At 41.4% G+C, this 71,582-nt stretch overlaps 4 protein-coding genes and 1 long non-coding RNA gene across 9 annotated transcripts; 4 read left to right on the top strand and 1 right to left on the bottom strand.

The window, feature by feature from the left end:
• The first annotated feature begins 12,567 nt into the window (after window positions 1–12,567).
• On the top strand, window positions 12,568–13,766 carry LOC133894813 (brassinosteroid-responsive RING protein 1-like). The gene has a single exon (XM_062334982.1). It carries the CDS (start codon window positions 12,775–12,777, stop codon window positions 13,270–13,272), a length of 498 nt encoding a protein of 165 aa, XP_062190966.1. The 5' UTR covers window positions 12,568–12,774; the 3' UTR covers window positions 13,273–13,766.
• Window positions 13,767–24,396: 10,630 nt separating this feature from the next.
• LOC133895250 (protein PAF1 homolog) lies at window positions 24,397–30,587 on the top strand. The gene is made up of 12 exons (XM_062335407.1): window positions 24,397–25,408; window positions 26,150–26,218; window positions 27,301–27,408; window positions 27,546–27,726; window positions 27,825–27,904; window positions 28,011–28,130; window positions 28,471–28,576; window positions 28,834–28,920; window positions 29,005–29,073; window positions 29,168–29,242; window positions 29,336–29,488; window positions 30,077–30,587. Exons 1-12 carry the CDS (start codon window positions 24,672–24,674, stop codon window positions 30,185–30,187), a joined length of 1,896 nt encoding a protein of 631 aa, XP_062191391.1. The 5' UTR covers window positions 24,397–24,671; the 3' UTR covers window positions 30,188–30,587.
• A 2,112-nt stretch (window positions 30,588–32,699) lies between these two features.
• LOC133895252 (mitogen-activated protein kinase 2-like) lies at window positions 32,700–36,353 on the bottom strand. 2 transcript variants are annotated; one of them, XM_062335408.1, is made up of 6 exons: window positions 35,751–36,353; window positions 35,231–35,360; window positions 34,589–34,726; window positions 34,113–34,445; window positions 33,580–33,763; window positions 32,700–33,279 (listed from the first exon to the last, which is right to left on the bottom strand). In XM_062335408.1, exons 1-6 carry the CDS (start codon window positions 35,960–35,962, stop codon window positions 33,107–33,109), a joined length of 1,170 nt encoding a protein of 389 aa, XP_062191392.1. In that variant the 5' UTR covers window positions 35,963–36,353; the 3' UTR covers window positions 32,700–33,106. The 2 variants fall into 2 exon arrangements, with proteins under 2 accessions (XP_062191392.1, XP_062191393.1); XM_062335409.1 differs by lacking the exon at window positions 33,580–33,763 and having other exon boundaries at window positions 33,089–33,279.
• Window positions 36,354–55,371: 19,018 nt separating this feature from the next.
• Window positions 55,372–58,611, top strand: LOC133894806 (uncharacterized). Of its 4 annotated transcripts, XR_009905529.1 has the most exons (10): window positions 55,394–55,474; window positions 55,561–55,624; window positions 55,935–56,064; window positions 56,162–56,299; window positions 56,414–56,730; window positions 56,809–56,903; window positions 57,060–57,122; window positions 57,206–57,295; window positions 57,371–57,589; window positions 58,228–58,611. It is a non-coding gene; the product is annotated as an uncharacterized LOC133894806 (long non-coding RNA). The 4 variants fall into 4 exon arrangements; XR_009905528.1 differs by having other exon boundaries at window positions 57,371–58,611; XR_009905530.1 differs by lacking the exon at window positions 55,935–56,064 and having other exon boundaries at window positions 57,371–58,611.
• Window positions 58,612–60,052: 1,441 nt separating this feature from the next.
• LOC133896021 (WAT1-related protein At5g47470-like) lies at window positions 60,053–62,149 on the top strand. Its single transcript, XM_062336536.1, has 7 exons — window positions 60,053–60,249; window positions 60,414–60,479; window positions 60,982–61,098; window positions 61,171–61,384; window positions 61,482–61,643; window positions 61,742–61,893; window positions 62,017–62,149. Exons 1-7 carry the CDS (start codon window positions 60,053–60,055, stop codon window positions 62,147–62,149), a joined length of 1,041 nt encoding a protein of 346 aa, XP_062192520.1.
• The last annotated feature ends 9,433 nt before the right edge of the window (window positions 62,150–71,582 follow it).

Raw genomic sequence — 71,582 nt, 5'->3', positions numbered from 1 at the left:
TCTCCTTAATATGAAAGAACTTTGTATTAGCGACTGACACAGTTTGATCCCTGTCATTATTGCATGTTGCTTAGCACAAGCCTTCTCTAGGACAACTAGGCCAGTCACCTTCTGTTTGAACCATCTGCGAAGATCTCTTCTATCCCGTGAGAGCATCCGTGTCTCTTGAGCAACATCAAGCCTAAGGATTGCCTCTCGCGCAACTTGTAGGTGAATTCTTAGGTTATACGTAGTATAATGGCTTGATGATTTTTCTCGTTTGGTGAATCGAATGTATCCATGCCATTGATCTAAAAAAGACTGTACACATGCCATCTTCTCGATATATAATTAGTAACAGGAAATTTGTTACTATTCACGAGCTTTTTATTCGAATTATTATGACATCTTTCATTCAACTCACATGCAGCCATAGCAAGCTAGCGGTGCAAACTCTTTTTTGGGCAGCATTTTACAAAATCAAACCATTTTTCGGAGGAATTTTTACTTGGCAGCAGCACTTGTCACCAGGCCTGCACTCCACACGAGGGTCGACATACCCGTACGCCTCACAAACTTGGGTGCACGTCTGATTATTGCATTTTAGTCCATTCAAGAGTACACAATTCTCTGCACAATGGCAAGTAAAAAAGTAGCTATCACTTTTGACATGCAAAATGATGAGAGAAAAAAGAATGGATGGAGTATAGCGGCAACAGGCTGAAGCATATATGGCACACAATTAATTCTTGCTGCCAGATGTTTTGCTCCACTACTAATTAATATATTTATTGTTTGATTGGCTGTCCAGAGTAATTCTTATTTTTATTGACTGCTAATTATTTAATTATGGTTTTTGATGTATGGATATTGTACCAAATTAATTTCGAGTACATATCTTTGTGCATGAATATTTAGATGTCATTTATTTGCTGCTTCTTAGATGTCCAGAGTAATTTCGAGTACATATCCTCAACCTTATGTTTAGATATCATTTATTTGCTGATTCTTAGTATGAATATTTTTTATTGACTGCTAATTAAATAATTATGGTTTGTGCAATATGGATACTGAGCCGGGACAAAGTGGATGAAGCCATCGATGGGTTAGCTTCAAATAGGTAGCATATGTAAACTTTTTCCTCTGTTCTTTTTTATTTGACTTCCTAGACTTTATACCGTTAAATTTTCTAAAGTTTGACCATGCTATGTGAAAATTATATTCTTAGATTTGTCTCTATGTTAACATAAAGCTATAAAAGTAGTGGTCAAAGAGTACATAAGTAGATCATCGTGGCCCAAATAGCCAGCATGGGATGTGCATGAAAGTTGTCCTCCCTAGCGTTTTGTCTTTGAAGCCGCAATATTCCATATAATGGGTAAATTTGTAACAGCTTGATTCCAGATCGAGCTTCACACTAAAACTAAAAGAATTCCCATAAAGTTAATAAATGTTTAGGGATAGGGATAGTTCACTGTTCTAAGGGTGGTGTTTCACTAATTTAGTGGTAAGCATGCACGTGGAATCCACGTACCAAACCACAGAAAAGGATAGCTATAGTTATATACCAGAAATCTTTCCAAAGTTTAACTTAATTTTCGAAAAAACACAGACGAGGAAGGGAGGCCAAGCCTTCGGTTCTCCTCTAGATCGTGTGTGGCTGTGTTGCTTCAAGGGCCGGCCCAACTGCCCAGCCTGGAAGCCCCGCCATGTGAGCCCACGTCCATGACATATGGGCCGACCCTTGCTGTGCTGATTCAGACCAAGAGAGAGATTGCAGGCATGTACTGGGAGTCCAGCAAGCAAGAATCAGTACGAGGATACTGCTGACCCTGCTCTGCTGATCGATCGGATCGGAGGTGCACATGCAGATCGATTTCCATGTCTGAAGAAATTTTCGAAACTGACAGCATGAATACATTCTGCTAAAAAACATCATGGATACATCATACATGATCGAGTGGCATCCATCATACAAGGGAATTTATTTATTATATTTCCATTGGGTTCTATTCCCATGCCCCTTTCAAGTGTTTGTTTTCAGATGCACAAGCAAGTCGTGGATGATCACTCGCAAAGAAAGAAAGAAAAAGACAAGAGTAATGCAATGCCTGTATCTTAGACCTTATCTTTAGCTGTCATTGATTTGCTGCTTTGTAATGAGTCTCCCTTTTAGATGAATATGAGCTGATTTATTGGTTTCTAATTGATTAATTATTCTTATTATTTGGTTGCTACAGATAGGAGGAGACACTATCTAATTCTTTATTTGAGCTGTTGTCAAGTGAACTATTCTAGGGTCCGATAGACATTATTATAAGGTTAGATAAATGTGAGACTTCACTTGTAAGAAGATATTGGTAAAGAAAAACAGAAATTAATAACAAGGATTCATTCAAATGATTGTGATATTATTCGATCAATCGATCCACATGTAGCAATACTTCAAGCTTCGTCGTCAAACCGATTTTCCAGCGGGGTTGAAGCAGCAGCACGTGTCGTAAGTTTTGCTCGGGGGTTGCATCCAGCAGTTTATAACAGGTTTGACATACCCCTGCGATTTACATGAGTTGCGGCACGACTGAATAGTGCAATCTTTCATGTATATGCAATTTGCTACAAAATGAAAACCAAAAAAAAGGGTCAAAGACGATCGCGCCGATATCCAAAACAAAACAACAGCAAAAGAATGGTTGGATATATGTAGATATGCTACCATGATCATCTGCTCTGCAGGGTGACAAGGCCATGGCCATGACCACGAAGGTCACCATGAACAAAGAACGCCCTAGCATTCTTAGCTTTGGGAAGCGTCGTCAGACGGAATCCTAGGGTTGCTGCTCTTACCTATGCTTCAGACCTGGGGCTGCAGCTGCAATAAAATCCTTCCGTGGCCATGCTCTTATATAGAGCTAGGAGGCTGAAGCAAATATGGCAGAGAATCAATTCACACTTTCTTTCTTTTTGGTCTCAAGTGCATCTACATTGTTTGACTGTCGAAACTTTTTCTTCTAGTTCTTGTATCTTACACTTTATCTTTAGAAATCATTCATTTGCTGCCTCGTAATAGGAGCTCATTTATCTTTTGAGAAAACCACAGGACGGTTTGTATTTCTTTTTCGTTTTCATTTTTGTGCTGCTTCGTCCTATTTTAATTTCTGGGCGTTTTGGTTTCGGCCCTGTTTGTGGGTTGTTTTTATTTTCATTTTCTTTTGGGCTGCTACCTTCTGTTTGTGAGCTTCGTCTTTTAGTTTGGACCCAGTTTTTGTTTCCTTTTTATTTTTAATTTCATATATAGTTTAATCCCACTAATTTAGCTTTATAATGTTTTTCTTTTATGCGCATCAATAATCCAAAATACTTAAGTTAACAATTTGCCAACCTAATTCAATATTTTTAAAATGCATGTTCAACAATTGTGAGACCTATTTTAATAATTTATGATAACATGTTCAATATTTATTTGTTATTTTGTTGAAATGGTGTATTTGAATTGTGTAAAATAGCTTGTGGTACTGGCTTGGAAGTGGTGGGGGAAAAGAGGGTGCGACTTTTCACTGAAGAAGAATGACTCGAGCGTATGAAGAGGCACGAGCAGAATGGAGATCAAGCGGATCCGATGACGCAGTAAGTGGCGCACCAGGGGTCAGGGCGTCCCGATGCAGCTCGAGACGCTAGCGCATGATCCAGCCGGTCAGCTCCCACCGACAAATGCTGGAGTTGTGGCAAATTGCAAATACGGCCACCGACAAATACACCTGCACACATAATAATCCCACAGGGCAAACAAATCAGTCTGATGCACAAAGCACGAGCACACAACGGTGGCTCTGACGCGGCTTCGATGCAGGCGGCTCTGACATGGATGGCGGCCACTCCGGCGCGAGCGCCTTTGATTCAGATCCGGCTTGGGTGGCTCCGACACGTGCGGACCGAGATCCTCTGCAGCGGCGAAGCAAATCACTCTAGCATATAGTACAATGTTTTTGTGGGAGGGCAAACAGTAAGCTATATTAAACTGTAGCAAGATATTGTAGCCACATTATTTTTTATTGTATTTCTGTGCCACTTCTACTATTTATGGAAAGTTATAGCATCTTATCTCACCCGTTGGATTTTGATCCGACGGTTGAAAATAGATGCACTTTATTGTTCTTCTCTGTATTTACTTCAGCACTGTAGAGGATCTCAATTCGATTTCTTCTCTGCATTTGCTTCAGCACTGCAGAGATCTCAATCTGGCACGTGCGCGCTTGATGGGATGGGGTCGAGGTGACTCCGATGTGGGTACGCTCGATGGGATCGTGAGAGCAGGCGGCGAAGGGAACGAGCCGACATGCGTAAGAGCTCTACTAAAGAAGTAAGTTGGGGAATAGTCGATCCGACGAACCATATTTTTTTGCTGACGTGGTGCGACGACAGGGCGAGAAACCCACAACATTTAGTATAGAAAGATTTCTTGCTGACGTGGTGCGACGACAGGGCGAGAAACCCACGGCGTTTAGTATAGAAAGATTCTTTTGCTGTCTAGTAATAGGAGCTTATTTTTCGGTTGCCAATAATTAATTGTGGTTTGGTATGCTGGGCCGACTTTTAAATAGGAGTTCCTGCTGTTTGAACCCAAGAGTGATTGATTGGAGGCCCATACTGTGATCGAGACCAGAGAGTAGCATACTGCTGCTTCTTCTTCTTTTTAGACTAGAAATCATTTATTTGCTGCCTTGTAATAGGAGCTCATTTTTTGGTTGCCAATTAATTGTGGTTGGTATGCTGGGCCGACTATAAAATAGGGGTTCCTGTTGTTTGAGCCCAAGAGTGAGAGATTGAAGGCCCATACTGGGATTGAGACCAGAAAGCAGCATAGTGCTTCTGCTGCTTCTTTTTTCTTTTTTGATATTAGAGCAGCATACTGCCAGGTGCTAACGCCAATAGTCCAGCAAAGCCAAAGGCCGGTTCATGCATTGTTGTTTGAAAAATATTATTATTTTACCTTTCTCAATTATTATCCGAGCCTATTTTTCCTTCTCAACTACAAAACTAGCTACACAGACTCCTTTAACGATTAAAATCATTTGTTTTTGGAAGGTGATTTTATCCGATATGGATCACACGTGGTAGTGACCCCACATATCACATGTCATATGACAGCTAGCTCTGTTCACGGGACCCACTTATCATTCTCTTCAGCAAAGTTGTAAGGTCTGCTTTTCGGGTGCAAAGAGCAAGAGCAGTCACGATGGCTCTAGCAAACTCGGATGGGTCCGTTTTTGGACCCGTCGTCCTCTTGCTCTCCGCAGCCAAAAAGCGGGTCATGCAACTTCGGTGATGAGGATGACAAGTGGATCCTAGGAACGGTAGAACTAGCTGTCATATGACATGTGGGGCTACTACCACGTGTGATTCACATCGGACAAAATCACCGTTCAAGCCTATTTAGGGAGGAAAACAAATAATTTTAATTGTTACAGGAGCTTGTGTAACTTGTTTTGCAGTTAATGTGAAAAAATAGACTCGAACATTAGTTGAGTGAGACCTTCATGTTTTTGTTTTGTTTTTTTACTTTTCACATTTGTTTTATCCGCATGTTTCTAGTATGATATAGGATTTTCTGGCAGACCCGTTATCAACTCAGGCGCGAGAAATATTCTTTTTGTTTTTCCATGGTGTAAAACTAGGTGTAGGTGTCCGATGTTTATTGCTAAAAAACTAACTAAAATACCAAACAAATCTAGTTATTTTTTGCTGTTACTTTTCTGCGGAAAAAACTGACTACAATCCACAAAATTGCAGACACCTTTTGTTTTTCAGTTTGGGATAAAAAAATCGACTGCAATACTTAATCAAAGCAGTCATTTTCCTCTGTTTTCAAATAACGCCCATAATGACATGCTAGATTCTAGTTAGTCGAAAATCTAAAAGATTAGTAACTATCAGCTAGACCGTCATACAAAAAAGGACCATCAAAGAAAAAAAAAGCAATGAACATTTCGTGACGCCTGAGAGATTTCCGAAACTATTATTAGCTAGAAGTATGCGAGCTCTCTTCGGACGGACAGAACGGAACGGAAGCGCCTCTCTTCGCGCGCCACGCCACGGTGTCATGCCATTCATCACTGGCTCGCTCGCTCGTGTATAGGGATGGCAATGTGCTCTGTTCACGTAACTCGTGAGAAATTTCTCTACCAGAAGATAGGTATAGAAAAATTTAATCCTCACGAATTTATGTTAGGATAAGGACAAGAAGATGCTTCATGTTATTGCTTCTCGTTATATCTCAAATATCACACGTATATATATTTAGTATATGAATGTATAAGCATTATATTACGTAGGGACAATAATAAATTACTCTTATATTTTTTATCTAATTTACAATATTTAATTCATATATATTAATTATCCTCGTATACATTAATAATTTATTTATTTATAGTATAAATATATTGTTAATATATATAAATAATTAATTATGATTCAATTTTATATCTCATTGAGAACTCAATCTCTATAAAATTTCTCATGGGGTGAGAATAAGAGAAAACATACCCCGATAGCTAAGGTCTTCTTTGAATTGAAGGATTTTTTTCTTCTAAATCCTGCATTTTTCCTGTGTATGAAATTAAATTATTTCCTATAATAAAATTCATATATAATTACTGTAAAATTCTTATGTTCTAAAAAAACTTAAATAAGGACAAAAATAGAGAGGCATTCCCCACGAGAATTAGCCCCGTTGCCAGCCATCCCTACTCGTGTAAGATCGATGCCGTGCAGGTGCAGCGATGGACGGACATGGTGGGTGGGTGCATGAATCCACTCCCTCCTCCGCTCGCCGCCGGCCGCTCCCGTCGTCGGCTAGCTCGCTCGACCGCTAGCTTCCATCGGGCGCCGGCCTCACGCTGTTTCACGTGACGCCCACGTACGCATGCACCACCGGCACCGGCATCGGCACCTGCACCCACGTGCTGCTTGGCTGGGCGCACGAGCCCTTTACCTCCCTCCTCACTAACGCCCGCCAGCTGCACTCTGCAATGGCAGTAAATTGATTAGCTGCTGCTACCTACGACTACGAGCTTACCGATTTGGAGATTTGGAGGACGGTATCAGTCTCACACCTCCCAGCTGAATATCTAACGGCTAGCAGCTTAGCCATACACGCGGTCATCTTCTTGCTTGATCCATTGGGTCATCTTCTTGCTTGATCCATTGGGTCGTCTTGTTGCTTAATTGATCCATAGGGTCATCTTCTACGAAACAACATGCTGTTACGGCAATGCTAGTATTTATCTGTCGCATGATCATGCTGGAATCCATGGCCAATTGGCCATAGGACAGCAGCCAGCAGCTGGTACGACTGACTGACTGACCGAGCAAGGATGCATGCTGGAAGCATGTGGATTCGTCAGCACGCGAGGCGAGGCTGGTCCATCCATCCATGTCTCTCTCTCTCTCTCTCTCTCTCTCTCTCTCAAGCGGTTTTGCTATTTGTAGATTGCTTCAAATAATTATAAAAAGCTCAAACGATCCCGCTGTTGGATTCGCATGGCGCAGATTGGTGTGCTGTGCTGTGCTGTTCTTTTCTTGCAAATGATCTACCAAGGGGGGCACACCATCTTCGAACACAAAATTTCAAATTAGACTAAGCTTTACAAAATTACAGATTGATCAACCAGTCTGTCACAATAATATGGATTTAAGAGACTTCTAACGCCACAAGTGGAGACTGGCTGTTAGAAACAAAGCTGAGAGTGGAGGGGTGAGGACCTCTAGATATGAAGTTTTCCGGTAAATTCTTGTTATACCTTTAGTCCCTACTGAATTTCTGAAGGGACTACTCAGTTTCAAAAAAGTCTTTCCAAACGGACCCTTATTACTCTTTTCAATCATTAACTCTGGTTATGCGATAGTTTAATCAACCAAATTTGTGAAATTTACCCCTGGTCAAAACAAAACTGATCCCTGCACCGAGAGAGATCTCGATCGAGAGTTGACCGCTGAGAAGTCGTAAAGTTTACAATTGTCTAATAGTCTCCAAACCACTACCTACACTGAACTTGCACCGTCCTTTTCCTAGTACACGACTGGCACTTTAAAAATTTGACAATAATAGAAATTATAATGCTCGTCGCAAACACTTTGCTTGTGCATTCACACGTACTCAATCGATCGATTCCCCGGGACGGCTAAGGAAGACATCAATCGATCTTAGAACCAATTTAACGACATGGGTTGCAGATTTGCAGATCAGGGCTAATCCATGGTACGATGCCCTCTCTCCTCTGGTTGATTTAGGTTTTGGTTGCAGGCTTTAACTCCTAACTCCACAAAATCATATAGCTAAACTAAAGTGATTTAAATATATATATTTAATTTAAAATAAAAATAAAATAGCTCACCCACCTCTAATATAATATACCCTCGGCTCTAATTAAACAAAATCATATAGCTAAAAATATTTACTAACTTTAAAAAAATTTAGAGATGAAGCCCTCGCAAAACTAGTCCGGGTCGATGATCAACAAAACCGCTGGAGGGCAGGACATCATTGCAATCGCGCCCGGCAGAAGCAAAGCCAATCCGACAAAAATTGCAACGAGCCAATTCAATTAGGACCAGCATTAAATCTAATCGCCCAGCATTAGTTAATTAGTTTGATTTAGCTTAATCGCATGGACATTGATTAGCATGCAAGGATAGAGCGTTTGCCCTTGCCTACCGAATGTGTTAGTCGACCTAATTATTCCCCTTTTTTCCCGGGATCATGCATATGCTTTACGTCGCAATGTAACCGATAGACTCTCAAGTTTGGCTGAAAAAAGATGCCAACAACGCAATGTGTCAAAAAAATCCGCTGAAGGAACGACAAACAAACACTTAGCCAAACTTGTTAGTAAACAATGGAAAATCGACGAACAATTGTAGGCTACATAGTTGCGAATCAAACGCTCCACCATTTGGAATGTAGGAATATACAGGGGTGTAACAGGGAAAAAAACTGGCAAAAAACCGGTGATAAACTATCTGGTTTACCGCGAACCTTAGTAGAAAAAATTTATCATATTTACTTATATTTTATATAATATATCTGATAAATTATATTTATCTAGTAAAAAATTATAGACGTAACATGTCCATCCTCTGAAAATCCATGGAAGCAAAAATGTCCAATGCACTACCTAACGAAAACTAAAGAATGGTAGTTTTCCTTTTCTTTTCCAATGCGAATCAAAGTGGGGAAGACTAAAGAAGAGGGTGCATCATCATTTGTGTGTTTCCTTTTCTCTTTTCTTGCAGCTATCGTTTGTGCGTTTTTGATTGGAGTGAACACGTAAGGTTGGGGCTGAGAACGATGGTTGTAGGGGGAGGACGATCTGGGTAGCCTTTGGGTGGGGCCGGCCATGACGGTTTGCCGGGGGGAGGTGGACCCCACACCGCATTGGCAGTATTTCAACCTGTCGAATCTTAAGCATCTCCATTCTTGTCTCCAAACCCTCTTTGATGGATTGATTGTACTACTGGAGTTTGTTAACTGACGCTGATGGCTTAGTCGGTCAGTGTGCCATGTGCTTTGTGCTCTGTTTTTTTACATGTGTCTACCTACTACGCGATCTATTTTAGAGATTTTTTTAGTGTAAAATAAGAGTCAAATTTTTATCGGCTTCCTCTATATTTAGAGTTTTGCCACTAGGCTACCGGTCTGTCCGTAACTTTGTGTTTTGCTTTTGCAATGACTTGTCTGAATTCCATGCAAAAGAGCAATTAGTTTACCTTTTCATCGATTGTTACGGATTGGTTGTAATCTCCACCTATCAAAGCTCGAAACAACCCTCTGACTGTCGCCGTTGTTCCTTCGGTGATCTTGTTTATTATCGGTATATCTGAGATCAAAGACGATACCCTCTGCCTTACAAGCTCAGAGATCTTACTCCGAATTATGTTCTTAAGCTGTACTCTCTAGGGTGCTCCCCTTTCCAATAGCAAGGATCCTAGATTCTTACGAATCTGCACAGAGCTCGGTAACAAGGCAAATGATATGGTTGAGTCTACCGGATTCGATTCTCAATGTCACACATCTCCTATTTAGCCTCCAATATAGGCTCCAAATAAAGGCCAGTGTTAAAAAAAATTCCTAGATTCTTGTAACTCACGGCACTATATCTTCCCTGATCTTTGTACTCACTGTTCTTCACGACCGTTTTTCTCGCTTTCTCTTCTTGTTTCCATCGATCCCATGGAAGACATCTACCTACCTTTCTATCTATCTATCTTGCCTTGATGGGCGATAACAATAGCGATTGGTTTAAGCGGAAGAGAATTTTGGCCATGACGTTTTGGTGGTTGTTCATCGTATCTTGACACGAGATATTAGGTGTTGCCAATTTGGCACACTAGAGGGCGAGGTCGCCACTACTACTGGTCCTTGTACTACTATAAGCAGAATTAAGTATTGTAATGCACAATAAAGTTTGTTTATTGTGCCGTATGATTTGCAATCCTCCCTCTATTTTACTACATTTGTCTATGGTCTCAGAGAATCAGTTTAAAGTGTTTGTCTATTAAAGAAATCTAAAAGTATAGTTATTGCAATGTTTTCACTCTTATCCCTAATTAAATATTTTCAAAAAGAGAACTTGATTGTGTCATGTCATTTAATAAGGTATGGATGACCATTTTCCATTGAATGTTTTTTCTCGGAACTAATATTTTATATGGACAAATATTATGAAATAGATAGAGTAATAAATCGGGCTGCCTTCTTGATCTTTATGTTAAAATGCTTTCTTCTGTTGAGTTTTGGTGCGATAACTAGTGTTGGGATTTTCTTTAGACTAAAATTAGCGTTGAGATTGATAAGTGGAGCTTCTGTTCACCAGCAGGCACTGAACCGCCGGCTGCTGGAACCCAAGACGATGGAGCACCGAAGTGTGAGTAGAACTTGTGGGCTTTCACCGTTGTTCCCACCAATCCTGCAGGTTTTATATGAATCCCTGTAAAATACTTGTGAAATTCATGGGTCCTCAAATAGGATTGTAAGCTGTAGCTGAGAGAAATGTTGTCTCTGTCTCTCTTTCTCTCTCTCTGTCTCGTGTACGTGCATACGCTTTTCTTGAGGTGAGCATGAGGGGGGCGGCCCTACCGCACACATGGCTTGCCCACCATCTCCATTCCAGACCAAACCAGACACCACGCCATGAGTGCCGAAAGAGGAGGTGAAATAATCCACGGCCAAAGGACGATGGCGACAGGTATTTTAATTTCACTTTATAATTTTTTTATTCACAGCTGAAAAAACTATAATTCATAAAGTTTCATCAGAATTTCGATTATTTTTCGTCTTTCACTATGTAGGACTCATATATCTGAATTTTTAAATAGAATTAGACATTTTGTTCTCTTCTTCAGAGCATATTTGTTAGAGCTCTCAGAGTAGTTTTTTGGTTGAAATCAGGAGAAAATTTGTCAAACAACAGTTTTCAATTTTTAGCTTCATGAGTGGAATCTGTGAAAGTGATTCTTTGAAATAAACTAAAAACTAAGAAACTGAAGAAAAAAAAACAGCTTCATCTAATTCATTTTTCGTACAGAATCACTTTCTCTATATAGTTTATTTAAAAAAATTATTAGAGAATCACAAAATCACTTTAAAAAATTACTCTCTATAAAAAAATTTAAATCAGAAAAAATAGTACCAAACAGTCACTTAATCCGTGGGTCACCTCGCCGTGCAGGGGCAGCGAGTGATTCGCCAACCGGGGCGGGGCACTACACATGCGCCAAACTGTGCCAACCGAACCAGCTAGCGCTCAGCGACAGCAGCAGCAGTCAAGCGAGTCGCGCGACAGCACATGTGTGCGTGTACGTGCAGCCAATATATAAGAGCTCCTAAACGCTACGTGCACCAAAAAGATTCCGAAAATACTCTGTGACAGTTTTGCGTGTTCTGATAGGTGTCACGCTCGCCTACGCACACCAAAGTTCTAGTTCACATGTGAATGCGTGTGTTACGTTGTCTTCTTTCTTAGCCTTTGTTCTGGGCCGGAAATGCACATATGTATGGTATGGCTGCAAATAAGGATATATTTAGTTGGATCGAGGTTTTTCTAAAAGTTAATTTTAAAAGTTGTTATTGAAAAACTGTTTTTAAATTATTTTTTTATGTGAATGAAATTTACATAGTATATGTAATACTTATCGTGACATTACTTAAGAAGCTACAAAAGTTCCTTCAGATCAGCTTCTTCTGATTTCTATTAATAATAATAACTTTTAAAGGTCAGAAATTATTTTCGTAAATGGATTGTTTGTTTCAGATTTCTACATTTGAGTAGTAAAAGCCTGTAGTGAACCAAACAGGACTTAAATTGAGTTGCAGTTAGCTCACCTCTGGTGGCTTAGGCTTAGAAACCAACAAAACTCTGTTATCACGCTTGCTATAACGTAGTGCTGACCATGATTGAAATCCCCTGTAGCGGCGTGTAGCACTCGCTGTCACGCCTAGACAAGGCCTCAAAATTTTCCAACCGTGCACGTCGCTCGCTCGACGTCCATATAGCACGCTTGTTTGTACGCGTAGCATTGCTCTGATTGGGTAGAGCCTCCAGCTCCAAATATAGATACCCTTCTCAAAAGTCCTTTCTCTCTTGTATATATAGACCCCACACCTCCCCTCCAACACCCTCTTCTTCCTCCTACGCTTCATTGTCCCCACACCACACTTCTCTCTTTCTCTCTCTAGTTCTTCTCTTCTCTCCTCTCTACATAGAGAGAAAGCAAGAGCAGGGAGGCCGGCCGGCCATGGGGTTCCCGTCGGTGTGCTACTGCGTGATCCTGCCACAGCCGCTCGTCCTGGTGCTGCAGCTGCTCGACTTCCTCAGGCACGCCGTCCTGCTCTGCCTCTCCTCGCTCGGCCTAGCGGCGCCGCCGGCCGCCGACGACCACCCGGCCTACGCGGCCCCGCCGCCGGACCTCTGGGCGCTGCCGCCGTCCCTGCAGGCGGCCGCGGTGGCGGCGCCGCCGGCCGCCATCAAGGCCCGCCTCCCCGCCGTCCGGTACTCCGACCTCCTCAGGACCCGGCGCGCGGCCACGCCGGCGGTGTGCGCGGTGTGCCTGGGCGCGCTCGAGGCGCGGCACCGCGTCCGCGAGCTCGGCAACTGCGCGCACGCGTTCCACAAGGCGTGCATCGACAAGTGGGTCGACAAGGGCCAGGACACCTGCCCCCTCTGCCGCGCGCTCCTCCTCCCCGCCGACGCCGACGCCGCGACGCTCGCCTCCTCCTCGTCCTTCTCCTTCTGACCTCGCGCAGGCACGCCCGCTCCAATCAAGAACCGAAGCCGCCACACCCAACCGGCAGCCACCGCCGCCGATTGAGGGCCAGGTCAGTAACTCGCGCGGTATAATATAGTCACCTAGGCTGTCGTCCATCCATCCATGGATCCAAGCTTTCTTGGAAGAAATGAAATGGAGGAGAGAGAAAGAAGAGAGAGAAGACAGCTTGAAGTGGTGGATTATTACTAAGTAGGTGAGGCGCTAATTATGAGGAGGACAGGGATGGCTACCTGCATTGGATCTGGTGAATGAGTGAACCGAGCCCAATGCATCCATTCCAGATGCTGCTGCTTGCTTGCTCTCTTCCACTCCAATTCATCACACCCTTTTTTTCTTGTAATTTTTCCTTTTTTGAGGGTTCCCTTATTATTGTTAACTTAATTTGTGAGGGGAATCAAGCGCGAGACATGTACATAGCTGCCTCCACTTGACAATATTGGTAGAATAATAATTTTCTCTCACTTCCTTTTTAACTTATTAATTCTAATTCGATATACTACAATTAATGTGACATGAACACACATATTATATACATGTATGTATATACACACGGTGAGTCTATTCTGCGATTAGACGTACTATAGATTATCACTGCGTATACCCTTAGTTATAACTCAAAAAACTGTCAGTTACAATCTGCTAGGTAGACCAGTTACGACCGCGCGTCCAAAAATATATAATTGCAACATGAGAAACTAACAATGAGAAACTAACAAGTTACAATCAGTTACAATCAATATATATAAGAATCGGAGTTCTGTTTTAGATTATACTACGACCACAATCGTGTTCCTTAAGTTGTACACCATTAGACAAGAAATTCGTTATGGGTTACGTTCATCCTTAAACATAATTGCAACTTAATTTTTTTTATTTACGTCTGGTTGTAACTCCTTATCTCATGGATTGCAACTCTACTATTTTTTAGATTTTAACTAGGAGTATGCGCAGATATAAACTACAATGAGCATACATGCAGATTAATTAACAGTATATACATGTGTGCAAGCACGTGTGTGTGATCAAGGTTCACAAAACCGTTTGAGGCTTGAAAATCGGGACACAACGGTAACCAAAAATTCGGGGTTATCGTGAAAACCAGTTGAAATTTGGTGAGAATTTAGACAAATTTATTTGGTCAAATTTGCAAATCAGGGACCAACCGAATCGAACCAGAGAGAACCAGTCGAATTACACCGATAATTGAGTGCATTTACTGATTTATTGATCGGTTTTTTTTGCATTTCGTGTTTGATTGCAAACTGCTTGAATTTCATCAAAAAACCGCTTAGTTTTCTAGAATTTCAAGAAATTTCAACAGAAAACTAAAAAATAGCTCAACCTCATAAAATCAATAACTAATTCATCTGAGCTTAAAATCAAGTGAAACAATTTTTTTTCCTTGTAACATTATCTACATTATAAAAGTATTTATACTCATAAAAAGTCAAATATCAATAACTAATTCATCTGAGCTTAAAATCAAGTGAAACAATTTTTTTTCCTTGTAACATTATCTACATTATAAAAGTATTTATACTCATAAAAAGTCAAATATTTTATGTGAGGAAATGTATTTGCTAAACCTAGTTAAATGCATAATTAATTCTTTACTAATCCAAAAAATCATGAAACTAATTTTGTTAGTCTTGTTACATGATCCTATGTCTTATAAAATATATTAACTCATAAAATAGTTATTGTAACATCTAGGATTGTGTAAATATGTTGTAACTAGATTAATTCATAATTCACTCATCACACCTCCAAAATTAGTGAAACCACTTTTATTAGTTTACTTATATTATGCTTTATGTAGAAAAACATAATGGTAGACATGAAAAAAGTTCATTATAGTACTGTTTCTTAACATATTCACTTTATTCTTGTGAACTTTGTAAAAATCATGGAGAAATGAATAAAACTCTAAATAAAGTTAAACTAATTTTAAAGATCATCTTAAGATACGCTATATACAAGAAAAATATAAGTTTGCATGTTAAGCTTTTCCTTAACATGAGTTAATAAATGAGTTGCATGCTTCATTTTTTTTCTTTTTCTCCAAACTTCCTCCCTATAAAATATGATGCAAACAACATTATTTTTTTTTCCAAACTTCCTCCCTATAAATTACACCGATAATTTTTTTTGTGATTTTTAATATATATATATATATATATATTGATTTTTTGAATTTAAATTCGAAAACCGGTCAACTTCTAAATGCGGTGCGGACCGGTAAGGTCGGTTACCGATGAATTTTTGAACCCTGTGTGTGATGTAACATGATGCAATTTAGCTGATTATATATGCGTGGTTTGGATCTCCAATTGGGGTTCTTGAATATGTTTGTTGATTGGTCACTTGGCCTCATGTACTGTGTAGGGGGACAATTAGGATGAGCGTTGCTTAACGCAACGTGCAAGTGCTTAGTTAATCACCACTAGCTTTTCCCTGGGTACGTAGGCATGAATCATATATGCTGCTTCATTTAGCACTACTATATCAAAGCTAGTTTCTGGTATTGCCAATGGTGTTTGCTACCCCTCCGAGGCTTCTCATGCACTGAAACCAAGGAACATGAAATCTAGCAAAATTTTCGAATCTGAATGTGGGATTCAATTGCCACTTAGCTCACGTTTAAATCGCTTTGGCGAAAAAGCACTGCAGGGTACCCGGTTGCAGAAAAGGAAAAAGGCTACAGACGCCATCATATACATTTAGTGGAACTGCTGAAAGAAGAGAAATAGAAGAATCTTTTATTCATAGGAGAGGAGCCACCTATAGGTAGCACATATGGCAAAAGATGGGATTGACCTGTATGCAATGGCTTTTAGAGGACTTCTTGTTGGAAGACAGAAAGACGCATAATCAGTTCTCAATTAGTTGTTCTTTTCTTTTTTATCAATACAAAGCTTTGTAACACTGTTCAATACCCTGCCTAGCGTAGGGAGGAGCTAAACAGGGATGGAACCTCCCAAACTCTATCTTATCTGAATGAAGAACAGTGCTCCTGCCAGCTTCCTTTCAAAAAAAAAAAAAAACAGTTACCTGGTCTGGTTTTGAGCTATTCTTTGGTAGTGTGCAATGCTTCTTCTGTATGGTAGTTCAAACAAATGCTTTTCCTTTTTATTCCTAGCAGTGAAAAGAAGAAGAAAAAAATATATAAATGTTTTTTTATCTCTTTCGAATGAGATTAATTGTGTTCAAGAGATTGTAGTGAGGCAATCCGTACCTAAGATTGCACAGTAGCATCAATTTCTTGGGGACCGCAGACGATTAACATCATCTGCAGTCTGGCAGTGCCGCTGTGGCGCTGTCTCATCAGAATCTATCGAACTAGGGTTTTTCTTCAGGTTTTTAAGTGGATCGAAAACCAGTTTTGAGTTCTCTCTCGATCCACAGTCCCGAGTAGTACTAGCACTACTGACGTACTGGTCGATCGATGAGGACGACCGCGTCCTCATTTGCCGGACGAAATGATGAATTGGATCCTGTTCTTGCTAGCTGTTCTTGTACATTTTGCAGTCATCTAGTCGTACCTGAAAAACCAAGTAAATAAATGTCTCGGTTGATATATGTGATAAGTTCTAATAATGTTTGAATTGAGTTGATTTAATTAGCATGTGTTTGTTTTTGTTTATGACTAATTTGAGTTGAAAGAAAATAAAATTGAAACGATTTTTTCCGAGTCCAGATGAATTGTTCTCATTAGATTATTCGGTACCTGGAAAGTTGGCTTCACCGGATGATCCGATGTGGTGCTGATGTTGACGCCGAAGGTTTTTAGGTTGACAGTAAAATTTGAAATAGATACCAGATAGTTCGGTGTTAACTACTTATATGCATCGAACTATTTCCCGCAGAGAAGGATACAAACTGGGTTCTGGTGAATGATACTCACTGGACAGCCCGATGATGAGTTGTGTGAGCACCGGAGAGTACACAAGAGCTTTTCTTGCAGATGATGAAATTGTGAAGTCTAGTGCAGTGGTACTCACCGGAAGGTCTGGTGTGTGCAGGGTTGAACACTGGACTAATCATCGAATCATTTCTTGCAGAGGGATTAGAACAATGTGTTCTGTCAGAGATAAAGGCACCGGATGTTCTGGTGACTAGACAGTGAACACTGGAGCAATGCACCGAACTTTTTCTTGTAGAGGCGAGATTCTTCAATTCATAAAAGAGTTGGACTCACTGGATGGTCTGATGTTCATAATTTCTACAAGATGTGCTTTTATTTGAGTATTTTTATTTTGAGCTAACTTGGATATGGTTTAGAGTGGGAGAAACATACTTTCTTGTTTCATGCTGTGCAGGTGATGGATACGATTTGGTGGTCGACGACGAGGTGATTGGGGCCAAGCAGGAGGCTTGGTGCCGGATGATCAAGGAGGTCGGACGGAGTCAAGAGTGATCTTAGTAGTACACGTGAAGATCAAGTAAAGCATGGTTGGAGAAAGATGAAGATGACGTGTTGATAAAGTCAAGCAAAAAGGATGTCGGTGCAAGTGATAAGGCGGTCCGAGGGATCGGGAGTGGGAGAGACTTGCCGATGGTCAAGATCGTAAGATGGAGTATACGTGTCGATATCAGAGCGTTTGCTTAATGCAAAATAAGTGGCGGTTAGTCACGTTTTGAGAAGCGTGCTAGGGGTTTTTTTTTTAGTCATAAAATCGCGGGAAACTAAAGGGTCACGTGGTATAATCGCGAAGCTTGTGTCGAGGTGAAGCTAAACCGTAAAGAAACCATGGCCACTCGATGGAAGGAGCGAAATCTGAACCAAAATATCCTGATAGTAGATAAGAGTGCACTACACGTGAAGGGTATTTTGGAAACAAGGAAAATTAGGAAGCTCCCAAGAGCTTTAAATAAAGTGATAGAGCTGTGGGAGAGTTTTTAGAGCCAGCCATTTGAGAGTTTTATGATAGGTTTTGGAGGAGATGAGATGATAGACTTAGTCTTTGTAATATGTTAGAGTTTTTGTGAGAAAAACAATTTTATAATCTACCAAAAAATATGGTTAAACTCTATGCTTAATGAAACAAGCTTTTTAATTAATGCATGTGTCTTGCTAGTTTTTTAAGACCTCTCAAAATAATATATTATCTCATAATTATTTTAGATTACTAAAAGAGTTAGTTTCTTTTATAAAAAATAAACTCATTCTTTTTCATCTTTGAATTATTTACCACATCATATTTTTAGTTAGATTGATACCTAATTAATATGAAAGAAACTAATATTAGGAGGGGCCTACGTAGCGACTTCTTAGGCCCACTTCGGAACTCGGAAAATTTATCCGGTTCCTGTAAAATTCCACATAAGAAGATAAGCGTCTACATAGCGGCCTCTTGTAAAATTCTTGTGAATTTTACCCGGTTCTTGTGATAAGCGTCTACGTAGCGACTTCTTGAAAGCGTCTGTGTTGGTGTGTTTGCTGCGAAGTTCCTGTAAATTTTCTTGTGTTCCAAACAGGAGTATAATCTTTCTGGGATGAATCGTGTAGTCAGAGAGCACAGGTTGCAAACGGAGTGATCGGCTTCACTCTCTATGGAATGACGTTCGAGTTGCCACAGTCGAGGCGAGTAAAACGACCTTCGGCCTCGCGAAAGAAAAAGGTAGGGAAAACAAGGGTTTCAGAGGAGCAGTAAAGACTGAAGAAGTGCAGAGTTTGTTTAGCCCCTTTTAGCATGCGTGCATCTTTGATCTTTCACGGTCTTGTTGGGAAAACGAAGTGGCCAGGCCGATATATTTGGACTTTTGGCCTTCTCTTTACCGGCACTAGTTCAGTACTTGTTCATCAGTGCAATGTTCATGCATTGGAAATTGGAAATGGGACCTCGCTGTGTTTGAGCTTTGGGAACGGTAGGCGTAGCAACTAGCAACAGAAGATAAGTATTTGACGAAGCAAGCCGATGTTTATGGGGCCTTCCTGGGATAAAGGGTTGATTGGAGCTATCAGTCTTGGTCCTCTGGGACCAGATATTAACGTAACTAATTCTACAAGCCAGCCTATTACGAGCCTACCTACGAAACATTGCTGAAAGCCTTTCTCTTCGCTTAGTAACCACGCACGTGCGACACGTATGTACAATTTTTTACATCTACAGTTTCTGATATATATGATTTTAAAGCATCAAGAATAAAAATTTATTATGGACAAAAAATAATCCTAACTACAATACTTCAAATTGAGACCATAGCCACCATAATTGCATAAGAAAACTGATATAGAGGAATGACCAATAATACTATAATTGATGAGCTCTTTTACGGTGGTCCATACTACCTAGAGGTAAGAGGTAGTATAAATCTAATCCGACGATCTATATAATTGGATATTTTGGTAATTATGGCAATTTTGTTAAAATTAACTACCATGCTTTTGCTAATAGAAAAATTGACGCCGCAAACATCGGATCGCTAACCCTAGCCGATGGGTAGCAAATGAACTCTCATGCCGAAGACAGATTAAAATGTTAAAATAACAATGAAATATTACTCTATTTAGAGACACATAACTGCAGTTAATTAGTTTTATGCAACGTATTTTTCTTCCCAAAATAACCCTAATACTACTATACTACTCACATATACTACCTATATATTACTCTATTTAGAGACACATAACTGCAGTTAATTAGTTTTATGCAACGTATTTTTCTTCCCAAAATAACCCTAATACTACTATACTACTCACATATACTACCTATACTACTAGTAGAAAATGAGTAGTATTCTGACTAATCTGGATCGTTGGACTCTAAAAATAGATGGCTCATATTAATTTTGGACCACTGTAAAATTTCTCTAATTGATCTGCAAGAAGCTAGTTACCCTCAGTGCAGAACTGATTACACGCAAGATGGATGAACCCGATAATTGAAAACTAAAGCACATGAGTATCACCCTCGCCTCGACAGTGGTCAAGCAATTGCCGCTGCTAGTTTTGCCTAGGCAATCACCGTCTACAATCAAAAATTGCATGATAAATTGTCGAAAAGCACGGCTCCAAATTTAGCTCAGGTTGAAGGAGAGGTGCAGAAGATTTTGTTAACTGAGAAATAGAGAAAAGTAAAGGGTAGCACAGTAAGAGTAAACCTTGCACTTCAAACATGCCGTCATAAATATGCAAATAAAGAAAAGTTGAATTGGTGATGGATACTATAAGTTCATTTATTTCTTGGATTTCAAGGTTAGAAAAATAGCACATCTTTTCATATAAGGTTAGTGCATGATTGGCTATTTTCAGTCGAGTATTACCATATCATAATGCCCCTCTCATAATTTGTTCATTTTTTATCTTTAGGACCTGAAAATGCATTTGATTAAAAAGGGCAAGATCAAACACCACAAGTCAGAATTTATTATATTTGAAATGCAAAAGTGCAAAACAAATAAATGGTAAGCTAACTTCCTACGGCTACCAGAGGATGTTTTCTTCCCACGGCTACCAATTCCTATCTTTTTCTTACCAGAGGATGTTGCTACACAATCTATGCTTAAGGATAGCTTCAATATTGACTTCTTTGTAGAGTCGACAAGTACTTTAATTCCTATCTTTCTCACAGCATATACCAATTTGAACTCCATGGATGTGCTTCAAGTAGCTTCTTATCTATTTGTGGAATTTTTTCAAAGAATAATATATATTATGATCAAAAGAGATGGCCATAGTAAGTGCTAGCAAGAATAATACCCTAGTAAGCGCTAGTAAGCCAAGTAAAAAGAATAAAATCCTAGTAAGCGTGTATATGGAATCCACATAGCCATAATCAAAAGAGAGATCAAACAATTTTAATTGTATATTGTGAAGCTCTACCCTTACATCCTGGGAAACAATGAAATATATCTTAGAAACTGACAAGCAAACTTAACAACAGAAGCAAAAACAAGTCAATGTGCACATAAAATTCATATGACACAAAATAGAACTTTATAAAACAATGATATATAGAGTCAACAGCAAAAAAGAGTACAATGGTACTAATAAGAAATACAATGGTACAATAGATAAAATCATTTCTCTATATCAGTGTCAAAATATATCCAAATGGGGTCTTATTTTATAGATAAAATCATAAGGAATACAATGGTACGAATAGATTTGTAATTGGGTGTATAGTTTAGCAAATATTGTCATTAGAAACTTGATAATATTAAAAGCAATGCATTAAATGCATCATTCAAAAGGCGACATGTGGCCATGGCTGGCCATGCGGCCAAGCCAAAATCGTGGTGCACAAATCGGCCGCTCGGAAAATGCCTTGCTTCAATGTTGATGTAGATGGGTCAGCCAAATTTCTTTTGGGCACAACCAAATTTTGTTCGCAAACCAAATGCAAGCCAAATGAATGGGGCACGACCAAATTTTGGCTGGCACGTTAAGGCCAAGAACCAAACACGCCCGCAGAGCAGAATATGCATGAAGATACGATGTAGTAGAGACTTTTTAAGTAGTAATAGAGAAAATAAAATAGAAATGACGTGCACACTTTCTATGTCTCGTCCTTCACTCTTCTCTCCCTCAACCTTTATATCTATTCCACCTATGTCTCTAATCCAACCACTCGATTCCACCTATGTCTCTAACAAGCTCGTCATTCGCCAAATTCATCCAAGAGGGGATAACACTCCCTCCTCAACCTTCTTCCTTATAAATATGGCCATACAACCTCAACCAGAGATGGCAAGATCTCAAGGCTTATTTGATGGCAATGCTGCCTTCCTTGATCTCTATGGCGGAAAGAATATGTCAGCAGATTTACACTTTCGCCTGGTATTTTATTGCTTGAGGTCAGATATAAAGTTTGAGTGCATATTATTTTTCAATATTCCATGAGAATAGATATCTCAATATCAGTGTGATTCCCATAAAGTAGAGGCAACATTTTATGCAAACTCTTTCAGTTGATGGGAGCCATGCTAAATCTCAAGAGAGAAGGGTTGCGTGTTGGAGAGGGATTTGTTTGACAAGAGTGTTAACACAGGGGCCCACCTACACGAGGTGGTCATGGTAGATAGGGAACACCATCACCACCACCTATACTTTTTAAAATAGAAAATAAAATAAAAATGACATGCACATTTTCCACATCTCTTTCTTCACTCTTCTCTCCCTCAACCTATATATCTATTCCACCTATGTCCCTAACCCAACCTCTCGATTCCACTCATGTCCCTAACAAGATCGTCCTTCGCCAAATCCGTCCAAGATGCGATAACACTCCCTCCTTGCCCTTCTTCCTTCTAGGCATGGCGATACAACCTCAACCTGCGATGGCAAGATCTCAAGGTCTATTGGATGGTCATGTCGCCTTCCTTGATCTCCATGGCGGCAAGAATAGGTAAGCAGCATTACACTTTTGTCTGGTATTTAATTGCTTGAGGTCGGATATAAGGTTTGAGTGAATATTATTTTTTAATATTCCATAGAGAATAGATCTCGCAATATCAGTGCGATTCTCATAAAGTAGAGGCAATAGTTCACGCAAACTCCCTAAGTTGATGGGAGGCGGGCTACATCTCAAGAGGAAAGGGTTGTATGTTAGAGAGTGGATTTGTTTGATGAGAGTGCTAACGCATGGACCCACCTACACGAGGTGGTCGTGGGAGGAAGGAACACCATCACCCCCACCTGTGCTTTTTAATATTGAAATAAAACAAAACAACCTGCACACTTTTCACATCCCTTCCTTCACTCTTCTCTTCCTCAATCTATATATCTATTCAACATATGTCCCTAACCCAACCTCTTGATTTCACCCATATCCCAAACAAGCTCGCCCTTCGCCAAATCCATCCAGGCGACGATAACAATCCCTCCTCGCTCTTCTTCCTTCTTGATATTGCGATACAACCTCAACCTATGATGGTGAGGTCGCAAGGCCTATTGGATGGCGATGCTGCTTTCCTTGATCAACATGGTGGCAAGAACAGGTAAGGAGTGTTATACTTTCCCCTGATATTTAATTGCTTGAGGTCGGATATAAAGTTTTGAGGGGTAATCCCTTATTTGCCACTAAATTTTTTGTCTGTTTTCTTATTTTTCACTAATATCTCAATGACATGTGGGCCTTAGACCCACATGTCATTAGGATAGTGAATGGTAAATAAGGAAAAAGCAAAATTTTCAGTGGCAAATAAGAACTTTACCCATCCAACAATATGCCATTAGCATGTTGGGCATTGCCACTAGTGCTAATGCTAGCTCAATGGTTAAACTTCTTGTTTACCACATGAATGGTCAAAGAAAGGAATGTAGATCACCACCGGTTTCTAATTTGCCACAAGCCAAGTTTGGTCCATGAGCGCATTGAAAATATTGGAAAAAAATAGTCTCAAGGCTAAATAGGATGTCTTAGTGTAACCTTAGATATAGCGAGATATATGCTCCATAGAGTCTCAAAAAATAATATATACTCAAACTTTGGGTAAATTCTTTATTTGTCACTGAAAATGTCCAACACACTAGTGATATATAGTGTATAATGTGATGCACACTAACGGTGTATAGTGTTCACGAGATAATATCCAACACACAAGTTAAGGGCCACACTCCTTTTTTCGTTCAGTTTCTTCTTAAAAGCAAAAATAAAGGGAAAACACATATGAAAAGTGTAGCAGAGTTAAATACACAAGGAACATATTACTTCAAAGAAAAAAATATCTATTTTCCTGATAACCTAATGGAGAACATGTCAATAGTACGTTGGTAAGTACTCCAGTTGTGAGACTGTCAGTCCAGACTCGACTCTCACAAAAAGAGTTCTCTCACTGTATAGTTGTTTGCGCGGATACCCCTAAACGATAGCGCTTCCGGTTTTACCGATGAATCTGTATTTGAAGGCTTTTGAGATCTATTTATTAAAACAATGCCTCTGGACGAGGTATCTAGTTTTTTTTTTAACCCACTGCACATTCCACATGACAAGCTAATGTCACCGTCCCTTTCCAAATATTCCCTCCATCCAATGAACCTTTACTACAGCCCAAAGTGCAAAAAGGCAATACCAAATCCAAATCGATTTGCAAATCTGAACAAATTTAACCAAATTAATTCAAACTTGGAAAAAAGCCCGGCAGAATCCGAAGCACTCGTGGCGGAAACAAACTTCCATCGCTTCCCCCCTGCTTCCTCCCTCGCATCTGCTCTTCGCCAAATCGTCGGCCACCTCGCGAGCTCCTGCACGCCGCCGCGTAGATCTGGTGGGTGGGTCGCGGTCGCGGCCGCTTCCAACGCGCGGTTCTAGAAGCTTCTGCGGCGGTGGAGGGGGAGGAAGAGCGCGGGGAGGGAGAGGTGGCCGCGGTCGCGGGGTACGTGCGCTGGCGTTAGGGTTCGGGGAAACCCTAGCCGCCGCGCGATGGCTTCGTACAGGCCGTACGCCCCGCCGCCGCAGCATCCCCCGCCGCCACCACCGCAGGGCGGTTTCCCGCCGCAGATGAACCCGTTCGCGCCACCGCCGCCGCAGCAGGCGCTGTACGGCCGCATGCCGGCGCCGCCTTACCACGCGGCGCCCCCGCCGCCGCCCGGCCCTCCGCCCCCGCACCAGCCGCAGTTCAACTTCGGCCCCGGGCCCCCGCAGCAGCAGCCCCCGCCTCCACCTCCGCCGCAGATGTACTACCAGCCCCCGCCGCCGCCGTACGGCGGGAACAGCAACCCACCGCCCCCTCCCCCTTCGGCCCCGCCCCCGCCGCCGTCCCCTCCCGCTTCAGCGCCGCCCCCGCCTCCACCACCGCCGGTCCAGCAGCTGCCTGCCCAGGCCCCGCCTCCCCCGAAGGAGCAGCAGCACAAGGCGGCACTGCCGAAGGTGGAGACAGATGAGGAGCGGCGCGCGCGGAAGAAGCGCGAGTTTGAAAAGCAGCGGGTGGAGGAACGGAAGCAGCAGCAGCTGATGCGCCAGACGCAGGCCACCATTCTGCAGAAAACGCAGCAGGTGCGTGCCGCGCAGCAGCCGCAGCCGCAGCCGCAGAGCCGCCACCACCAGCCACCGGGTGGCTCCCGCGCAGCGGCAACTGGTTCTCGCCTAGCCTCAGTGCCGAATGTTGAGAGGTTCGAGAATCGGCTCAAAAAGCCAACAACGTTCCTCTGCAAGCACAAGTAAGTAGAGCAAAGTGTTGGTCTTTGCAAGTGCTAATTGGAGACAGTTTCAGTTTCCTAGTTCTTAAAAGTGTGCCTGTGCAAAATTTTAATTCTCAGCAAGTTGGGTGACATTTTGATTGGTTATGTATGCCTTAGTCGTAAAACTTGGCAATCTTTGTTTGACGAGAGGAGGCAGACTGCCTATTAGAAGTTTGTGCAGTATCATTGGTGAATTGTAGTGGCATTGATATGCGAGGATCTGCCTTTCCTGAATTCCTTTCATAGCTTCTGAGGGTTTTGTGCTGTAATTGGGTAATCCGGGTAGCTATAGCTTATTAATGATGCTTGTTAATGGCATCTTTTGAAAATATATGCTATTATCTCTTCTCGATGTGCCTTGAGAGATTAGCACTTCTGCTTAGTTCTAGTCAGTCATGAAGCATATAGTGCTTAAAAGGTTCATGAGTTGCTCTTGCCTGTACTTACCTAATCTTTGCTATGACTTCAAAAGGGGAGACCTTACTTGAAATGGACACATCAAGTCTTAACAGAATGGTCCTGAAAGCATCACTCTTCTGTTACTAATTGACAATTTCCCTTTGAAAGTGCATCTAAAATATGTTTCGAGTTCTGTACAAGTTTTATGGAGCCTTAAACAACAACTAATTTTGCATCAAATATTCAAATCTTGGTATTTGATAATTGTACTCTTGAATGATCCTGTTTTCTGTTTCTTTTTTTTTTTTGGTGTTAATGCAGGTTTAGGAATGAACTGCCAGACCCAAGTGCTCAACTGAAATGGTTGCCACTGAGTAAGGATAAGGACCGGTATGCATTACTATTTGTCTACTCTCCTTTTTTTTGTGTCGGATTGCTTTGTTCTGCTGCTATTTTTACTATCAATTGGCATCTTTGGTGCAGTACAGCCATATTTCATTGTTGCTCATCTACCTATAAGAAAGGTCATATTTGCTTGAAGATCATCTCAACTGACTTAATACTTTATTGTTTTTTATTTGAAGATCAACTTTAGAGTTTTATTGAATGACAGAGATCAGTTACACATATATCATAAGCAAAAAGCATAAAGCAGATCAAGTCAGCATTGTTTTTTTTCCTATTGGCAATGCAATGCCTTCCTTTTGCTGTTGTATAGTCAATTTTTTCGTTCATTTTATTACATTTGAATCATAGGTCCATGAGAACCCACATATAACCACTATGTAATAGGTAAAGAACACATTCATCCCTGTTGCGTTATTATGCCTAATCTAATTTTGTGCAGGGATGATGACTAGATTGATGTAAAGAATTAGTTATTACCAGACAGTTACTGGATTAATATGGGCAACCGTTACAGGAATGAAGTGAACACATCAAAGTATTTTGTGAATCTAACTATCTGAGGATCACATCAAAGTATTTTGTGAATCTATCTATCTGAGGATCCTTTAGTGCTATTGTTAGGGACTGAACTGATTCTCTCCTGACCAGAAAGAGAAATTAATTGTTACATTATTCTGGTACTTATGTATCGGGATGATATCATGAGCTATATAGCTTCACAGGAAATGAATCTCATTAGTTGCTTGATATTTGGTTACTTACGTGAAGTCATAAATATGACCATTATTTTAGTTCTCATATCGTGTGTAAGAACATGAGAACTTCCCCGTTATATGTTACAGACAGGTCCTGTGCCATTGCCATGTGATTTGCACTACCTTTCATACTGCAGAGTTTTTCTGTAGCCTTCTGCTCTCTTTTTATTTTATCTGCAGTTTACCAGAAAATTAATATGTGTTGCTTCTTTATATTGCTCTGGATTGTGCTTCACTCTGCATTTTGCTCTTAAAATTATTTTGGACACAGCTATGCTCAATCTGTTTTGTTGTATACTGCCTTTGCAGATATACCAAATACAGGATCACTTCATTGGAGAAAAACTACATGCCTAAAATGATTGTCCCTGAGGATCTTGGGGTACCTCTTGACCTACTTGATATGAGTGTGTACAAGTAAGAATTAAACCGGACCATATGTTTTCATGAGCTCTCTCTCTCTCTCTCTCTCTCTCTCTCTCTCTCTCTCTCTCTCTCTCTTGTTTTGAGGATTCTTTCTTGTATCCCTAACTTATGTACCAAACATGTCCTAGCCCTCCTGCTGTTCAGCCGCCCATGGCTCCAGAAGATGAAGAGCTATTGCGTGATGATGAGGTCCTCACCCCTATTAAACCTGAAGGTATAAGGAAAAAGGAGAGGCCCACTGACAAAGGTGTTTCTTGGCTGGTCAAAACACAATACATATCTCCACTCAGTACTGATGCAGCCAAAACGGTAATGGCTACTGAGTTTTCTGTGAACTTATTAGTTGCAGAAGTTCTGCTGGATTACTTTAATGATATATATTAAGTAAAGTCGCTTGGCTATTCCAGTCTCTTACTGAGAAGCAAGCAAAGGAAAGGCGAGAATCAAGGGAGGGTCGCAATGCTTTCTTGGACAATCTTAATGATAGGTATGGTTTTCCTTCTCTTCACACCCCTCTTTGGGTTGTAAAGGTTATTTTGTGTTGCAGACCTATGCAATCGGTGACACTTTGTTTCTGTTCATGTGTATATCAGAGAGAAACAGATCAAAGCCATTGAAGAATCCTTCAGAGCAGCTAAATCCCGTCCTGTTCATCAGACTAAACATGGGATGCAACCCGAGTGGGTTATGCCTTTGCTACCTGATTTTGAGAGGTATTTACTTCTCATATGTTGCTTTAGTATGTACATCTTCATTCTTGACATCAGACATGCTGTTTTCAGTTCACTGTGCTATGTTTTGTTGCCTGTTCATTTCTGTATCTACGAGATGAAAAAACCTGTTCAACTTCCACCGGTTATAATCCCAGAATGCTGTCTACAAAATCATTATGGTTGGAAAAATCCATCTTCTCTTACAGTAATTTGTGAAATTTCTCCTGTTTTGCCATTACTCTCTGAGGTATTACCGCACAAAAGTTTGCCTTTTAAAACATATAGGCAGGTTAGAGAATTTAATTGATCTTAACTTGACCTTTTTTGTTCACCTATACAGGTACAAGGATCCGTTTGTTATGGTGAATTTTGATGGAGATCCTACCGCTGATTCTGAGCAGTATAGCAAGCTAGAGAGACCCGCACGTAATGAATGTGAATCCTGGGTGAGTTTTGTTTCCTCAAGTTTTCCTCTGCCCTTGGATTCTAATTTAATTGCAACATATGTTAACATGCCATTCCGATATGGGTATATCTACAATTTAGTGGGGTAATGTCAGTACTGATATTTCACATTGATAGAATGCCAATATCAAGTGAATTTTAAACACGTATATCCTGGACATGCCTCCAAAATGTCAATGGTCTTCCTCCTAGATAATCCCTTGCATATATTTGTGACGTTTCTATGTTTCGGTGGCAGGCTGTGATGAAAAGTTTTAGTGTCAATGGTTCAGACCCTACAAAACAAGAGAAATTTTTAGCATACATGGTCCCATCGGCCCATGAGGTATCTGTTCGGCTCTGGTACATTTCTATTGAAAAGATAATCTATAGAACACCAATCTTATGGTGACTATTGTGGTTTCTTCAGCTTGCCAGGGACTTGGATGATGAAAATGATGATATCCAGTACTCCTGGCTTAGAGAATATCACTGGGAAGTATGTGTTATTTTCCTATTTTTGTGATTTTGTATATTAGCTGGTGGCAAAATTCTCACCCATTCTGCATACATATTCTTGTTTAATGATTCAGGTAAGAGGAGATGATAAAGATGATCCAACAACATACCTTGTCACATTTGATGAGGATGAGGGTGCAAAATATTTGGTAACTTGTCATGTGCATACTGAATTAGTTTTGATATATGAGAATGATTCATTGCACATTAGTTTGAACATATGCCATTTGTCCTTTTTGCAGCCTCTTCCTACCAAGCTAGTCTTGCAGAAGAAGAAAGCAAAAGAGGGGAGGTCTGGGGATGAAATTGAGCATTTTCCAGTGCCTTCCCAAATTACTGTGAGCAGGACAGTTCATAGTGGTACCATGGAACGTGGAGAATCTTCTAGCATGCATGTATGACGTTTTCTCCCTTATAATTGCAGTCATGAAAGCTCTGTGCAGTGAACTTGCTGCTTTTAGTTAAAACTAATACCTTTTCAGTTCTCTGTTTCTATAAGTATTTTCTGTACACAGTCTATCTTCTCACCAAACTGTATGTGTGTGCTGGACTTCACTTGCTGTGATTCACATTATTGCTCCTACGATCATCACCGTTTTGTGATCACTATATTAGAGCATTACTTGCTCTCTAATCTTTTTTATTTTATGTTTTACACTATAGGATAATATTAGGAAAACACAAGATGACCACACACCCCTATTTAATATCAGTCTCTTGCTTTCTCATTAAATTTGTTGTCTCACAAACCATCCATCGCTAATCTTAGTGACCAATGAACAGATGGAGTCTTTATGTAGCATACATTGAATAGGATAGGGGCACTTTAGGAAGGTGTTGTTATGCCTCAAAATCCTACAATGTCAAATAAATCGGAATGCATTCTCCCTCCTAAAACATGTAATAAAAAAATAATGGAGGGAGTAAAAGTTGGCTTTTTTGCATTATTTATACCTCTTAACTCAAGGTTTTCTTCCTTGTAGGAGAATTTAAAGCGACTAAGATCTCCCGTTGATGATGATCTTGATGAGCATCCAAAGCATTTTCGGGTAGAAGATATTGACCAATATAGTGGAGAAGAATATTCTGAGTGATCAATTGATAAATCATTATTATCTTGCACCAACAAATTTGATCAGCACATATGACGCTTTAAAGATCTCATATGGATATGCTGTGGTGCCTTCACATGTGGTTCGAAGGTGCATGATCGATGAAATGAAAGAACATGCCCGGCAATCTGAGTGTGTTTGGACAAGGACAGGTTTTTGAAGCGCAGAGTATGCGAAGCAAAGCTGAGTGTAACCGGACTTTGATCTCCGTAGTGATGTAGAAAATGTGGCATCATTGTAAAGAAGTCTTAGAGTGGTTCTCAACTTTTTGTTTTGAATACAGAGATACAGATCACCATTTTGCATTTGTTTTGATTTTTCTTCCCCATTTGATTGTGTAAGTACAACAATTTATTTATGTTAGGGCGGACAGATTGTATTATGCTGGCTGTCTCGTTTCTGGGGGTATGTGCATATTGAAGCTCATATATTTAGGGACTATGAACACACAGTGAAAAAACTGAAAGCAGCATGGTGAGAAGAGTAAATTGCAGCTGGTGCACATGTGGTTTCAGGATAATAGTATCCTTTTCAACTTTAATTTTTTTTAAAAAAGAACTGGAAAGTGACTGGTAGCCAAGTGTAAAATGAGAGGAATTATATTCTTTTTTTCTAGTATAGAATGGTTTTTTTTTCTAGAATAGAATGGTGTAAAATGAGATGATGGAAGTGCAAACATCAAACAGTTCTTTGTGATCCCTGCGCTGCAATTTTATTCCAGAACAAAATGGCAATGTTATGAATATATGTTATTGTTGTACTAGCTGTTGATAATTTTTTTAGTTGCAGTGGTAACAGCAGTAATCTCTGCAGGATTCAGCTGATATGCAGGTGATAACCGTTTTCAGATTGCTGTGATTGCCTCAGCTTCAGCACTTGAAGTTGCAAAGATTACTGGTCACCATCTTATGCAGTCAGCACGCCCAGTTTCTGTGCTGGCAACCAGGTATCATTTGTTCATCATCTAGTATTATCAAACATGTTCTGTAATTTTGTATGATGACGTATTCTTTTCACCGGCTGTTAGGTTTGACCAAGTTTGATGGATGTTAAGGTATTGGGCTCCCCTCAAAGGGCAGCAAGGTATTGTGGAAACTGTAAAGTTTCACATCCTGTTCTCCATGCCATGGTTTCTTCCAGGAGTCATTTGGGAGCTTCATGTCTATTATAAGTATGACTTTTCCAATACATAAATCATAATATAACCTGAAACTGTTGCAAAGAAAATTGTGGTTGTGGGGTGAACAACTGTACACCATATTTTTTTGGATAATTATTAACACAAGAGTTCCATACGCTCTTTAAGATAATGTTATCAGTTTTTCACCACGAGGTTCTTGCATGCTCTGCATTATGCAGTCCTTTCAGATACAGGTTGCCTCGTTATTGCGCTGTATGCTACCTCATCAATTTCTGATGGTTCATAGAATTGTAGATTCATAAATACTGTTTGCTTCATTCTAGATGTTAGCCTGGCAGAGTTAATAGAATTATGTGAGTCTACTAACTACATATCTTTCTGCATTTGGATTGCAAGTGATTTTATTTTCCATGCTTTTTCATTCTTGCTAGTTTGATATTTCGAATTAAGTTGTGATGTCCTGTATTTGCATTTGGATTTGGTATCTGGAATACAGGATTGTTTCAATGCAACTTTATGTTGCTAATGCTTATTGCCCTTCCGTTTGCTGACTTTTGAAGTTGCCGCCTTTTCTGTTACATGTTCAAAAAATAAAAAAAATCCAACTGTATCTGTTTCAGGTTAGGTGAAATCACAGCACAACATTTTGATGTCAGTCCCTTGTGAAGCGAGATGTACAAAAGTTTCATGATGGATCGAGTCTTAACACCAAACTGATCAGTTTGATTTTTATTGATTCACTTGCTGGACGCCCCCAAGAGGCAGTGTACAACAAGACGGTATCTTGATCTCAGAAAGTGATCATGATGTCTAACATTGTTTCTGGACAAGTATTCGAACTTTATTCAATTGACTTGTGTTTTATGTCTGCTGGCACTTTTTTTGGCTGTGTTTGACAGTGTCAGGACTATGGATGGACCATGATTAGTACTGCAACCTTGATAGTTTTATTGGGGACACTGCTTTCTGATGACTTTGGGTCCGTTGGATTGTCAAACACTTGTAATCATTCTCGTTGATTCTGCGTGCGAAAGTGTCAACATTGGATGGACAGTTCTGTTGGCTGATTATCTAGTTTGTTTCTGGTGCAATGATTATCAGTTTTCTTTAGGTATTAAAGCTTGATGTAATGTCTCCCAAGTTCAACCAATGCGTTGTTGCTTATGTCTGCCTGTTGGTGATGCTATCCGACATTTTGATATGTAACTAACACTTGTATCATGCTCCTGGTTTGAAGAGCATAGATGTGTGGCAAGAGCATAGATGTGTGGCGAATGTTTAGTAAAGCATAAATGCCTCTTGGTTCGCATAATACTAGAAGAGCGGTGCCAAATTGGTCAATCAAAATAATGATGAGGCTGATGAGTAATGTCACATTATATCATGCGATTTTATGTTCATTAAGATTTTAGAACATAACAGGAATTGCTGGAAGGTGACATGAGCTGCTGACTGTAGAGAGTGGAGATTGTAGTCCATAGGCAGTGACAAGCTCCTAGAGTTCTTAAGCATACAACCGAAGATAGATACAACCTAACAAGATGCAGGTAAGCTGCCAACTTTCTCCACTACAAATTATTGATCAAGCTTTGTTTTACAAATTTCCAATGTTTTTGACGTCAGGGTGTCGTCAATGACAAGCCACAAGATGAGATGATAAGGGGGTGGTCACTTGGAGATCTTGCTGTTGTCTCATGCCTTCCCCCATGGAGTGGATAGATATGCCTTTCTGGTTTGCTCCTTTTTACATTGGGAACTATTTAGTGAATTGGTTCAGGGTTGAACTTGAGAGACTCTTTCCATATGATTTCCTTGATATCTTCTTCGGTGAGCGATGGCTGCTCGAAATCAAAGCTGAAAGGCGCTGGGCAGATGGGTTCATCATTTATCTCATGAAGGGATGCCAAGTATGGGTGGCACAGAGCGTCATCAACTGCAATGCCACACAAAAGACAAAGGAGCAAGGTTAGCATCTTTCTAGAGATTTCTGCCTGTTTATCTTCCTCAATGCAAGAATGATATTTGCATGAATGTTTAGTTCTAACAATGTAGGGTCATGTGAGACAGAAAAAGGAAGCATCGCAGATGATGATTCATAGTTGCCTGTCTGGATGAGGGCGATTGGGCTAGGATTTAGCTTAACTTTGAACTAAACCCCAACACAATCTACCTCATCCAAACAGGCATCGCACATTTTGCAATGCAGCAAGTTCATGCAGGGCTGCAAGATTACCAGTAATCCTTTTGCTCGGATCAAACACAAGCATCCTCTCAAGCAAATCCATGGCACCACTAGACATAGTGGGAAATCGTGCACGGAATTGTTGCTTGGGGTATTGAGGAAGGGACCTCACGTATCTGCGGGCGTTATCGCTTCGGAGGAACCCAAGGCTCGTGTCATCAGGTGAGCCTATAAGCTTTTGGACCAAGAATGAACAAGAGTTACAAAAACAGAACTGAGAACATTTGTGAGACATTACCAATTCAGGTGTTAGTTTGAGAAACCATGATAATCGCATGCTTCATGCTTGGACCAAATGTTAGTGCTTAAAAAGAAGGTATATGTGTAAATTCCAAACTCAGTTCATATCTGTTTATAAGATTCCTTTTCATTTTCACCTGTCTAGCCATGAATCTGTATGTCACCTATGCTAATCTGAAACTGAAATATTGTAGTCTCAGGTCCTTCAGCTAAACGGAACAAAATTTTGCCCAAGAAGGGCGAAAATGGAAACAAAATCTAGAACTATGAAGCAGTGACCATACCTCAGTTATTAGCCTCAGCTGATGAACATAATCCTTTCCAGGAAACAAAGGCTCTCTTGTCACAATCTCACCAAGGATGCAGCCCACTGACCACATATCAATAGCTTGGGTATACTCTGAGCAGTTCAGGAGGAGTTCGGGCGCTCTGTACCATCGCGTAACGACATACTCCATCATGAAATCGGTTTCAGTTGTGGTCCTTGCCAGGCCAAAATCCCCAATCTTAAGATCACATTTGGCATTGAGCAGCAGATTGCTTGGCCTGAGGTCTCTGTGCAAGACATTTGCCGAGTGCACGTACTTCAATCCTCGAAGCAGCTGATAGACGAAATACTGCAACAGGGGAAATTAACAGTCAGACTACCATAGAAAAACAGAAAAAAAGAAAACAAATGGCAATAGAAGTTCAAGTAGACAAGAAAATGTTGCAAGGAAGAACCACACCCCGGATCATTTATTGACACAAAACATTGTACCTGACAATGATCATCTGTTAGTGGCTGGTTCGATCGTAGAAGGTGATGAAGATCGGTGTCCATCAATTCGTAAACTATATAAACATCGTTGAAATTCTCCCTCCTCGGCGGGCGTATGATGTCCTTTATTGAAATAACCTGCAGAAAAGGGTAGATGAATTAACAAGTCACCAACAATATTAAATCATTATCTAATCTAATCATGTATCATATCACAAGACTCAGGACAAAACATAGGTTCAACATTATAATTAAGTAGAATTCATATCACGTATGATAGACTAATAACGCAAGGTAGTATGACACTGAGCAGCATCTCGACACTTTGGTGAAGGATATCAAACTGAATATCTTCATCAAAAACATGATATTTACAAAGAAGATCTAACATCTGCACTGATTTTGGAACCAATGCAATTTCTAGAAGCAATGAAGCAAGTAAATGGATGGTTTTGCTTCGAGAGAGAATCACCAGAAAATTTGGCAGATCTCCTCAGGACGGCTTACCTTTGCAATTAATTACAGAGTTAACCATGGTCAATATATAATACAATGACGGAAACAATTCATACGAGAGCTTGTCCAACAAGAATGGAGCATGCCAACCACAGACAGTCATAAGGGCCACAGGAGATCACTCACATTTTCATGATTCATGTGCCGAAGCAGCTTAATTTCTCGTAAAGTCCGTTTCGCGTCCATCTGATTGTCGAATGCGTTACCAATCTTCTTGATGGCGACCTCCTCGCGAGTCTGAGCATTGACAGCAGCACTGGACGAAGGAAGATGAGAGAAATCATCATCATAAACTTAAGATCACTGGAAAATGGAAGATGGACGAAAGCGTCACCCAAACTTTAAGATGAGCTATAAAATGCATTCCTTGTTTTCTGCACCTACGAAAAACTTTGAATGTCACATAAGATTGTCTTTTTTCTTTCCTTTTCTTTTTTTCTTTTCAGAATGGGCGAGGAAGCTCGAACCACTAGATGTCCTAGGAGTAATAATAAACTTGTCAAGTGCGTGATCAAACCTAAGTCCGGCGTGATCAAACTTAAGTTCATGAAGATCAATTTAGAAAGTTGCCATGCAAGATCCTGATGGAAAGATGCAAAGGCGAGGGAGGGAGGGAGGAAGGGAGGGAGGGGATCGCCGTACGCACCAGATGATGCCGAACGCGCCACGTCCGACGGGTCGGATGGGCGGGACGTACTTGGCGGAGACCTCGAAGAGGTTGCCGTAGATGTTGTACTGCACGTAGCGGCTGCCGTGCGTGTGCGTGCCCTTGATCTGCGCCTCCCCGAAGTGGCTCAGCCCCAGGCACCCTCCTACCCCGGCTCCGCCGCCTCCGCTTCCTCCCCCCTCCATGCGCATCGACCACCACCTCGTCGGCGGCTGTCTCTCTCTGTTCCCAAGAAACCGAGAAACGCCGGCCGCACAAGCGAGAGGGAGCGAGAGCGAGAGAGAGAGAGAGAGACTCAGAGGAGGGAGGAGGCGTGGTTGGTTGGATGGAGGTCGGGAGCGGAGGAGATAAGGGAGAGCGTTGGGGAAAGGGGAAAAGGCGGGAGCTTTTTCGCGAGGGGAAATCGATCTCCCGTGACGGCCAAAGAGGAGTTGGTTGCTGGTGATGTTGCTCCTCCCTCCCTCCCTCCTCCTGGGGCTGCAGCCGCAGAGATCTTCCAGGCCATTCCTCCCGCCCTCGCTTTCTTTCTTCTCTGCTTTCTGCTTCGCCTTCCCCTCGCGGCGGTGCTGTGCATGGTGTGTCCTCGGCTCAGCCGCGGTCCTTGTCGCTGCCGCCCTCACTTTATAGTAGTTTGCTCTGGTGTAGAAGCGTAGAACCAATCAACCAATGATAGAGATGTACGTTGGAACAAATATATGGCATCAGCACATGCAATTAAGAAAAATGTTTTTCTTATATTTTTTTAAAAACCCCAATATAATACGCAGATAGATGCATGTTAACATAACGTCTATCGAAGATGAGAGAAGAAATTCATAGAATCACAATATATATCTTGTTGCTGACAAGTATGTTACATACTACTGAAATTTTTTATTGCCTTAAGGAACACAAGAAATCAAGGTAAGGCTTGATATCGATGGGCAAAGAATACAATCACCTCTACTACCACCACCCATGCCAACGCTTGGTTCTCATTTTTCCTCATAAATTCCCAGACAATGTCCCATAGCTTATGCTCATTGCCCTAGTACAGCAGATAGTCTCTACTTTCTATACTACGCTCCACTAGTTCATCAACAACACTAAACATGTTCAAGGCTAATGCTTCATTGATTCATCAGCAGTGTTTGAAAAAAATGCATATTAAAAGAACATAAACAGATGAAGAAAAAACTCAAGTGCTAAGAAAAATAAGGAGGAAAGAAGAAAAATATAATCAGAAGTAAAAGTGAATATAGATAATGAATAACTTTTTTTCCGAGGACGACAATGATTAATTTTTTTCTAAGAGGAAGACAACGAATAGTTGAAAACCCCAAAAATAGAAAGACCGGCACATAGGCTCTAGTTTCTAACCGGCAAAGCTTCTGGCTTGTTCGTCGGGAGCTCCTATATACATGCGACCCCCATATATATATATATATATACACGATATTTGCAAAAGTACATGTCCGTTTAAAAAAATGGCACGACTACCCTACCATCGCCCACTGATGTCATCCAATAGGCAACACCTTCTGAGTCAGGTTAGCGGGTCTTCATGTCACCCAATCAGAGCGTGTCAGCAAGATGTCGCTCGTTGGATGAGTGACATCTTGCTATCACCCTACCAACAGTGATCTCTTGCTGAATTAGGGTTTTGACCTGCTATCACTTTGATTTGTGGTAGAATAAGCGTCGTTCATGTGCCGCCATTCGTTGTTGTCAATGTATTCATTGTCATTTGATATTTTTGAGATATTTTGGATATGCGAAATTCATGAAAAAGGAAGGTTGAACATGATGATTTTAATCGAAGTTACGACATACACGGTGGCATATACGGTATGTGATCATTCTAACCTATCAATTATATACCGCTTCTAAACCTAACATGACTAGAATGTAACCAACATGATTATAACATCTAGTCTACTAAGTGTAATGTGGATACTTTCCCTTCATCGCTGCTTTTGGTCTTGCTTCACGGGCCCAATGTGCCCTCTCTCACTTCTTCTCCCTCTTTGCCTCACGTGGCTTCTAAACCTAACATGTCTCCCTCCTGAACGCGTTTGCTCGTTGCCCCCTCTTCTCATCAGCTTGCATTTTATGGAAGCGTCTCCAAGTGGAACACATCTGCTTGTGACTGCTAAGTATCCCACCATTGCATGAAGTCACATAGTAGTGGTGGAGACTACAACAGAGATGAAAATATTCAGTGGTAAATCTCAATTATATTTGGAGTAGTTTGTCTAAAAGTGTTTACCTAGCGACGGTGGTCAACATTAGTGCTTCCCTGGGGTGGATCGTACTTGTAGTTCCAACATATGAAGAACCTCTTTCCGTAGGTGTCAAAGAACTTAGAGGACTTCATCACCCTACAAAGGTCTTCAAACCAGCACATGGGCACTTCGACCCTAGCAGGTGTAGTATACAATAAATATTTCTTGGGGAATGGATCATACACCATTGTAGTAGGAGTTGTGGAGATTAAGGCTGATATTTTGGTTCGACATGTGGCTAGGAGATCATCTATTTGTATTGTAGTTTTGTGCTAGTTATGGACTAAGTCCACGAAAATTGAACATGGGAAAGAAGTTGATTCTGTTGCAAGGAGTGGTCATATCAACTAAAAAGGCTACTTCTGAAAATACTATTTCTGAAAAGCATACTTCTGAAAAGGCTAGATTTGAAAAAGCTACTTTTGAAAAGGCTACTTCTGAAAAGTCTACTTTTGAATAGCCTACTTCTAAAAAATTTATTAGCATTGTTGGATGTCTGCGGGTAACACAAAGTTCATGCTAATATTATATTCATGCGATTGAGAAATGCTTTTCTGGTTGGACTAGAGATGTTTGCCCCTTCTTTGATGTACCGCTTTGCGCTCAGCCTCTTCTTGCCAAAGCAGAAGCGCTTCACACTTTTGTAGTTCTTCATCATGCCTTTGAAGCTCGGCCTCCTGCCTCCTTAGAATGTCTTGTCAGAGACGGTGTTCCTTCTCATACCTCTGAAGTTCCTTGGCCTATCGCGTGCGTTCTTATTCTCAACGTTGACGTTCTTGTTGGTGCTCTTGTTGTGCCTGCTGCCGCTGTCGTGCTTTCTCCATCATAATCTCATACCCACATTTGGTTTCAGCTTCATTCAAAAATTACAAATTACACGTTCGTATTAATATCTAGATACAAATTTTCGAATGAAACTTCAAGCTCAGTGTTCTCTACAGTGTGTTGCATTCGCGCTTCAACTTGTTCCTAATTTTTTATTATGGTGAATATTTCCATCGTCTCAGTTGACGGAATTGTTCTTCTTTCTTCGATTATCCTTCCAGTAAGACTGAAAGCAGCTTTAAAAGAAACTGTAGGTACTAGAACTGTTAAAAAATCTCATGCTAACAGTGAAAGCATTTGATAATTCATCTTGTGTTCATGCCACCATTGCAGTATGTTAAAATTCTTGTTCATAGCTGATAACGTTGCTGTCGAAGAAGGTAGTTAGCTCCCATATGGATGTTAGAATTCCAGCGCTCGTAGTCATAGATAATCGTGACGAAGAGTCTAAACTTCTTGATGAAGAACCTACACCAAATATTTTTTCCCACATTGTCATCTTCTTACTTGTTGTGGGTGCTAGTGGAGGTCGTTACAAGCGAACTCCAGTACACTTTGTTTCATATTTACTATAAATATTGAATAACTTAGAATGAACATTAGTATAATAAGTAGAATAATCACGGTCAAAAGCATCACCTATAATTATGAGAACTCTACAAAAACTTAAGATTTTAGCTATAGGATCTAAAATAAAGGCAAAAATATACAACAAAGGAATTTCTTTTCAATATTTTAAAAATTTAGATTTCAGAGGAACTACACAATCTCTTAGAAGATTATCATTTTTATAGCTATTTAAATGAGTAGCAATTTCAACAATATTATGCACTACTAAACAAGATGTTGGATAATAAACTCCTAATAAACTCACAATTGAATCATAAAAAAATTCAAAAAATTGTAGTATCCTTTCGGCAACATAATAATGTACTTTCGTGAGTAAAGTTTGACCCCATGGTGATGATAGTGTGTATGAATAAACACACCAAATGTGCTCTTATATGGTACAATATTTTTGAGCATCAAGAAAGTAGAGTTCTATCTTACCGGTATATTCACAGTAGATGCACACCCATTGCAGCATAGTACTACTTATATGCTACAATTCGTTAGTTCGAGGAGTTTACAAAAGATATTGCAGTACGAAAATCGTCTAAGTATTGAGACAACCTCTTCAAACTGGATTTTACTATAAGATTGATAATATGACAAGCACAACGTTGATGTAACAAGAAATATTCAGCATATGTACTAAACAACGGAGTAAGAATATCCATTGCTTTAGAGTTTGTACCGGTATTATCTAAAGTGATAGAAAATATTTTATTTGTGAGACCAAAGTCTTCAACTACTTGAGATATTTTTCAGCAATTTTTTCACCGGTATGTGCGTTGTCAATCAATCAAAAACCTATTAGTCTCTTTTCTAATTCTCAATTATTATTAACAAAATGAGTAGCCACACTGAGGTAATGCTCTCTAGCCCTACCTACCTATATGTCTGAGGTCAAAGAAACTGAAAATGTACATGTTTGCAATATTTCTTTAAGCTTGCTATGACACGTATTGTAGTATTTTACCACATTCCTACTAGTTGTCTATCTAGAAATATGTGTGAACCTATGATTTATAAGCTTGCTTAATGTAATGTTCAAATGCAGCATCACCAATATTGAGTGGTAGATCCACTCTTGCAATGAAGCGGCATAGCTCTTTTTAAGCATTGGTAGAGTCATACTCCCAATGACGAACAGAGCCGTTAGGGTTGTACTGTAGTACCGTCTGCTTCATAGCTGTTCCACTCTTCACTTGCAAGTTGTGGTGTGCCTCTTCAAGTGTCCCGTTCCACCTGAGGGCTTTGCAGATAATTCATGTTTGCAAATATAACACCTAGCATACCTGACACTTATCCTATCTTCCTCTCTATAGAATCTTTCAAAGTCTTGCCAAACTTCGAAAGTACCGGCAGAGTCGGTGTTTGCTAATGCGTGTGCACGATAGAGTTGCTACTGCATGTGAACCAACCGGAGGTTCACCATCAGGTCCATCATCACCTGAAGTACTGCTATCAAAGGGGTTATAGTCCCCTATGAGTCCATGAAGAAAAAATCATGATTGATGGATGTATTATGATCATGATCACTGGCGTCCATGATCAATGTCGAATGGCAATACAAAATATCCAAATATTCAGAATTAAAAATAATAAAATAATAGAACAAGAATAAACAATGATGCAAAAAATCACCAAGATTTCTTCAAGATAGCAGGATGACGTTTTTGAAATTTCTCGAATTTTTAGTAACAATTCAAACTAATTTTGCAAATTATCACAAATTATCAGGAACTTTGAGACAAGAATGAGAGGAGGAAACAAGAGAGCAAATGTTGTTGCTGGTGTGGAATGGAAGGGCAGGGTGATCCTCTATTTATAGGTGAAAAATGATGATTTTTTAATTTTTTAGCCCAAACGGTCACAAAACAGTTAGAAAATTAAAAAATAACGGGTTAAACGGGTTGTTTCTGGCCCGTTAAACCCGCTAACCCGGCGTGCCTTCCTATGCTGGCCATGTCACCTGTGCCCACCTAGACCGACCCCATGCGCAACAGCTTCTGACCGACCTAGGCATGCCGAGCGGGCCGTGCTGCTGCATGCTCGACCGAGCGAGCCTTGCCGCTTCTGTGCCGTGCCTAGCCGGGCCAAGGCATGCCGATCTAGGCCATGCCCGTGCTGGCTCGGGCTGGGCTATGCCCGTGCCGACCCAAAATAGCCAGGCCGTGCCGTGCTGGCCCGTTGTGCTGCACGCGCAGCCTAGGTACGACCCGTGTCCTCGTGTCGTGCCTATAGTGCTGGGCATCGGGCTGGCCAGTAGGCACGATCTATTTGGACATCTTTGGTGTTAGCTATTCTTGAGAAGCGCAATAGCATGCCAAATCCTTTCGGACGAAAAGGCAATTCCTATATGACGTAACCAAAATAATTACGGCATGGTAAAAGAAGCTATATTGGTACCACACATCTATAAAAGGCTCATATACCTTCATATTGAACCCATAACGATCAATGGAGGCTAGGTGTGAGAATCATCCAAATTGTATTCAAATTAATAAAATCACCGATTCATCCAGTAAGATGAGAATTAGCACATGTCCATCTCTTGACGTGCCACATGCTAACCCACATCTCAAAGCCACAATCGTAGACACAAATGATTAAAGAGAATGCAATTCTGGTAGTCCCGGTATGTGTTTATGCCCAAGATCGGAACACATACCTATACAACAAGTCTCATCATATCAAGATATAGTAAATAGCAAGTAGATTAAACATACTATAAGTCTTTAATATGATTACAAGTTCCACAATTTCAATGTACTACTTTCTAAAATTTAAAAGATGAGAGCCAATTAACAAGTTCGAGCTCCCTACATACAACAATTTAAGTGCTAGGCTAAGCAAAATACATCAAGTTTATAACCTAGCACATGAGCATTACTACGTAGCGGAATATCGACTAAAAACATCAAAAGAGGTGGCACCATTTGTCCTAAGGCACCACCGGAACACCCCAAGTAGGACATCCTCTTGCACGTCGTCGATATTGGCGGGCACGAAGTAACCATAGACTAACTCATCATTACATGCAAAACTTTAACAATAGCATCATTAGTACGAAGGTACTCACAAAACTTACTCATTATGGGTACATATAATAACCTGACTCTAAGGATTATGTAATTTAGAATGAGTAGCAAGGAGTAAGCCACAAGGTTAAGTTGAACTTAAGCGAAAAGCTTTCTATAATACACATGGTGTGAGCATAAACAAAAGCAACAACATAAGCTACTCTCATGTGACAACCTATACATAAACATAGCCAACAAGAGATTATGTTCCTCTCAACATAGACATACACAAACCATCTCCCAACATATCGCTTATAACCACAATCACCCAAGTACCGGAAACTGTATGATTGATATCCAATGGATATTAAGAATGCTCATGACCGAGAGTGCGACAAATTGAATTGATCTTACACCCTGCAGGGGAGTACAACTTTACCCACATGGCACAAGTCCATCGTTTTGGCCTCCGTGACAACCTTTTTCTCACCCATTCCCGCCCGGTGGCCCATCTCTACAGTGTTGAGTACCTAGTCCCATAGGGCACACACTAGGTCCCTTGTTCCTCTATCTCATCGCACACACATCTCTTTCTCTTACACACACACCATGGATTCATGTGCCAAACGTCGGTATGCCATGAGATAGGCGGCTCATCCTTTCCTATTCGGATATGTGGTAGTACGGAAAGTGTTCAGACCAACGGCACCAATGATCGATGCTTAAAATGATCTAGGTGGGCCTATGACAATTGAGACTCCATTCTCGATCCATCCCTATCACCCTCCCAAATCTCGTCTCATTCTCATAACTCATTAACCCTTAAAGATTAAATTAAGTGAGACAAGAATAAGTACTAAAGCTTGCAAATGATGGTCGAACCACCGCTCGACTTCTACTGGTGACCTAAGCCTTGCTAAGCATAACTGAAAGTGCATCTAGGCCGCCTAAGTGGGTTTTGGCTTATTGATGACAAAATGATTAAGTATCTAATATGTTTATCTAAGTCATGAACATGTTTAAGTCTAAGTTGAGAAGACATATAACGTTTGACGCCCTTCGAAAAGATAGGAGAAGAAACTAGGAGTACTCAATAGGATTTAAATTCTTTTATTTTTTAAAATTGAGTCTAGGATAGTAGCTCTATTAAGAGGGTTGCATTTGATTGCTTGATTTGTGTCTCAATGCTCAAGATATCCTTTAGAACTAATAAGTTGAGAGACACACTCACCCACGAACACCGGGTTTGTTTTGCAAAGTTCACTGAGTCCGGAGTCTCCGGTATTCACCGGATACTCCGGTACTCAGTATTTAGTCCGGAGTCTCCGAGGTAGACTCCGGCAGAGGGTGCTCGGTTTCGATTTATTTTTGTTGAAAAAGACCGGAGTCTCCAGTGTTCACCGGATACTCCGGTAGTTGGTGAGTTTTAAGGCCGGAGTCTCCGAGGGAGACTCCGCCAGAGGTCAATCGGTTAAGTCTTTATTTTTTATTGAAAAAGACCAGAGTCTCCGGTGTTCACCGGATACTCCGGTAGGAGAAAATGTTTTAATCGGAGTCTCCGAGGGAGACTCCGGCAGGGGTGTCTCAGTTAGCATTTATTCTTTTTGATAAAAAGACCGGAGTCTCCAGTGTTCACTGGATACTCCGGTACCTGGAAAGGCCGGAGGGTTCGGCAAGTCTCCAGACTTAGTATATTCAATAGCCCTGTCAGGACCGGAGACTCCGGTGTTCACCGGAGACTCCGGTAACTTAACAGAATTGTAACGGCTAGTTTTGACACGTTCTGTGACCGTTCTGACGCCGTTTTTGGATTTGGGACCGGATACTCCGGTGTTCACCGGATACTCCGGTTAGGTCTGACAGAACAGTAATGGCTAGTTTTTGAGAGAGGGCTATAAATACTCTCACACCCCATGGCATTAAATACTTGCTGTTGCTGATGAACTCTAGACTCCTTGAGCATTCTAAGAGCATTCAAAGTCCCTCCAACCACCTCTAGTGCAAAGTTTGCAAAATTTAGTGAGTTTAGGTTTGGAGTGAGATTAATCCACTTGAGCATTCGTTGTGATCTTTACTCTTGAAGCTTTGTACTTCTAGATGGCAAGGCGCCGCCCGTAGAGCACCCAATCTTTGTGGAGTGCCACGGGAAGTTTGTAATCGACTTCAAATTGAGTAAGGAAATTCTAGCTTGATCTTTGTGGTCGCTAGAAGAGGATAGGGTTGGAAAAGACCCGACTCTTTGTGAGCTCCTCAACGGAGACGTAGGCACTTCTTTGTGAGGTGGCCGAACTCTGGGATAAATCTCTCGTGTTCTTATTTGTGCAATTTACTTAATCGTGTGAATTTGTGAATTTACATATAAGTTGCCTTAGTGATCATCTTGTTAGTATTAACTGTGGTGTTAGCTCTGTGATAACTAGTAGACGTAGCTACACCTTTAGATTCTAGCTGCTCGCTTTAATTCATAGTTGTTCTTGATTTTCTGTATAGACCGGAGACTCCAGACTAGACCGGATACTTCGGACCAGACCAGAGTATCCGACCTTCACTGGAGTATCCGACAGTTTTAATCCGTTGTTTTAGTTTTAATTTTCAGAAAAGCCTATTCATCCCCCCTCTAGGCACTTTCAATAACGCATTCATTTTAAGTTAGACCATTATGTGATATCACCCCAGGTTATAATTGATCAAGAAATAACAATGCCAAGTAAGGGTAATGTAATAAATAGGCTCTACACCCAAAATCCAACATTGACTAGCTATCATGCATGATATACACATAACATAACTTATCAAATTAGCACAACATATGATCCAAAGTAGGGTGCAACATGCTTCGATGCTTGCCTTGGTTCTGGACTTCACAATCCACAACAACAAATTTCAGATCACCCTCAGTCACGCCCATGTCTCTCTCTTGTTCTTCGTTCTCTAAACAAAAAGCGCGTGCAATGAATGAAATGAATATGAGATACGATACGAATGTGATGAAATGCACATGAATATAGTGCAATATGTAAGGAACACAATAGAACAAGAATCATGTGAAGTGCTATATTGAATCTCATGGTATAAACAAAAAGGTGAGGTGCTCTCCAAGCGAGTATTTAATTAAAAGAGCTCCATTAAAGAGTTTATGGAAAGACAACACCTAACATGCCATTTGATATTTTTAATTCATAGGGGTACACTAATAAAGATTTTTAGAAGTGGTTTTTCCCCTAAATTAATTTTATTCTTTTCTATATAATTTTTAGAAGTTAAGAAAGTGAGATCCACCAAATGATAAAACATAGAATCCAACACCTTTAACATGCTGAACAATATTTTTCCTAGAAAGTGCTCAATTCAACCAGATTATCAGAACTAGATTCATTATTATTGGATCAACCAAGATTTAATAGTGAATTTAATAAGAAAGAACACATTTAACTAAATACAGGAACTAAAACACATTTTTCATGAATGTAATCATTTTTATGTTGTATATTAGAGTCATACAAATCTAATAAAATTTGTTTCACCAATTGTGGAGTTGTATTTATTTTTCTATGAATTATATACGGTCCTGTTTGATTTGAGCAAAAGATGAATACTACAATAGTACAGAGGTTAGACTGGACTTGGGAAGCGGTTAGTCTGCGGGCCTCGCTAGAGACATCACCAATGGCGGTTCTGGCAATGGTTCGTCCAGTGGAGGGTATCAAGAGGTTCAATGTGTCATGGGGATCATCGTGAAGTGACATACACACACCGAAGACCACCGGATTAAGCTCACCGGCATCTATGGCGGTAGTGCTCGGCCTTGTGCGAAGAAGAGAGAGAGAGAGAGAGAGAGAGAGAGAGAGAGAGAGAGCTCGTGGTGGTGGGGAAACGGTCGGTGAGACATCACCTTTGGTGCAGTGTGCTCACCAAGCGACGGGCTTGGTTAGGAACATGTTGGAGCAGCGGGTGGTGTCGAGCTTCTTGGCGACGGGGTCGAGCTTGGGAGGTTGCTGGCAGTGGGGAAGAAAGGTAGACATTGTTAGCACTAATCTTGATTAGCAGTTATTTTAGTATTTTTTTTGTACAAGTCAGTTTGCTTGTAGTTGTTTAGTTAGTTCGATGCATGACTTGTTAGCGTCGGCCTGGCTTGTGGTCAGGCTAGTAGTGGTTTGGTTAGCATGCATGCATGACGTCATGGCAGAGTGGATGGATCGGCAGCGATGTGAGCGGATCAGCATCAAGAGAAGCCAGAAGATGAGCTACATGCATGTGTTCTTGCACGTGTTTGCGACCAGGAAGTGGTCGAGTTGTAGCGCACATCCAGGAGCAGGAAGCGGTCGAGCTTTGCATGGATGGATGCATACATAGAGTGGATGCTTGCATGGGCACGATGGCCTGGAATCCTGGAGTGGTGGTCGAGTCAAGAGGTCGTATGTGGAATTTGTGGCTTGAAATTCGGATCAAGCTCCCACGCGTGTGTGTAAGTCTGCATGTTAGCTAGTGGCTTGTGTCTATTTAAAGCATGTACTTAGCATTTGGAAGATCAATAAAAAGAAAGTTGAGTGTGTGTGTTGTGCCGCAAAGCCCCTGCGTGTGTTAGCTTTCTTGTGTTCTTCTTCGTGTGCTTGTGTGCGTCCAAATCAAGTTCTCTAATTTGAGTATTTCCAACATTTGGTATCAGAACCACGTGATCTTGATCCGCCATGTCGGGCTCCGGCTCCAAGTCGCCTCGACGCTCAACGACACCACCGCATCCTAGGATCCGCAACGACGATGAGGGTGGCCGCGAGCTCATTGTGCAACACGTGAAGGAGGCCGGGGTGACAGTGCGTTACCCTGTGCTCACGAGCAGCAACTACATCAAATGGTCACTCCTAATGAAGGTAAACATGCAGGCTCAAGGTGTTTGGGATGCTATCGAGCCCAGCGGCACGGAGTACCAGATCTATATGATGGCTAATATGAACAAGGGTTCCCGATCTTCCGAAAGGTTCTGGTAACTCTCGATTTGGTGGAAACGAGACACAAGTCGATCCGGCTTCCGAACAACACGATCCGAAACCCCGCAATCGCAGCACCACGTCTCCTCTGGTTATCAACCGGCGTTGCACGGTTGACCTCGCCAAGAAGGCTAAAATCCTTGCCTGCGAATCGAAGAACACAAGCAAGAACAAGGAAGAATGCAACCAAATTGCAGATGAATGATTAATCTCACGAGTTGGGGTCTCACAAACCGACGAAACGGCGAAACTGTTCTTGACAGAATAATCTAAGCAAAACCCAACCCTAATTAGGGCGGCGGCTACTGTATATAAAGGACTAGGGTCGGCCAAGGACCCCTGGATGTGTCCCTAATGGACTCCAACACGATACATGGCCCAATGGACCAAAAACGGTGACGCAGCACCGGGACAGATTCTGGACGCTGACTTGTTTCGACGTTTCCCGTTGACTCAGAAGGCATTTGGACCTCAAACCAACGCCATTGGTTTCCTTATGAAATTATCTTTCCAACCATATGTGAATCGTCGAAAACGGAGTCCGGATGCGTCCTGGACGTCCGTTTTACTGCTCGCTGGTCCTGGAGGTCGAGGCTGATTCGGACTCGAGTTGGACTGGACCTCCTGCTGTTGTTGGACGTCCTAGCTGCTCCTCCACGCCTCCAAGCCTTCCTCTATGTGTCTCCTTGTCCTCTCCATGATTCCTAACCAACACATAATCATTAGGTAGTAATCTATTCTCAAAATTATATAAAGAGTTGCTTAGGAACGAGCTCACCTCTAAATTTAATTGTCGTGCGCGAGCTCTTGTGATTGGACCTTGAAAGTTCAATGGAGGATCATTGTATGTATCCGAGGGAGTGATGTTCTCATCAATGGCATTGTCAGCCATCCTCCAAGCGGTGCCGCCGAAAATGTTGGCGACATTGGCAGTGAAGAACTCCGTGAAGGAGGCATGGGAGACCGTGTGCACAATGCGCATGGGTGTTGAGGGTGTGCGCGAGGCAAAGGTGCAGACTTTGCGTAAGGAGTTCGAGTTGATCCGCATGAAGGAAGGCGAGTCTATGGATGACTTTGCCATGCGGCTGACAGGCCTCATTAATAACATCCGTACCTTAGGCAGTGTGATGGAAGATGAGGCGATGGCCAAGAAATTGCTTCGTGTGGTTCCATCCAAGTACACCCAGGTGGCTATCTCCATCGAGCAGCTGATCGATTTAAAGACAATATCCGTTGAGGAGCTCACCGGTCGTCTCAAGTCTGTGGAGGAAAGTTACGAAATTGATAACAATGAAGCTGAAGCCGGGGGTGGTCGCTTGCTTCTTACGGAGGAAGAATGGAGAGCACGTGTGAAGAAGAGCGGCAAGAAGAAGAGCACTTTTGACAAGGCCAAGGTGCGCTGCTACAATTGCCGAGAGTATGGGCACTACTCTTGGGAAAAGAAATGTCATGTGTCCAAGAAGGAGAAAGAGGCGCTGCTTGCCATGGAGGACGCTGATGACGAGCCGGCGCTACTTTGAAGCCCAATATGGAGACGCACAAATAAAGCCAATCAAGATTAGGGGATATATGTTAGCACTAATCTTGATTAGCACTAGTTTTAGTATTTTTTTGTACAAGTTAGTTTGCTTGTAGTTGTTTAGTTAATTCGATGCATGACTTGTTAGCGTCGGCCTGGCTTGTGGTCATGCTAGTAGTGGTTTGGTTAGCATGCATGCATGGCGTCATGGTAGAGTGGATGGATCGTCAGTAGTGTGAGCGGATTAGCATCAAGTGAAGCTAGAAGATGAGTATACATATATGTGTTCTTGCACGTGTTTGTGGCCAGGAAGTGGTCAAGTCGTAGCGCACATCCAGGAGCAGGAAGCGGTCGAGCTTTGCATGGATGGATGCATACAGAGAGGGGATGCTTGCATGGGCACGATGGCCTGGAATCCTAAAGAGGTGGCCGAATCAAGAGGTCGTATGTGGAAGTTGTGGCTTAAAGCCCCTGTGCGTGTTAGCTTTCTTGTGTTCTTCTTTGTGTGCTTGTGTGCGTCCAAATCAAGTTCTCTAGTTTGAGTATTTCCAACAGACATGCGCGCGAGCTTGGCTTCGTGATGGAGGGGAAGAAGACGGTGATCGATGGTCAGCGATGACTTAGCGACCTCTGGCTTCTCTCCTTGGGCTCTGAGCATGCGAATCCGTCCTGGGCTCACAGGATTTGGAGCTCTCTCTCACGGCGTCTGCTCTCGGTGTGGCGTGGAGCTATGGCGTTGCAGGAGAAGGGAGAGGGAGTGAGGGAGGAGGCCGGGGTGAGGGAGGCTGAGGTGATAAGAGCTCGACGCCGCTCCCACTTGAGCTCGAGCGCGGCGTGCCACCGGTCGGTGTGGGTGGCAGCCACGCGGCGCCCACGGTCTGCCCGAGCAATGCGAGGGAGAGGGTGAAGCCGACAGTGGGTCCGCTCGAAAAAAAGAAAAGAGACACCATTTTCTTCTTCATTTCTCTCTCTGCTCGAACAGTGGTGCTAGGAGCTTCCAAAAATTACCAAACGCTTTTGTGTAGCTCTCATAATTTATGATGAATCCATGAAAAAAGGATTCACTTCAATAGCCCTTGTAGAATTCAAATTAAAATTCCCCAAAGAGGGTTACTTTTAGAATTTCTAGCATTTTTGAAGAACTCAAACAATTTCCCAAAAATCTGGGAAAAATACCACAAATACCATCATGAAGAACTAATTTATAAAATTAATTACAACCCTATGTTATATGGTGAATTTGCTTTAGAGTGCCTCATTTCATAAGGTTTCTATCATTTCATGTGAATTACCAAGTTAATTCTATTCAACTTCCAAGTATTCATACAAATGCTCCAAAAACAAACAAGGCACAACAATTTCACATAAATGCTCATGATGCTCATGGATGTGACACTAGGGTGGGAGGGGCCGAGGAAGAAGGGGGCAGGGTGGCCGGTAGTGAGATGGGAGGGTTCGTTTGGTCAACAGAGTACGATGAGCCTCTCTACAACCTTCCTTTGCAGGATAAGAGTGATTTTTGTCCTCCAAGTGACATAAGGATTTACAACCACCCGAATGAGCTATGGCCTAAGTGCTCCCATGCGTCGTCCAGATGTACGATCGGAGCATTCATGGAGGGCGTCGATTCTTCCGATGTCCTCTTGGGAGGTTGAGAACTATATCAGCTTCCCTCTTGAAATAGTCTTAGATGTACATTCGAGTCCTCATGCTCGTCACAACACACGTGGCAACTGCAAGCATGTCTTGTGCAGCAGCATCAGCTTGTAGCAACTGCAAGCATACTTGTCATCGAAGAGGGTGCACTCTTGGATAACTCTTTGATACTTTACCCCTCTTACCTTTGTCCCTACAAAGAACTTTGTATCTATGCTGTGCAGTACCTATAGGCTTCATGCGGTGCATCTTTGCCTTCTCCGTCTTGTCTTCCATTTACTCAGTGATCTTCGTCCCAGAAATTAGATGAGCATCCATCCAATAAATTAGATGAGCATCATTTAGCGTCGGCTGAGCTAATGCATAACGATCCATGATATACTTGTAGGTTCCTTGAATAATGAACTCTAGGTTCTGGTAGCAATGTGTACTTATCGAAGTCATAATAAGTCCTCGGGTTCCTTCGAGCAATGGTCTGAAGCAAGCATGGAAGATTGTCATATGACGCTTTGTAGGTCCCGAACCTTCTCTCAATTGCCTTTCTCTTCGCTCTCTATGGCTTGTTATAGCTGATAATGTACTGGTACTACTCCTCAATTACCCTGATTATAGAACCTGGTTCGCAGTTAAGGTTATTCACAATTTGGGCGTACATCACATTAGCAACAAACATTGATGTCAGGTTCATACAACTCGACTCAAGTTCGTCTAGCGTGCAATTATGGTCCACCACAATTGACACCTCCCAATACTCAACCCATTTCCCCTTAAAGTTGTGCACCTGCAACAGGCACCCTCCTTCACACACTCAACATCATACTCCCTCTTGCTTGACTTCACAATATAAAACTGCCATCGAAGCGATGTCACATCCTTCATGGTCTGACTGGTAGGATACCTAGCCCCTTCAGTCACCTCATTCTAAGTATACTCCCAGGACACTTGATTCCTGTTATTCACCACAAGGTTATTGAAGTTCGGATTGTTCCAATCCATAGGGATAGGAGTATCGTCCTCATCATCCGGCATGTCATACTCAAGAGCTTTGTTGGCCTCAAAATCATCCTGCACCATCTGTTAAATTAGAGAAGGGATTCGTTCCCCCTCGTCTGCCTCACCGGTGGGTTCAATCGGAACAGTTGATGATTGTCCAGCATCTGGTTCGCCATCCTCATTACCCTCATCCTCATCACCCTCTTTCTCATCAACCCTTCCTCCTCTACATACACCCCACCCTGCATCTTCTCAATTTCCTTCTTATTCTTCCATTGTATAAGCAACATAGGTGGCCAATCTCTTTCCACTACATCCTCCAGGTACCTCCTCCAAACTTGGTTTTTCCTCAGTGGGTACACCTTCTAGTACTCACATCTCTCTTACTGTTGCCCACAATGCTAATGGTCATCTCTTGAACCTCGGGTCTATTTTGAAACTCTGCATCAACCAATCGTACAAATGCCTGACACTGTTCTGCATAGGTTCGGATACACCCTTGTCCATTGACTCAAAGGCCGATAGAACTAGCCCTTTCAGACCATAGAATATTTCATTGTTCCAAAAAAAATCATAAAATGCTGCTTATCCAACATACCTGCTAACCGTTGACATAGAACCTTGCCATTATTTCGATATAACATAAATAAAACATACGTAAACTTATATATAAAAGCAAAATTGATAAAAAAACATAGTCCAACATTTACTCTACATTGAAAAAAGTCTTAACAACGCTACATCTAACACCTCTTTATCCTATATCTATTAGCTAAGTTCTATCTAAACTATGTTTAAATACTACATCTAATTCCAAACCTATGTCTACATACTAGATCTAATTGCTAACATATGTCTAAACCCTAGATCTAACCTCTAACCTATGTTAAAACCTACCACTAGTGGCTATCCTATTTGGTTTGAAAAAAGAAGAAGCAAAAAAGTACATTTTTTTTCAAAAGGGCTTCGCCTCTTCTTCTTCTTCCTCCCTCCCCTCCCCTGCCCTTTTCCCTGTCTCTGTGCGCTCTCTCTTTGCTCTCAACTGGGAAAGGCTCAAATGACGCTGCTGATATCAGCCGGGCATGGAGCGGCCTTTATATATTAAAAAGGTGTCGCCCATTGAATGAGCGACACCTTTTCAGTGGGCCCTCTAGGGAGCATTGCGTCGCTCCTATCGCCTGTTGGATGGATGACACCCTTGACGTGGCCACCGGGTCAGCGGCCTTATTTAATTCAGACCAGTTTGACCGTGGGACCAACAAGATGTCACACATCCAAGAGTAACGGTAGAATAGTCTTGCCATTTTTTAAAATAGACATATATTTTTACATACATACATACATATACATATATATATATATACATATATATATACATATATATATATATACATATATATATCGCGACTACAAAACCATCATCAAGTGGACACCCCAGGAGGCCCACCTGGGAAAAAAAGTCCAACCCATGTTCTTCTTTTTTCCCCCTTTATCTTGTAATCCTTGTGATTAATTTATTATATATATCATTTTGTTTCTTTCAACAATTTGAAATAATTGAATCAATATTTGTTTGAAGCCTAACTCAATAATTTCATCATACACGTTCAACATTTAAAAAAACTTGACTCAACATATTCATAAAAATGTTGAAATACATCAGTATTTTTAGAAACTTGATTCAATATTTTTCAAAACCTAGTTTAACATTTTGAATATGTTGTGTCATTCAAAATGTTGATTTTTTTAAAATCAGACATACAAGTAATATATTCACATTGAATCTTATTTTGTTATATTGATTTAAACAACATTATGGTTCAAACGGATTTAAAAATAGATGTACGGTTTGAGAGGAAAAAATCGTATCAAATACAAACCACTTCCCATCTCACTCCCATCCAATCCCACCATGGCATGTATCCCGAAACAGCCCCAGCCCGCGCACGCATCTCTGCTTCGCGCTTGTGATCTCAGCTATCGAATTCAGGTTGCACAAATCTCAAACATGATGCTACTGGTAGGCTGAAAGCCTGAAAGCAGGTGGGGCTATGTAGGATGTGTTTGATTCTCACGTCTTCTCCTTTCTATCCTAGTGAATGTGTATAATCTTTAAAAGAAATTTATTTAATTATCTATATTTACCGTTCTAACTTGATCTGACAGATATAAATATATAGACTTACTCTAACCTAGGAGTAAAGCCGGATTCGAGCTTCATTGCGTAGCCTAGTCTGACAGATGCAGGTTTTACTTCTGCTCACACAGATGGATCCACTTGTCAATCCCACAGCTTGCATCCTAACATGGGAGTAAAGCTCGATTCGAGCTTCACTGTGTAGCCTAACCCGACAGATATAGGTTCTATATCCGCTCACACAGATGGATCCACTTGTTAATCCTACAGCTTGCATCTACTCACACATGTAGGTTCATTTGTCAATCTCATAAAATCATCTTCATACGAATAACCAACCACAATCTCAACTATTGCATCCGCTCTTGCGGCTTCAAATTCAGTCAACCAAACAAAAATTTAGCTCAGCCAGTCTAGACAGATACAACTAACCAAATATTTTCCTTTTCAATAAATATAACGCACCCACAGGATTTCCTTGTTCATTTACTTTGACAAATGATCTTTTTCTATATTTTATATTTTTAAATTTAGTAGAAATAAATGCTCCTTTAAAAAATTATAAAAATAGACTCTTCTCTCGCCCATTCAATGGGTAATTTTTAAATCTTGCTCATTAAATGAGTGAGAAATGACATGTTATTAACTTGTCCTCTGTAGAGATATTTCTCGCCCTCTAAGTAAGAGAGAGAAATATTTCTTGCCCCCAGAGGAAGAAGGGGTGTTTTTATTTATAAAGTTTGCCTTTTCCATCTAGAGATAGCAAATTTTATATAAGACAAGATGCTTTTTAATTTGTGCAGAAGCTGTTTTACTAGATAGGAGAACATGACATTTTTATTGACAAATAGATGTTGATACAAGACGTCAAGGGTTAATACAAATAACGCGGTATATGATTTAGGATAGTAGAATGCTAAAGATGGAACATGAAATCTACTACATAAAGTGGGGATATTTTTCTCTTCTCGCACATGCCACTTTATGCTTCTCTTCTTGATGACATAGGAGGGCCTGATGCCTTTGAAGTAGTAAGGACTCTCCTCACACTATGGTTGGCCGATGATATTGATCATCCTTTTAGAGGGCAAGAAATGACGATTTTTATAAATCTCGCTTGTTCAGTGGACCATATTTATACCTTGCGCTAAGCCCAAGCCCAATCAGATCTCTACATGCCAGGAAGAGCAGACATAAAGAGGAGAGCAAATATGTTGGCTCCTTAACTAGGATTAGGCATTTCTATCAATCACAACAGTGCTGAACTGGTCAGAAAGACTTATTTTTATAATTTTTTAAAACGGATATATATTTCTGCTAAATTAGAAAATTAAAAATATAAAAATGAAAAAGCTCTCGGCAAACCAGGTGGTCGTTCTTTGCCGGGCCCTGTGCAGGGCGAGCCTTTCTTTGTTAGGCCTTGCGCGGCAGTTGCTGTATGCCGCACAACTGCACGAGGATGTCTTGAAGCCCAACAGTTCATTCCGGCCCAGATACTCCAATGACTATGGGCCGGGCTACTAAAAGCCCATAAAAAATGGAGCCTGAGCCCATTTCAGCCCGGCTCGGCTGCCCGCCAGTGCCCGCGCCGCACACAAGCCAAGTTGCGGCTCGCCTCCGCCGCGAAGCGCAGTGGCGTCGCTGTTCGGCGCCGACCGCCGTCTCTGCTCCGCCGACACCCTCCCGCCCGCCGAGGTCAGCGACTCTTTCCTCCCCGCTCGCTTCGTTTTCCGCCCCCCCCCCCCACCCCCCTCGCCTCCGCCTTCGAATAAGTCGAATAGATCCGGGTAAGGATCGAGGTGGCGGTGATCAACTTCCTCGCCGGCCATCTCCGTCATCTCCCTGGTACGCCGAAAGCACAATCCAAAACCTCCATTTCTTTCTTACTTGCAGTGGCAGTGCACCCATGTGGCCAAGCACATGATTTTTGTTCTTAACCAAGCAATATCAGAGATTACTGGAAATTTAATTTTCAAATAATCCTCATCAAGATTAGTACAGTAATCTCTTGTTGTGTATTGGAAGAATTTGGTATGACCTTTAGCTGTAGCTTTCCAATAAAGATGATAATGGGAAAATGTATTGTTGATAGTATGTTCACTTGCCATTGATCGACTGTGCACAAATTCTGAAGTGAGTGCTTTCGGCATGGCAGATTAGCCGGAGCTCTGCCAACTGCAGCCTGCGCAGAGGGTTACTGAGCGACTTTTCATCGGTTTACCTGTCGTACGCCTTCTGCAAGAGGTCTCTGATGAGAGAAAACAATGCAAAGGCGTTTGTAAGAGGTTGCCAATGATTTCTTTCGTCGCGTGGGAACACATTTCTCCAATGTGAATGCACTAATTAGTCTGTTAAAATGGTTGTGTTTTCCTATTGTGACAGTTTGGAAGGTCATGGAGATGTGCTACAAGATCTTGGGCGAGGGGAAGCAGGTCAACCAAAGGGAGTTGTTCTACAAGCTCCTCTCGAACTCGCCCAAGTATTTCAGTTGTATGTGCCATGTGAGCCAAACCATTCAAGGTCTACAAGCCTCTCATTCCAACCCCATTTGGTTCTTTCCTTTGCAGCATGTACCTTGGAATGAAATCAGATTTCGCACTGTGTTCTTATGCATATGTTGTGTCCTTGCTCCAGTGTACAAGGCAAAGCCTAGGAATCATAGCATCAAGCAGAGGGGCGCTGATTGGGTGGCTTGTCTTGCATGTGGGCTCCGTGATATGTTGAGAAATGTCTTGCTTATTGGAATTATCAGCTGAGGGAAATGATAATCACTTGTTTATCTTTTCTTGAAGCACCTAAATTGCTTGTCCAAACTATCTTAGGAACTGGATGAATAACACATTGACAGCTCTATTCTTGGACCTTCCGGGCATGCAATTACTGGAGATCTGAACCAGCTGAGCAAATTAAATTTGCATTCAGATGCTCGGTATATGATTATAGTTGAGAAGGTATCAATTTTGTTTTTGCAGTCTAGTAGCATGTCACTATTCTTTACTACCAGCTCATCGGCCACTTGTTCGAAATAGGACGCCATATTTCAGAGGCTGGCTGAAGACCACTTGTATAATCAGCTCCCTTGTATCCTAATCACTGCAAAAGGATATCCTGATCTTGCTACGAGGTTGTTTACCTCCAGTACAAGCCTTTTCTTTTCTTATTTAGGTTCCTATGGTTTATAATAGCACACTTTTGCATCCAAATCTACTGTCCCTGATATTGTTGACATATTTGGATATCTAGTGTACTTATCCCATCTATCTTTTATGTTCCGATGCAGGTTTATCTTTCATCGACTGAGCCAGAATTTTCCAAATATGCCAATTTTTGCATTAGTGGATTGGTTAAGCCCTTTCCTGTGCTGACTCTATATAGTATAATTGACTGGTATTTGTTTTAACCATTTCAGATAAAATTGTTTTTCAGATATAATTAGATGGAACCCAGCAGGGCTTGCTATATTGTGCACTTACAAATATGGAAGCATATCAATGGGTTTGGAGTCATACAGATATGGTACTTTGCTTGATTGATCAAATACTGATCACGCCAAGATTGTCAAATAATACAAATCTTATTCTTCATTTTCAGCTTGCAATGTGAAATGGCTTGGGCTAAGAGGGGATGATCTGCAGCTTATCCCTGATAGTGCATTTCAAGAGTTGAAGCCATGTGATTTGCAGATTGCGAAAAGCTTGCTGTCATCCAAATTTCTGCAGATGTCTTCTGCTCTTCAACTTTTGGAGTAATGTAGTAGCTTTGGAAGCAGCAAATTTCAGATTAGATACAACTGGGAACATGAAGTGACAAGTAAATCTGGAGATTTTTCCGCATTCATCTTTTGAACCACATACCTGCATTATGATATTCTATCTGTTTGGCTCTTGCTCCAAATTGACCAACAAAGTCGCTGAATAAGTGCATAGTGCTTTGTCTAGTTAGTTTGACCAATGAGTGCGGCTGTTTAAGAGGCAATTATAGTGTAATATTTGTTTCAAACTATGGCAAAAAAAAGTGCAACACATGTTGCCAGTGTTGGACTGTTGGCCACGCATCAAGTAACAACGTAGCTGTTAGCTCAAGTTTCGATAGATACAAAAAGGACTAATTCCCTGGAATCTGCCCTTTGTAATTGGTCATTCTGAATATGAAAGTACTCCTGATATGCTTGTGACAAATAAATCCGACATGTTGTACATCAAGGACGCCTGTCTTTTCTTTTTTGGGAAGCAACGGTGAGGATCTTGCCCCCCCTGAACTTTACTCAACTAATTTGACCAGGGGTCAAAACTTTTAACAAGGACGCTTTTCATTGTTAAAAGTTTTCTGTTCTTCCCATTTACACCACCAAATGCTTGATCATTTTTCCTTTTGACATGGAGGCCATAGACTCCTAGCTTATGAGCTATGGCACATTTAATTACTACTGTTTGTTTTTTTGGCTTAAGGAGAATTACAGAACTGAGCTGACACTGATGGTCGAGGTGGGCAAGCGTGCGGAGATCGAAGCTCTCGACTCCCACGGATTTGATTTCTTGGGGAAGTACATTGCGAGAAATATTGTACAGGGCGACTACATTTGACAGCGCAGTGCTGTCGTTTGTTTCTTTCTTTGGTTGGTATCGAGCGCTGGAATGTTAGCCTGAGCTTATTGACTGCATGATTTCTGGTTTTTCCCAGTGCCCTGAAGATTGACATCGAATCATACAAGATTGACTTGTTTTTGTTCCTCCTAGTCTCATGTTGATCTTATTATTACTGGGCCATGTTTGCCATCATTGCTTATTGGAAAGACGTAACTTTTTGGTAGTTTCAGCTTAGACCTCGGAAAAATGAACATGTTATTTGTGAAGCTGTATGAATGGCTTCAACTTTAAAAAAAAAAAAAAGATGAACATGAATGGCTTCAGCTTGCTTGTATGGCACCGACGCTGCTTCAATGCACTGCACCTTCTGCACTTGACGTCAGGATTCTCTAATTTTAATGTCATCATCAATTTGTTACTAACATATAAAACCGATTTATGGTTTTACATATCAGTAATAAAATTAGAGGATTCTGCATGTTAATAAAAAAATCACGATAATATTAAAGTTAGAGAAACCCCTCCCTGCATTTGATCAAAGACCTTAGACCATCTCCAACGGTTTCCCTTCAGGGACGAAAATCCCTTCACGACGGGATTTTCATTCCCTTCAGCGCTCCAACGGTTTCCCTTCACGGTTCCCGTCACTACGGGATTCCCAGGGTCATTCCCTTCAGGACGGGATTCTCTCTCCATTCCCTTCGCGATTCCCCTCGAGGGGAAGCTGTTGGAGATGAGAGGAAATAAAGGGAATAAGAACGGAGAAGGGAATCGGGAAGGGAACGAAATGAAGGGAATATGGTTGGAGATGGTCTTATCTACTATCAACTAACAAGAGGGGCCAGAAGCAGCTTCTTGGTCTATGACACGTGTCGCGCGCTCGAGTTGCCAGAGGCCGGAGCATGCACGGTCGCCGGCGGCTCGCCATCGCCATATCTTGTCGCTTCGTTCGACTCTGCTCTGCTGATCAGAGCGGCAGGCTCCGGTGCGACCGCGACGCGTGCGGCCATGCATGCGCCGCCACGTGGGCAGCAAGACTCTCCCAACTCCATGCATGTCCCCAGCACCATTTCCCAGGTTGCCAGGCTCTGACATCCAAATCCAAGTTTTCCTCCATTTTTCTGATGCCTTCTCTTATCCTGCCTGTTCCCTGAATCTAGGAACAATTGCCCTTTCCTTTTTCTTCTTTGTCTGATTCAAAAATGCTGCTGCATTTTGCATGCATGTGCGTGCAGAAATGGCCCAGCTTGGAGTTACCTGATTGGTCGGCGGAGTGTTGCACCAGATCGATCTATCGATCGTGTGTCAATGTCACTCAACCCAATCCAATCTGACCGTATGTATAGCTACAGATATACATACACGCACAAGAAGCAAGGAATTGACGAATTTATTTATCAGAGCTTTAGTTCAAAGAATTCTTATCAGATCGTTAGGTAGTCTTTAGTTAAAATATTTTATTTTGATTTTAAATTCAATACAAATATTTAAACTTTTTATTTTATTATACGAACTCCAAATCATACCTGTAGCTCTGCAAGACAGACGAGGTTTAAAGCTAGCTCACATGCTTGTCCGACTCTTGCTGTCCATGCAGTGCACGCACAATTAAGCTAGCATATCAGAGAGTTCTAGTTGTAGTGCTTACTCGATCTTTGATCGATCGATCAAGAGGAAGAGGATCAAGATGCTGTGCGGCGGCGTGTCGTGCTGCTCGGACGTGCTCACCATCTGCGGCCTGCTCGCGGTGCAGTGCATCTACGGCCTCTACATGATGTTCCTCGACGGCCTGCTCGCCGCCGGCGTCCCCTCGCTCTTCATCATCGTCGTCGCCTGCGCCGCATCCTCCGTCGTCGTCCTCCCCTTCGCCATCGCGCTCGAGAGGTGAGCATCGATCTCTCTTTGTGTACGGTACGACGATTCATGGAGAGAGTGCATGAAACCTATCTTTCGTTAGTACTAATTGTGTCTTGTTCATTGAATAAGAGTAATTTTGTTCAATTAAAAAAACTAATTTTGTGATTTGATGCCTGCTTGATTGTCTGCAGGAAGAAATGGCCCAAAGCGTGGAGTCCCATGTTGGTGGTTCAGATCGTCATTATTTCACTAGGAGGGTGAGAGATTGGCTGTAACAAAAATATTTTACAAACGTTTATTTAATTGCTTCTAATTGTCCAATTGATATTTATCCTTGATGCTTAGGTAGCCTAATGAGCAAGTTTTCGGCTGTAGGTTGTTAGCTAGCGTGCAAATTTTAGATTTTTTTAATCGATTTTTTTAGAATTTTTAAGAGATTATTAATTAGCATGTTAAAGAAATGTCAACTAGTTGGAGCGAACTATGCCCCGAAATTACCTTCAATCCTATACAGTAGCCATTTTAGATGAATGATTTGGTACTAGATTTTATAAATTATGTCAGTCATATAACCGGAAAGTTCTCTTTACCTAAATGGCTTAATTCTTCAATTTGGTGCAAATAAGCTCATATTGTTCAAGTTTATCCACACTTGGTAACTTAACATGATGGTCCCTCAAATCATTACATGGCGAAAAAAAAATCCAATACGAGATAGTTCCGAGCAACTTATGGAGCAAGTTCCACTCTCTTGTTTAGGGTGTCCATATATCAAGTCTTCATGATGCTTGGTGCCGAACGGACCTCGCCCGCGATCGCCTCCGCCATGCCTAATCTTGGCCCTGGCTTCATCTTCATCATCGCGGCCTCTCTGAGGTACTGAATTTTACTCAAATAGAAGCATCAGAATCACAAATCATACTTACAATCCTAACTGTTGATCTGCAGGTTTGAGAGGTTCGATTGGAAGTGCAAATACACCAGAGCAAAGATCTTGGGCACATTGGTGTGCCTCAGTGGGGCAATGTGCTTGAGCTTCCTGAAGAACCCCACTCCTAGCAACGAAGAACTCTCCCAGGGGAATGGTAAGAAAGACTGGATCCTTGGATGTTTCTATCTTCTGACCGGAGTCACAATCTTCGCCTGCAACACTGTCATGCAGGTATAAACTTCATAAGCTATTAAGCATTAGTCATAGTCCCGTAAATTTGTCAGCAGCCAGTGTCTCTGATGTTTAGCTGAATCTGGTGCTGGTGTAGGCTGCAGCCCTGAAGAGATTCCCTGCGCCATTGTCCGTCTGTTCGATCACCGCCATTATGGGGTCGATCTTCAGTGCTACCATCCAGGTCTTGATGGAGGGGAAGCTCGACGCGGGCACCACGGACGACATCGCCAGGATCATCGGTGAAATTGTGCTTGTGGTATATACATCTATCTACCAGATTCAGACTTTCAGTAGGTGATGTTACCTTCTTGTAGCCTGCATTGCTCTGGAAGACTGAAACTGCTGCTGCTGCAGGGAGGCGTGGTGATCGGCCTGTGCACGACATTCCAGGTGTCGAGCATTGGGCGCAAGGGGCCCGTGCTCGTGTCGATGTTCAGCCCGTTCCAGACTGTGTTCTCGGCGTTCATCTCGCTCATCTTCTTCGGGCAATGGATTGGCCTAGGATGGTAGGTCCATCAGTCATGCACTTGCATTGCAAGAATGCTGCCGCATTTTCTGAATTCTGAGCTGAGCTTAACTGCAACCAGTACATTGGTTGCTAACATGTTCACATCATTTGTTCACTGCAGCTTAGTGGGGATTGTGCTCATGTTTGTTGGACTCTACGTGGTGCTGTCGGCGAAGAACATGGAGGACAAAATGTTCGCCGAGCTGATGGCGCCATCTGCAACTGAATGTGATGTAGAGAGGCCACTCCTTTAGTGACATGTCAGGCAAAGATCACCTGAATGCACTACCAGATGGAAATTTTTAGTGTTGCAGTTGCATCTGAATGTACATCTGATTTTGTTTCTACGTGCAAATCGAATGTACTCCTACTGTCTTCTTTTTGGAGTGCTTCGCTGAACAATAATCGTAGGATGCCTTTAATTTGTTGATGTGTGTGAGTTTTACCGGATTTGCTACAGTTCTTGGTCTACCTGGCACCAAGTGGTACTGGTTGCTCTTGCAACCGGTGAACTTGCAAATGTCCCATGAGCGTATTCTTCTCCTTGCAATACAACAGTAAGTAGGTGAAGCCATGCAAGATACATTAGCAAGTAACAACAAGGATGGATTATGCTTATGTTCAGATTTCAGAACAAGCTATTCAATCATTGAGATGCGTTTGAAGTAAACATTCGAAGTCTCATATGCAATAAGTTATCGATGTACGTTATATTGGTCTCTGCGAGCGCTATTGGTGTTTGGTGGCACCGAGAGTTCTCCAAACACTTCACACTAGCTTGTAAGATGCTTAATGTGATACATCGATTAAGCTTGTAAGTTGCGTGAAGTGCTTGGAAGGAACTCATGGTGGCAATAGATGGGGTTGATAACGGCTATGGGTCTGTTTGGTTCCTGAATGAGCCTTATCCTGCATGAGCGAATGCGTATAATTTTAGAAAAAAACGTGTTTGGTTGCCTGTATCTGCTGTTCCTGCCTGTATCCACTCATGCAAATTCATGGCCTCAGCTTGGCTAAGGAGTGAAGCTCAATGAGCAGATGTAGGCTCTGCATCTCCTCATGCTGATGGATTCACTTGTCAGTGTCATAAAAATATCTTCATGCGAGTAACCAATCACGATATCAACTCTTGCATTCGCTCATGCGGTTTCAGATTCGATCAATCAAACAGAAAATTAACTTATTGCATTTGCTCATACGGCATCAGATACAACCAACTAAACACTCTTCTATTCAATACATATGACTCCACTCAGTATGCTTCTTCTCATCCAGAATATATGATGCAGTTCTACGAAACCTCGTTCGATCGACCAAACACATCCTATATGTTTCTGGTAGGACTGTTTCTAGGTCAATAACATTGTTAAAATGCTTGTTGGGACAAACAGTTCCTCTAAACACTTCACATTGGTTCCAAAGCTTACCCTATGGCAAAACAAAATTCTACGTGAAATGCTTAAAGGGAACTCCAAGTGACACCGAGCGTGATTATCTTATCTATGACTTCACCAAACATGATTTTCTGATCTATGCCACCAATCCTTAGCCTTAAAAACTGCTGGGTGCCACCAAGAGTTCCCCCAAACACTTCACATTAGCTCTAAAGCTTACTCTAGGACAAGCAAAACACCATTGAAGTGCTTGAAGGGAACTCCTGGTGACACAAAGCATGATTATTTTATCCATGATATTGCTAAGCATGATTCTCTTATCTATGAGTTCCACCGATTCCTAGCCTTAAAAATTGATAGGTGCCACCAAGAGTTCCCCCAAACACTTCACATTGGTTCAAAGCTTACTCCAAGGCAAGCAAAACTCCAAGTGAATTGCTTGAAGGGAACTCCTAAAGACACTAAGCATGATTATTTTATCCATGACTTCCACCGATCTCTAGCCTTAAAAATTGCTGGGTGCCACCAAGAGTTCCCCCAAACACTTCACAATAGTTCCAAAGCTTACTCCAGGGCAAGCAAAACTCTATGTGAAGTGCTTTAAGAGAACTCTTTAAGACACCAAGCGTGATTATCTTATCCATGACTTCGCCAAGCATGATTCTCTTATCTATGACTTCCACCGATCCCTAGCCTTAAAAATTGCTGGGTGCCGTCAAGAGTTCCCCCAAACAATTCAAATTGGTTCAAAGCTTACTCCAGGGTAAGTAAAACTCCATGTGAAGTGCTTGAAGGGAACTCCTGAAGACACCAAGTGTGATTATCTTATCCATGACTTCGCCAAGCATGATTCTCTCATCTATGACTTCCACTGATCCCTAGCTTTAAAAACTGTTAGGTGCCACCAGGAGTTCCCCCAAACACTTTACATTGGTTTAGAGCTTAGTCCAAGGCAAGCAAAACTCTATGTGAAGTGCTTGAAGGGAACTCCTGAAGACACCAAGTGTGATTATCTTATCCATGACTTCGCCAAGCATGATTCTCTTATCTATGACTTCCACTGATCCCTAGCCTCACAAATTGTTTGGTGCCACCAAGAGTTCCCCCAAACACTTCACATTGGTTCAAAGTTTACTCCAGGGCAAGTAAAAATCCATGTGAAGTGCTTGAAGGGAACTCCAGAAGAAACCAAGCGTGATTATCTTATCCATAACTTCGCAAAGCATGATTCACTCATCTATGACTTCCACTTATCCCTAGCCTTACAAATTGCTCGGTGCGACCAAGAGTTCCCCGAAACACTTCACATTGGTTCAAAGCTTACTCCGGGGCAAGCAAAAATCTATGTGAAGTGCTTGAAGGGAACTCCTGAAAACACCAAGCGTGATTATCTTATCCATGACTTCGCCAAGCATGATTCTCTCACCTATGACTTCCACTGATCCCTAGCCTTACAAATTGCTCGGTGCCACCAAGAGTTCCCCCAAACACTTCACATTGGTTCAAAGCTTACTCTAGGGCAAGCAAAAATCCATGTGAAGTGCTTGAAGGGAACTCCGGAAGAAACCAAGCGTGATTATCTTATCCATGACTTCTCAAAGCATGATTCACTCGTCTATGACTTCCACCGAATCCTAGCCTTAAAAATTGCAGGGTGCCACCAAGAGTCCCCCCCCCCCCCCCAAACACTTCACATTAGTTGCAAAGCTTACTCCATGGCAAGCAAAACTCCATGCAAAGTGGTTGAATGGAACTCCTGGTGACACCAAGCATGACTATCTTATCTATGACTTCACCAAGCGTGATTCTCTCATCTATGACTTCCATCGATCCTTAGCCTTAAAATTGCTTGGTGCCACCAAGAGTTCCCCTAAACACTTCACATTGGTTCTGTAGTTTACTCCAGGGCAAGCAAAACTCCATGTGAAGTGCTTGAAGGGAACTCCTGGTGACACTAAGTGTGATTATCTTATCCATGACTTCGCCAAAGGATGATTCTCCTATCTATGACTTCCACTGATCCTTTGCCTTAAAAAATTGCCGAGTGCCACCAAGAGTTCCCCCAAACACTTCACATTGGTTCCAAAGCTTACTCTAGGGCAAGCAAAACTCCATGTGAAGTGTTTGAAGGAAACTCTTGATGACAACAAACATGATTCTCTTACCTATAACTTCCACCTACCCCTGGCCTTAAAAGTTGTTGGGTGCCACCTAGAGTTCCCGCAAACACTTCACTAGCCCAAAACAAGCCCTACATTGAGCAGCTGCAGTAGGGCCCAACTGCTGAAGTGTTTGGAGGGAACTCTGGGGGACAACCAGCCTAGAACTCGAACACTAAATTCTCCTTCAACTTTGTCTTGGATGATGAACTCAAGAAGAGGTGCCTGCTATTTATAAGATGCATCATCTCTTCTCTATTCTTCCTCGTATGCACACCCCTTGAAAGGCACACGCTCGCGCTGCTGGAGGAGATTGCCGGATGCACCTGGCCGTGATTGCAGCGGGATTAATTACGCCGGGAGGCGAAGGGAATCTCGTGTGGGCGCATGGTGATATATCAGATAGTGTTGCGAGCTTGATCGAATCGTAGAAAGTTATTCAGCAGCTCATGGAGGCAAGGCAACGTGAACAGGGTCGGCGTTGCACCTGTTGTAGCCACGCACAGCCCTTTCAGATCCAAATGCTGTTGGGTAATTGACCATCATCTTCGTGAGCCAAACTTTCTTGAAAAGGAAAAGGAAAAACAAGAAGGAAGGTCCCAGCATGCAAGTATGTAATGCATATAGAGTAAACGGGGACACATCTCAGAAGGCACATGTTTAAGAGCTGAAGAGGAAGCATGAAATCGGTGGTAGATGAATTGTGTGAAACCCTAGTTTCTTCTGCCTTTCAGCCCGACATGGTCTTGCCTTCAGTTTGCCTTTCAGCCCGATAATCTGGCTATGTATGGCATGATCTGTCTCGATCTTTCTTTAGTTTGGTTCATATTAGGATTCGAGCAATTAATCTAGTATGGCATGACATAGTCTTGCCTTTTTCTTTTAGCTCGTTTCGTGTTGGGACTCTAGAAACGTGACCACTTATTCAACAATCTGAATCGAAGTCAAGTTTCCCTTCTGATCTATTAGGCCATGCACATATACGGTAGATTTCGTTAGTTAGAGAGATTGGACTTTCCAGGTCATTTTTCTCCAATTAACGTGAGAATTTCTAGCTTTTTAGATTCACATGAGAATTTCCAGCTTTTTAGATTAACGTGAGAATTTCTAGTTATTTTCTCTGAAATTACCATGGGCCTGCTGGAGGAGCCTCCAATTTATACATATATGATATGATATGATATGATATATGATATATGATATATGATTGCAGCATGATACATGCCCAACACTAGTAGAAAAATGATTTGTACAGACGGTTCGAAAATCCCGTGTAGCACACTTTTTTGAATCATTAGTATGCACAAATCAGATTTGTACAAACGACTCGTTATTAGAACCGTCTGTATAAATAATTTATACAGACGGCTCTAATTTAGAACCATATGTATAAATGATTTGTATAGATGGCTAGATGACTCGTTATTGGAACCGTTTGCATTAAGTTTTCTAGAGCTAAAAAAATATCGCAAGTCACACGATTTTTCACATGAAATACCACGAGTACGTTTTTTAGGAGTCGAACCAGCAACCTCTAACCTCGCGCAAACCTTCCTCACCATCTCACATGTCGTTCATTGCTGACCATTGTATGAAAATAATCTATATAAGATATACGCTCAAAATAAGTGGGACACTATTAGTATAGATGATTTTAAACTTAGAACCGTCTATAGTATAGTCGGTTCTTTTTTTATAGATGGTTCTAATTTGGAATCATCTGTGTAAAAAGAAATAGTACAGACGGTTCTAAACTAGAACCGTCTATATTAGTAGTACAGATAGTTGTAGTTACACGTCTATACTGTAGCGTCTCATTTTGTTGCAACTGATCGTTGCTATTTTCTCAGACGGTTCTAGTTTGAAGCTGTCTGTGGTGCCTTTTGTACAGACAGCTCCATAGATCCGTCTGTACAGGGACGTCCCACGAAATGAATTTTTGTAGTAGTGCAGATTACATGAATAACCTTGTAAAATAGAGCAATTACAAAGAAAACGCTTCTAGGACCTTCTAGCTTCATTTTCATATCCAGTGACCTCTATCGCCCTTCATGTCGCCTCAGTTGGACGGAGCAATATAGAACGCCAAAACCACACATCAATCCTCATATAAAAACCTTCGAGCAACTCTAAACTTTGGATACGTCGTAAGATCCAACGTCCTGGAACCCAGTCTGGAGCACATCTAACTCCATGGTAGAACATGAAAAGTTGTCTCGTCGGTTGTAACACAAGAATCTCAAATCTGGCACCTCCTTGCTCCGAACAACTGATTTTGGAGGCCTAGCAACATCATCCACAACTGCCAGCAATGAGGTTGATGACCCAAAACTAAAACCAACAAAGAGAATGACAAGCAACTCCTCTCCATTTGCACATAGAAAAGGAGCACATCTAACCTCCTACAAAGGGGAGATAATTTATTGAAACTCACCTAAGATTGTCAATAGAATCCGGTGATGACACCGTCATGGGAAGTATCGACGAGCAGAGAGCATCAAGGGTACCAGTGGTTGGTGGTGGGATGGCTCAAGAAACTCTTGCGGGGGGGGGGGGGGGGGGGGCAGATCCTCCTTGATGGAGAGGTTATCGTTGATTAGAGGTCCATTGAGGTTTGCAATAGCGACAAGAAAGACTAGAGTTGATGGCCACCGGAGCGGAGGCGACCTAAGCTTCAACATACCCACCACTTAGGTGATCTAAGAGATTTATTTAGAGCTAAATACTACAGATACTAGTAGATCTACAAGGGGGAGGGCTCCCTGCACCTCATCGCCGACGAGGTCACCGGAGGGGAGAAGGAGAGGGGCCCTAGTGGCAGCGGACAGGAGCCCTAGCAGTGTTTCTTGTATGTATGTATGTATAAAAATCTAGCTGGCACGTGGCATATTCCGCCGCACCTCTTTAACACGTATTTTCACCATCCACACCAGTTTGCAAAACAAATCCTTTCTTAAGTCATTGTGTCCCCTGATTGATGAAAATTACCCATCTGTTCCAGGGGCTTGAGCTATTTCTTGGGAAAAAAAACATGATAATTAGCTAGTACTCCCTCTGGTCATAAATATTTACCGTTTTGATCAAGATTCAGTCGAACTTTTAAAACTTTGACTGCCAATTTAGAAACATAAAAATAACATGTGTAGATATGTCTTGATCAATACTTTCATAATATTATATTTTATTAGATATTATAACTATATTTTAATAAAAAATAATGGTCAAAATTGCACATCAAAGATCGTAAAAAATTAAAAGCGATAAGTATTTATGACTGGAGGGAGTACCATATACCACACCCATCCAAGTTTATATGGAATCTAGGGGCACGTTTGAACGCAAGGGAAACCGAATTTCTTTTCATCAGGAAAAGAACATATTCCTATGAAATCCTTCTGAAAGTCCTATAACATTCCTGTAGTTCTCTTCTCACTCTCTTTGAGGCTTAAGTTTACCGATGGCTGAAATCATGTCCAGGATCAATGAATATAAAGAAAGCAGCAAAGCGGAGAAAGGTGCTATCGCCAAGAATATATAGCTGATCTGAAGAATGTTCTCTAACCATATCGACTAAGAAAAGGAGACTAGAAGAAGGCGTCCAGGTTCAATGCCAGACGATGTCTGTCAATGTCATGTTACATATATACAACAGCAAAGGAGACAAGAAGGCGTCCAAGTTCAATGCCAGACGATATCTGACATACATATATACATAAATACACACACATATATATATATAAACGCAATATTTACCATCTTATCAGGCATCAGCTCCGAAACTCAGTGAGTTCAGATAGCAAGGCATGTAGGGCGGCAGAGAGAGTTGCACTGCAAGAAGGAAGAGCGAGAGAGAGTCGCGCATCCAGGATGTAATTAAGCGCTCGGCCAGCCTGGAAGAGTATATGAGCAACATCTGTGAGATGAAGAGATCTATAGGAGGATTCATGCCACGCATATACAAATGATGGTTTCATATATATATATGGGAAAATTGATTTGTACTTCCGGGAGTACATACTCACTACTACGATATACCATATAAATGAACTGAATATACTCCTTTATCACTATAAGTATACTTATATACTCATTTTAAGATAATCCAATATGAACTACAGGAAAAAATTGAAAAGAAGTCCATTAATCTCGGGTTCCCCTGTGCCTCCTATACCAGTTCCTGAATCAGTAGCTGATATGCACAGATTTCAACAGAATAATATCAAATGCATAATTTGAATAAAATAATTACCTGAAAACGAAAAAATGATGGTCTCATGAACTAGGATCCACGGGTGACAAGCCAACCAGAAGAACTTATAGCGCATGTAAGAGAAACGTCTCAATGCCACATGTAACTTGAGTGCGACCATGACCTTAGACTTCTTCTTTTTGTCTTCATCCGAAACAAGATTGAATTCCATCTTTGAATCTGAAAACAAGTTAAATACTGAAGGTACTCAATAAATCCTATACTACTCTTTGCAAGTCCTATACTACTTCAAGGAGTTGATAGATGCATAATGGTTATCATAAGGATTAAGGCTATACGATATATTTTTATGCATAAAGCGATTTTATGCAAGTGTTTAGTTGTGTCTTCTAATTAAAAACTCAAAAACAACTTATCAAAGATATAAGTTATAACTGAGGATTTTTGGTCATGGGAGGGGCTATCCCGCACACCGACGACACTGGTGTACTCAAAGTACATGCCAACCATTCCACCATATGGACATTTAGTCCACACACTCACACATCAAGGATACTCATGCCCCACGTCTAATCAACTGAGGTCATTGCTTCGCATGTTTATGACTGTGGATACGGCTATTCAAATAGATTTGTACTCTACAAAGGTGTACAACTTTACACACATGATATGCTCAGCCTCCAATCATTGAGAATGGAGGGGCAAGTCATATCGAGACACTTTGTTCACCCTACTTCATTGGACTCCTGTTGCGAGACATCCAAGTGCTTATTCCAAGGATAATAACAAAGATCATGATAGCAAGCCTTCGTAGAGCTTTTGATTCCCCAAGTTTCACATAGAGCAAATAGATTCTCATTGTTGTCATCTCTCCTCTCGATGTGTCCAACTTAGTCGGGAGAGAAAACGTCAAGTCACTATTATAGAAAATATCATCATTGCCAGTTCAAAAAAGGCATCACTGCCGGTTTTGGAACCGAGCAGCAATGAATAAGTGGCAGTGATACTGGGTAGTATCATTTTCAGTCTGTGTTACAAACTGACAGTAATAATCAGACCTAGATCCGATGTGTTTGGGACTATATTTTTTAACTCGACGAACAAACCCCTGTTGCTTCCCGCGGCTTCTCTATCTTGTGATGAACCCCCAGCGGCTTCAGTGGGAGTCGAACCTGCGAATATAGAAAATTACGTGCTCGAGTAGTTTGTGTGAGTCAAAACCAGCGACCTCACCCCTCGCGCGAAGCTTTTTTACCATCTCACCTCACAGTCTTACTTGATGGCTATAGGGTAATTTATTATTTTAAACTACAAAGTTGTACATCTCGTCGAGATCTACAATATTCATATAAAGTTTGTCTCCATCCGACTGTGTATAAAAAAGTATGTCTCCAATCCATACATTGTTTGGTAAAACGACCATAACTTTTGCATACGGAGTCCGATTTCAACCTTCTATCTCTACTTTAGAAGCTAACGAGAAGGCACATCTAAAAACATACATGTGTTTACACTTGTATCTTACTTTATCCAAAAAAGGCTTAGAATACCGTCGACAAAACATCTGAACTTTTTAATCGAAAATTTACCTTCTCCAATTTGCCTGAAAAGTTTTGGTGACTAAGTGCTACATTTGAAGGTCAGTGTTGCACAGATATTTCATCAATCCAAGTTACCAAACTCACGATAAAAATCTTTGAAGTTGCAGCTTTCAACTTTGTAGCTTTGTGTGTGGTTTTTCAATCATTTCTACTAGTGTTACACTAGATCTGACAATTTACTTTGTGGTCTAGTACGTGGTTTTCCTTCGATAGTCTTTATATGATTATTTGGACATCTATATGACCTCAAATGAAAAAAGTTATCAACTACAAAGTTTGTCTCCATCCGACTCGATATAAAGAAATTATGAATTTCCCAAGAT

Source organism: Phragmites australis, chromosome 16 (assembly GCF_958298935.1).
Source record: "Phragmites australis chromosome 16, lpPhrAust1.1, whole genome shotgun sequence".
In the NCBI taxonomy this organism is placed as follows: Eukaryota; Viridiplantae; Streptophyta; class Magnoliopsida; order Poales; family Poaceae; genus Phragmites; species Phragmites australis.
The sequence above is the reverse complement of the archived record's forward strand: the minus strand, read 5'-3'. Positions and strand labels throughout refer to the sequence as shown.

Excerpts from the sequence above, each read along its gene's own strand:
- LOC133896021 (XM_062336536.1), top strand. The coding sequence starts at position 60,053 with ATGCTGTGCGGCGGCGTGTCGTGCTGCTCGGACGTGCTCACCATCTGC. Across the intron at positions 61,385-61,481 it reads CCTGCAACACTGTCATGCAG|GCTGCAGCCCTGAAGAGATT; the intron begins GTATAAACTTCA and ends GTGCTGGTGTAG. Across the intron at positions 61,644-61,741 it reads TCGGTGAAATTGTGCTTGTG|GGAGGCGTGGTGATCGGCCT; the intron begins GTATATACATCT and ends CTGCTGCTGCAG.
- LOC133894813 (XM_062334982.1), top strand. The coding sequence starts at position 12,775 with ATGGGGTTCCCGTCGGTGTGCTACTGCGTGATCCTGCCACAGCCGCTC.
- LOC133895250 (XM_062335407.1), top strand. The coding sequence starts at position 24,672 with ATGGCTTCGTACAGGCCGTACGCCCCGCCGCCGCAGCATCCCCCGCCG. Across the intron at positions 27,727-27,824 it reads GTACTGATGCAGCCAAAACG|TCTCTTACTGAGAAGCAAGC; the intron begins GTAATGGCTACT and ends TGGCTATTCCAG. Across the intron at positions 28,921-29,004 it reads TGGTCCCATCGGCCCATGAG|CTTGCCAGGGACTTGGATGA; the intron begins GTATCTGTTCGG and ends TGGTTTCTTCAG.
- LOC133895252 (XM_062335408.1), bottom strand. The coding sequence starts at position 35,962 with ATGCGCATGGAGGGGGGAGGAAGCGGAGGCGGCGGAGCCGGGGTAGGA. Across the intron at positions 35,361-35,750 it reads GGCGCGTTCGGCATCATCTG|TGCTGCTGTCAATGCTCAGA; the intron begins GTGCGTACGGCG and ends TCCTTCGTCCAG. Across the intron at positions 33,764-34,112 it reads AGCTGAGGCTAATAACTGAG|CTTATAGGCTCACCTGATGA; the intron begins GTATGGTCACTG and ends TTGGTCCAAAAG.